Genomic DNA, 72,089 nt, shown 5'->3' on the forward strand with positions numbered 1-72,089 from the left:
GTTAAAAAAATTAAAAAAAAAAGAAATATATATTTGGTCTTTGTTCCCATTTCTGGCACAGAGCTCCTGAAATTCTTGGAATTTCCTGAGTGATGAGAGAAACAAAGGTATCTTTTGTTAGGCCAATGAGGTAATACTTGTAAAGGCACCTAAGGATGGGAGCCAAGCCAGTATGTTATTGGAGGGTTGGGGATTTCAATCCCACTCCATCTCTGGGGAGGGAGTTGAGGGTAAAGATTGAATTCAATTGCCACTGGCCAGTAACTTAATCAATCATGCCTGTGTAATAAAGCCTTCACAGGGTTTGGAGAGTTTCTGGGTTGGAGAACACGTAGAGGTGCTGGGAGAGTGGCAGACTTGGGGAGGAGGATGGAAGCTCCACTCCCTTCCCCATATCTTGCCCTGTGTATCTTTTCCATCTGGCTGTTCCCTACTTATATTCTTTTATAATAAACCAGTAATCCAGTAAGTAAACAGACTTCGTGAGTTCTGCGAGCCTCTGTAGCAACTTTATCAAAGCCAAAGAGGGGGGGTCTTTGGAAACTCTGATTTAGAACTAGTCAGTCAGAAGCACAGACCCAGCCTGCAACTGGCTTCTGGAATGGAGGGTGGTCTTGAGGAACCAAGCCTTTACCCATGGACTCTGATGCTATGTTAGGGTAGACAGTGTTAGAATTGGGTTGAATTGTAGGGCATCTAACTGGTGTCCTGAACATTGATTGGTGGTATGGAGAGACAGCTCTCTCTCATGGTGAAATGGAGTACTCAGAACCCAAATGATACTGTAAAAAAAGATTAATAGATAAAACTATATAAACCCTGGACTTAATGTGCTCCTTAAATTATAACATTGTATTTTTGAAGTTCCACAAAGACCTAAACCATCTCTGGTTCTAATATTTTCAGTTTTAAAAGGGCTCACCAATTAAAAAGTGACTTGGTCATTGTTAATAATTTAGATCCTTCATCTCATTAACTAGGATAGCTTCAACTACAAGAGGCTACACTTATGTCCCTATTGATGAACGTTTCTTCTAGATTTATCTATCCAACTTAGTCACCTCAAATTCACATCCTAGCTCCTAGTTACCACCTGTGTGATCTCTTACAAAGTATCTTATCCTTTGAAATCTCAGTTGAAATTCTCCATATCTGTAAAGTAGGAGAGCCAATATTTCTTATTTCATAGATTACTTGGAAGACTGTGCCTGACATTCCTTTACTGCTTAATCTATGCTTTTTGGTGCTTTAGTTATCATCCACCATTTTCCCTTAGAACCCGCTCCTTCCCTTAAGATCCTTCTTCTGGTAAATACCCACATGATGTGTCCAATTACTCTATCCAGAAATTTAAGATTTGATTCTTTTGCTTCTTCATCTACCATTTCAATCTGTCAGCAAGCCTGATCCATCCCACATCTTACATGTAACTAGATTGCTTCCTCTCCTCTCCACTTCTATTACTACTGCAGACCCTTGTGATTTTCCCCAGGATTTCTCAACGGTACTCAAATTATTTTCCCAACTTCTGTCTCAGCTTTCTCCAGGACAACCTGTTTTTTTCAGTCAGATGTTGAAAGTTTTAACTGATCACCAGCTCCAAGCTTTTCACAGCTCCTTGTTGACTACAAAATAAAAACACAAACTCCAGCCTATCAAACAAGGCTTTGACAATCCAGCTATCTAGCTACAAATCTTCTTTGCCACCATATTACAGTAATGCCAATTCTGTATAATTTCTGTAACATACTATACTGTTCATTCATTAAGCATTGTAACTATTCCTTTTGTTAAAGAATACATTCAGTCCTCTCCACTTTTTATATTTCATGTCCCAGCTTAATTTTCTCCTTTTTACCAAACTATCAGTGACATCTTCAGTCTTGTGCTCTTTCTTATCACTCATAGAAAGTTAATTAATCTGCCCCTTGTGCAAAACTAAATTTCATTAATACACTTAGTATAGTGGCTATCACACCATTTAAAAGTGATATATTTTATGTCTATTTTTTCTGAATTCCTTGAAAACAGATATGTCCACAGAGTCTAGTTCACTACCTAATACACAGAAAGGAAACACAGTGCTATGTAGATGTGTTTAGTTTAAAAAGTTCTTAATAGTTCCACCTGTATGTATAGAGGATTTTTGTTCTTCTTGTTTTTTTGTAATAAAAATGCATTCTGGTATTAGACTTCTGATAAAATCATCTTTGTATGATACTCACTTACAATTTTAACTTCTTCTATTTAAATTTGGGTTATTCTTATACCTTTATTTTCTAATCCTGAACCAGATTCATTCCTTCCTCATGCTGTTTTATGACATCAGTCAAAACAGAGAGTATATGCTGTACTAGATAAGATCCATGAGCTCCATTTTTACAAGTGTATCAGCCAGGGTTCCACCAGCAAACAGAACCAGTATTATATATCTGTATATGTACAGAGATTTTTTTTTTTTTTTTTGCAAGAAATTGGCCTACATTATTGTGGGACAAGTTAGGCAAGTCCAAAATTCATAGGGCATGCTGTCAAGAAGGGGGAGCTGGAGCCTCTTGTTTATGGGCAGACACTGTAGTCCACAGGCAGAATTTCTTTTCCTTAGGGAAATCTCAGTTCTGTTCTTAAAGCCTTTCAACTGATTCGGTCAGGCCCACTCAAATTATCAAGGATAATCTCTATATAAAGTCAACTCATTATAAAAGTTAATCACATTTACAATACCGTTACTGCAACACTGTTTGAATAACTGGATGCTATAGCTTATTCAAGCTCACACATAAAACTGACCATCGCAATGGGGAATCCCTTTTTCAGAATGACATACATCAGAATTTCATTCCAAGACTTTTTAATAAAAGGAGAAATCCAAGTATAACTTGGATACTACCTAATAACTCCTAAAAACTCCTTAAAATCAATAACACTTATAGTTTAAAATCATAGAATAACACTATTCATTTCTATCTACCTTATAATTCCAAAGTTGATAACCAAATTTGCATTTTCATCAGATGTTCTTTTTTTTTTTAGTGTTCTTAGAAACATCATTGATTTTATTTATCATCAGGTCCTCTGTATAAGTTAGTGCACGACTACTTTCTTCTTCTGGATTAATAAAGTATGAAGCAAGTTTCTTGGGCCATTAACACCACAAAGTCAACATTGGTAGAAAGAAGGGGGATAAGCAGAAGATTTTGTAATTCTTAATTAAAGATACTACTAATTAAATGATGACTCCCTGCTTGGTCTCAACAAGTCAGAACAATGAAGGCACTGAATGCAAAAGAGACTGTCTGCCCCAAATAATAAAATATATTTAGAGAAAAGGAAGGTGTTACTTTTTCTCTCTTACTTTTTGCTTGGATTATATACTTATGTCATTTATACCAAATAATTCTGCTTAATATTATTGACACGTGTGTTGCAAACCCTTTTCTCAAAAATAGAGAGAAAATTTTGTTTTACGATTCTATAATTTTATTTGTGTTTCTACTTTTCATATTTGTGTTTCTACCATGTAGATGGTTCCACTCCAGTAATATTATTATTCAAAATTCTTTAGCTTAATGGGTGACATTGACTTTTTAATTTGTATTAGCTTACTATATAATTTTTACAAACTTCACTTAAATAATAAAACATACCTATTGCTCTATTAGTAAACCAAAGGCTTCTTATTCATTCCTAAATCCCAAATCAATCTTTTTTCTTATAATTTTAAAATTCAAAATTCAGAACTAGTATTTTCTGATTTCACTCTACTACCAGGGCAGTATTTTCCCTTGTCAATTCTGAAATATGAAATGAGAAATCTGCTTTTATTAATCTAGTTAGAGGAATAAACTTCAGACTTCTAAAACGCAGCACAGAAATTGAGTCAGGCAGGAAAAAAAAAATAATGAGAAAGTTAGGATGCCTTAGTGAGCAGGCAGAGTCATTTTATGTAGAGGTTTCCCTCAAGCAACTAAATCGAGCCCAAACAAGCCTATTTCTCTGAAACTTGCTTTACCCGCCATTCCGTCGCAAAATACATTGTAATAATATCATAAAACAGCTTGAGACGAAGAAGGATTCTGATTGACTGTTCAACATTCCAAAAGGGTAGATTAATATCTGTGAATCTCACAGCTGAAGCATTTTAATGCAAACTTGCAGTTTGTGGGAATTGAATCTGTCCGCCAAAATCATTTATTTATATATAGAAAATGGGGGGGAAATAGACATTTCATAATAGCAATGAGTCCAGGGGATGCTGTTATCATGAGCTAATCACATCCCATGGGCATGATAGCAGTCAGCTGTGTCCCCTGTCTTGTATTGCTCCAGAGGAATGATTATCTCATGATAATAACCCTTATCGTGGCTTAGTGGGTAATAAAAAAAATAACTTTCTTCCCAAGTTCTGGGTATTTATTTATCAGCTCACTTTTTCCCCGTTGAGTTCTGGTCATATGTTACTTCCTGCTTAGGAAACAAAAAGAAATTCGGTGTTCTGATATTTTCTGTTGGTGAAGTGCAAAAAAAAAAAAAAAAAAAAAAAGAATAAATAAATAAATAAATAAATAAATAAGAAAAAGAAAAAAAAATGTGACTGTATTGATCTGACTGTGAAAGAACAGCATTGCAGACAAGCTCTCATCTCCTGAGACCAGTGTGCGAAAGATCCATACTTGCATTGACATTTTATAGGATGTCTAGACTGGCTAATCCACTTTGGAGAAACAAATGTATTTTGTAGCATGGGAACAATAAGAGAAACAGATGCTTACACAACACCACACTTGTTTTTGTGCTGTAGAGCAACTATCCAATATCTACATTTAATTGGGACCCACACACCATGCAACTCAAAATATGATTGTTCCATTTAGACAAAAACCTCCTACCAATGACCCTCACACTGCCAAACTTCCAGGTATGCGACAGAGATTCAAGGTGGTGTCAGTCACAACAGCAGGGACACCGGAACTCTCCATCAGTATTTGCAGATGAGGGTATAAACGGAAATGGGGATGGGAATGCAAAGGCAAAGTCATGGAGACACAGAAGAACAAAAAGGAACTGGAGTCAAAGACAATAGGGAAGATGTGAAGTGGGAGAGAGATTTCACAACGCATTTCTACTTGTTTATTTGTTGCCTACATGATATTCTTCCAATTCCCTAACCTGCCATATTTGCTAATAAAAATATGTACCTCGTTTTTCATTTCAAAAAAATGTATCCTTAACACAGTGTTTTCTATGAAAAGCACACTATATATAAGATGTACCTTTTTTCAGATACTAAGACCAATATATATAGCATAGGCAATATTTAACATTAAAAAAATTAAAGATAAACCCAATGAAATAATATGAGCCCTGTTAAACACAGCATGAAAAAAATCAGATAAATAATAAATTTTGTGGAAAAATGTAAAATGCTATGTTAAAATTATTTGCTACACTTTAAAAACTTCTCAATTATTACTTCAGTAAAATATCAGCATATTATTACTCATGTTTTGCATGTATGACTGAAAATATGTTTACATAATACAAAAAACAAACCAGTGGCTTTCAATGCAAGATGGCATGATGGTGGTTTGTGCAGTCACATTTATTGTCTCTGTATACCTTCCAAACATCCCATAAAACTGATGAGGAGGAAAAGAACACTGAATTGAAAGAAACAAATAATTATGTTTATTTGGTTGGTCTAAAATGTGTTGGGTTAGTGAATTTAGAAGACACAGTGGGTGAAATTGGCGAGATCAGAGAGTGTTTACCTTGGGACCAAAAAAGAACTTTAAGCTGGAGTCCTTGGAAATGTAGGAAATCTGCATGAATTTCAGTTGTACTAACTGTATCAATATCTTCCTGGTCACCCAGTATGCAGACATTCCTCACATTGATGATTTTATAATGAGGTAAGCAATGTGTAAAAGCATAATGCTAATCAGGCATGAAAGACACACAATGTAACTAGCTCCATCCTACAGCGTATCAGAGGAAGATTTTTCAGCGGCCTGAAAATAGAAGAGGGATAAAATCAGAGGGGATAGAACTTATTTTTTAAAGAGATTCAGGAAGATAGTAGTGTGGCAGCATAGTCTTTCATTCTCACCAAATACACACAGAAACCTGACATAGCAGATATAAAAGGCCAAAACACAAAAGGACAATATTTAAAATAAAATTAAAATGGTGACGTTAAACTACCATCAGCCACATAATATAGCATCTCTGTACGTGAAGAAGGAAGTAATGGGGCAACAATTCACGACCTGAAGATAAGAGAACCACAAAATAGTCCGCAGGTATTGATTGAAAGGTCGCTTAGCCAACTAGAGAACAGCCGGAACTAAGTAGGATTTGCTCTCTCCTACAGAGGGTGAGTGCAAACTGTCCTTTGTGAGAACAAAAGGGACTGGAAAGGTCTAACCCTCTGAGCTCTTCAAGCTCACTAACCAGGGTTCTTCTAGAACAGAGTCTTACAGTGAGGAGGAACTTTTGGAAGTGGAATCAAAATGAATGAGAGAGAAGGAAGGGGATGGCCAAGATCAAAGTGGTGTAAGGGAACAGAGCCAGAAAATAAACAATGGAGATGGAGTCCTGTGAAGTTGGAAAAGTTTTCCTCCCCAGGCCTCATTTTAAAAACTAATATTTAAAAAATGTTTAAAATTAATGTTATCTAAAAATAAACAACAGAAACTGATTAAGATCAAATTCCATGCATATTTATTTTTAAATAAAAGAAGAAATAGAAGCAGAACAGTCCCATAGGAAACAAAATCACACCAGAAATACTTGCTTACAAGAGGACAAATGCTATTTCAAAACAACCTAAAAGAGACGAAGCAAATAATAATAATTATTAAAAAATGGCATGAATTGGATTAGAAAATTTTAAAAATGAGAGCATGGAACTAATGTAAGAATAAGAGACAAAGAGAGTTATCTCAGTAATTAAGAATAAACCATAAAGAACACATGAGCTAATAAATGCAACAGCTAATAAATGTAACACATAAAGGGAAATAGAAGGTGAAAAAAATTAAATTCAAAATTAATGAAAAAAAAGATACATGATAAACAGAATTTAAGAGAAAGTGACAGGGACACCTGGCTTCATTGGTGAAGCATGCAGCTTTGGCTCAGATCATGATCAACTGAGATTCAGGTAGATTTCCTACATTTCCAAGAACTCCAGCTTAAAACATGAGTAATAATATGCTGATATATATAGTATAGGCAATATTTAACATCTAAAAAAAAATTAAAGATAAATCCAATGAAATAATATGAGCCCTGTTAAACATAGCATGAAAAAAATCAGATAAATAATAAATTTTGTGGAAAAATGTCGAATGCCATGTTAAAATTATTTCCTACACTTTAAAAACTTCTGAATTATTATTTCAGTAAAATATCATTTCAGCAAAATATCTTTGAGAACCAAGAGTTTAGAGTGGAAGAAAGAAAATGCAGTAGGGGAAAAAAAGGAGGGGGGATGCAGTAGGGAAGAAGTTGGAAAAAAAAACGGATTGGAAGTATCAACATGAACTAAAAAGAGCTTCTTGGAGAAAAGGTTGATTTCTGGGGTGAGAAACAAATGTATATATTAAGCTTGGAACATTTTATTCTACCAGATGGTAAGGACACTTTGGGTGACTCTTAGAGAACTCAGGGATCAACTTAAAAAGGCTCCCACCAAATATGGGGAATTTTGAGCTTATTGGCAATATGATAAAAATTACAATGGATTAGGATCCATTATATCCATGGTCATATTAATATTTTAAAAATCAGTCACTTCTGGAGGATAATAAGGAACCAGTTTGTTCTCTTGATGTCTAGAAAATGAGAAATAATCAAGTGTCAATTTTCCCTTTCCTATCTTAACTATAACATAGGATAATCACATAGTAGCTGAGGATAAGTCTTTGTAAAATATTCCCACTAATGAAGGAAAAATAAATAACAGAATTAGAATATCATCATTTCTAATCCTTAATGAATAGATAGAGGCATTAGGCATCAATGGTTGCTAACATCATAAAAAGATGGAAAACCAGACCCCATGTCACTCCTACATTTTTTGCCAAATACCATCAATAGTTGTGCCAAAAACCATGAAGCTGAGTATGATCCAGTTTCTAGAACCCATAGCCAATTTATTTAAAATGCAAAAGCAAGCAAACAAGTTAAACTGTACAATGGGTGCATAATCAGCAAAATCCAGATTGTGGGAAAACACTAAAGGACAAATAGCAAATTAAATAAAGGGCTGGATAGGAAACCTAGAATGAAAAGAGAATTAAAAGACATCAAATTTAAAAAGAAATAAGCAAGATTATAGTGAATGGGGAGGCATATTTGGATGATAGGCTTCTTTTAAAATTTCACAGTAAATACTATGGGGCATAGGAACTGGTCTTCTGGGGTAGATTATAAGGTTCTATTACTTTATCTGATGATTTTATAGGGTGTTTACCTTAGAATAATTCATCAGATCATGTTTTTATCTGATGTATCTTCCTTAATCTGTGGTTTATTTTCCAATGAAAAATGTATTAAATAATTAAATACAAGACTGTATTCATCAATGTCAATAAAATGGAAATATTTCTTGAAAGACACATGTAACAAAAACCAACACAAGGAGAAAACGCATAGCTATTAAAGAATATATGCGATATATGCAACCATCCTTAGTATTAGCAAATCTAATCCAGCAATATAGACAAAAAGTTGTACACATAACCGTGACTCTTCATCACAGGAGTGCAAGGTCATATTAAAATTACAAAAAAATAATATGTTAACTAAAATATCAAAACCCTATAATGATCTCAATAGATACAGAATAATAATTTGACAAGATTTAACATCAACTGTTGAAACTCTCAGCATACTAGTATTGTGAAGGGACCTCCTTAATCTGTTAAACAATATTTACAAAAGACTTAAAGATTGGCCAAAGGGTGAAAATCAATAGGATATCCCACACCAAGATTGGAAAACAAGGGCAAAGATATCCCTTCTTGCCACTCATATTAAATATTTTATTGGAGTCCCTAGACAGCACAATAAGAAATGAAAATAAATAAAAGGCATATATATCGGAAAGTAGGATAAAAATGTCATTTTTTTTGCAGTTTGTATAAAATTCTAAGGACTCTCCAAAAATCTACTTGGTTTAATGAGTGCATTTAGCAACAAGCACATGATGCAAGGCCAATATATAAAAATCAATTATACTTGTATTATATTAGAAATACATAATTGTAAAATTAAATAAAAATACTTCCAATAATGTCAAAAGCTTAAAATACTTAGGAATGAATTTACAAAAACAAAGTCCGCAAAACTTCTAGACTAACAATTAGAAAAGATTGTTGAAAGAAAAAATTAAGACGTAAATATATAGAAAATACATGTTCATAGTCTAGAAATGTTATTAAGAATGCAATTCTTCAAATTGATCTAGAGTTTCAATACAATCCCTATCAAAACACCAGTAGTATACTGTCATAGAAATTGTTAAAGGGATTATAAAATTACTTATAAAAATACAAAGGACTTAGAATATCCAAAACCATTTTGAAAAACAAGAACAAAATTGCAGAATTTTCACTGTCAAATTTCAAGCCTTACTTGAAGCCTTACTTGATTGCCGTCTTGATAGACATATATATATCAATAGTGCAGAAAAGACAGTAGAGTCCAGAAATAAACTCATACATAAAAGTCAATTGTTTACAACACACATGCCAATGTATATAATGAAGAGAAAATCTTTTCTAACAAATGAAGCTAGAAAATCAGACTGGGAAAAAATAATAATCTTGATTTTATCTCACACCATACACAAAAACTAATTCAAAATCAATCCTAGAGCTACAGGTTAAAGCTAAAAATACAAGACTTTTAGAATAAAATTCAGGGAGAAATATTCATAAAATTGTATTGAGTGGAGTTATCTTACATACGACACATTGTACAAAGCACAAACCATAAGGTAAAAAATAACATATTTCACTTCATTAGAATTAAAATCTTCTGTACTTCAAAGACGCCATTAAGAAAATGAACAAACCAGAGAATGGGAGAAATATTGTCAATATGTGCATCAGTCAAAATACTGGTATTCAGAATAAAGAATTCCTATATTCAAAAATAAGATGAATAACCCAATTTATTTTAAATGGTCGAAATATTTGAACAAACAGGTATTTCACAGAAATGATGTAGAAATGACAAATAAGTATGTGAATTGATGGTCAACATCACTAGTAATCAGGCATAAGCAAATTAAACCACAGTGAAATATCATGACACAGCCAAGGCGGCGGGGGGGGGGGGGGGGCGATGGGAAAAATGGGTGATGGGCATTGAGGAGGGTAATTATTGGGATGAGCACTGTAAGTGCATTTTAAGTGATGAATCATGGGAATCTACTTCCAAAGCTAAGAGCACTCTGTGCACTCTGTATGTTAGCCAACTTGACAATATATTATATTAAATTTTTTTAAAAAAAATAAAGAGATAGGGCACCTGGGTGGCTCGGTCAGTTAAACATCAGACTTCAGCTCAGATTATGATCTCATGGTCTGTGAGCTCGAGCCCTGTGTCAGGCTCTGTGCTGACAGCTCAGAGCCTGGAGCCTGCTTCAGATTCTGTGTGTGTGTGTCTCTCTCTGCCCCTCCCCTGCACATGTTTTGTCTCTCTCTCTCAAAAAAATAAACATAACAAAAATTTTTTAAAAAACTAAAGAGAATGGACATTATCAAGTATTTATGAAGATGTGTAGCAACAGGATGTCTCATCAAAATAGGGAATGGTATAACAGCTTTTGAAAGTTTCTTACAAAGGTAAACATACAGTGACCATATAATCTAACAATTTCACTTATATATGTTCACCCTGAAATAAAAATATGTCTTGGCACAAAGACTTGCTCACAAACGTGTATAACGTCTTTATTCATAATAGCCCTAGACTGGACATATGTAAAATATTCATCAGTAAGGAAATGGATTAACAAATTATGATACATCCTTATAATGGAATCCTGCTCAGCAATAAAAAGCAATGAACTGCTGATGTACTCAACCACTTGGATGAATTTCAAAAACATTACGCTGAGGAAAAGAAGTCAGACAAAAAAATCTATGTACTGTATAATTCCATTTATATTGAACTTTTAAATAGGAAAAAATGAATCACTGGTGACAGAAAGCAGAACTCTGATGACCTGGGACCAGAAGTCAGGGACTAACTGCAAGTAGGTGTGAGGGAACTTTTGATAGTGATGGAAATATCTTATTCATTGTACAATCAAATATTGATTGTGGTGGTACTTACATAGGTGTATACATTGGTCAAAACTAAAAAGTATGCATTTTAAATGGGTACATTTCATTATGTATATGTCTATCTCAATAATTCTTAATTTAAAAAAATCAAGAGGCCAATCAACTAACAAGAACAACAACTACTACAATGTACCTGCACACCTGGTAACGCCTTTGGTATACAGTTATAGCTCTCAATATGGTCGTCATAATATAATAAGTGAGAATATGCCACCTCACCTCTTTTACCTGAAAGTCATTACTGGAAACTAAAGGATAGGGATAAGATCAAACTTATAGCTATTTAGGATTGTGATAGCGTTTAAGATTGTTTTGAGCTCTAAGGTATGTGGAAATATTCTGACTTTATTTCTTGCTTTGGTCTTTCTTGCCATGCCAAGAAAATTCTACCCAACTTAATAGGGGTCTTGAATAGAGGAAATAATGGGTGAACAATTAAATGAACAATTAAGAGTTATCAGATATTCAAGAAAAATTGTCACATTTTGAAGAAAAACAAGTAATTAAAAAAAAAGAAAAACTGATTCTGAACAAAAATAATCCCAATTGTAATGTTAAAATAATCTCAATTATCATCCTAAAACATGATTAGAAATATATTTCATTAATAAATGTACAACACTGTGCCATGTTAAATTCACAATCAGCTCACAAAGAAAAGCCAGTAGATATTTTAAAAAACAAATTTAAAAAATTTCTAATTGAAGGTTGAAATACAGTTAAAGGAATCACCCATATTTCATTCATTTATACATTCATCTATTTATTCAATATTTACTGGGTACGTACTTTGTGCTGGTGTGGATAATGCAGAGAACTACACAAACCATAACAATGTCCACACAGACCTTAAACTTCAATTTGCAAACAGAGAAACAGATGATTCATGTATAATATGATGTCAAGAAGTAATAAGTTCTGTGAAGGAAACCAAAGCACATAGGTAAAGGGCAGAGAACAACTGGAAAGTTTAGTCAAAGAAGGTCTTTCTGTGAACTAATATATATATATATATATATATATATATATATATATATATATAAAGCAGAATGAAGGAAAGTAATAAGGCATGCGAAGTCTGGGGAAAATGGTTTTCAATCCGTAATCACATCCAAAATCCCAAGAAGAGAGTAAGTGTGATGTACGGCTAACCCAACAAGAAAGTCTAGAACACAGCGAACTAAGGAGAAAATGATAGGAGAGGATGACAGAGAGGAAGGAAAGGGCCCTTTAAACTACTGGAAGGGCTTTGTACTTTCTTACCAGTGTGATGGGAAACCAATGGAGCATCCTGAACATAGAAGACCCACGGCTTGGTTTATATTTAAAGATAAGGTTCCCCGGTGGCTCAGTTGGTTGGGTGTCAGACCCTTGGTTCAGGTCATGATCTCACAGTTCATGAGATCAAGTCCCAAGTCAGGCTCTGTGCTGACAGCGAGGAGCCTGCCTGGGATTCTGTCTCTCTCATTCTCTCTGCCTCTCCCCAACTTGTGCTCACTCCCTCTCTCTCTCTCTCTCTCAAGATAAATGAGTAAACATTAAAAAAAAAAAAGGATGCCTGTGTATATAGAGTTGACAGTAGATATGCAATAGCTGAAGCATTAAAACCAATTAGGTGGCTATTACAGTAATCTTGATGAAAATGATGGTAACTAGTACTAGGGGGTTAGTAAGGAGATCAGTATGATGTAATTGGATAAATGATAAAGGCATTTTAAATATAGAGATTACTTGGATCAGATGTGGGATGTCAAGAAAAGGGAGACAATAACAATGAGTAATCCTTATTTTGCAAATTAAGTAATGAAGTAAAATTGATACCAATGATGTTAAGAGAAATTTTTGCTGGTGGAAATCATAGTTTTGTTTTGGATATGTAAAATAACTATTAGACGTTCAGGAGCCCAGTAAGAAGTTTATTTATAAGTGTAGAACTTACACAAATATATAAACAGAGAGAGAAATACATAGAGACAGAGACTCAATCCAAAAAGCCTACTACTTAACTCATAGAAATAGCGAAAGAAAATGAACCAAATTATGGTGAAAGCCATTAATGCCAATCAAGAGATATTTCAGACTTTCCACTTTCTATGGACATATTAGAATTTCACTTTCTGTCTTCCCTTTAGTGAGGTGGAGGATGTAACCAGCTCAGGCCAGTGTGTCATTGACAGAAAAGAAAGGAGTTAGAACCACACACTTAATTTCTCATGAAGACACCCAATGACCTCCTTTTTTTTCCTATGGGTTTAGCAACTGGCCAAGCTTATGATGGTGAGAACTCCAGCAGTCTTGTCCTGAGTGACAACAGCAAACACAGCCATGACAGACATGTAGCATCAGTAAGAATAAATCAGCAAGAACATGTTGTTTTAGAACACTGATTAGTGTTGCATGTTATGACAGAATGAGTTAATCTGTCCCAACTGATACAACTATTTCTCAAGGGAGAAGTAAGGAAAAAAGACATTTGTGGACCCAGACAGCCTCAGCTATTTTGCCTCCTTATGCATCTGTTCTTAAGACATTACTTGAGGGGCACCTGGGTGGCTCAGTCAGTTAAGCATATGACTCTTGATTCTGTTCAGGTCATGATCTAATAATGGTCGTGGGATAGAGCTCCACATGGGATTCATGCTGAGCATGGAGCCTGCTTAAAATTCTCTCTCTCTCCAACTCATGCAAGCTCTCTCTGTCTCTCAAAACAAACAAACAAACAACAGACATTACTGGAAAACATATTCCAGGAAAATAAGAGGGTAAAAGAAGAAAGAAGATGAGATGGAGTCTGGGAACATGTGACTCCACCCCCTCAAAATAAAGAAAGAAAGTCTCAGGATGGGCAGGAGAACAGAAGCCAAAAGAAACAAAAACTCTGACAAAAAAAGGATATTATAATAACAACTATTATTATATTTAAATGTATATATGAAGAGCTTGAAAATATAACAAAAAATGTGCTAAAAAATGAGGGGAGGGCTATATACACACTCTCTACTCATCAACACCCCCTCCCCACAAAAACTGAGCAAGTCAGAATTCAAGGATAACTCAAGGTGCTACACACTTTAAGAAGTCAGGCAATTTCAGAGACAAGGATTCACAAAATCTATCAGTAGGTAGAATGTGCAGGAAGTTGGAAGATACGGGTAGTAAGATAAAAATACAAATTTTAGAAAAGCTAAAATGTAGTCATCAAAATTTTTCATGTCCCGTTATAAATTATTTATAATTATTTACTCATTTTCTCACCACATCAAATCTATGAAACACGTTTTATTCCAATTCAACTTAAACAATGAGAAAACAGGTTTCTTGAGGAAGGTGTTCAAAGTCACACAGCTAGCAGCAAGTGTCAATGTTATTATGAGAACCCTAAAAGTCTAGTTAAATTTCAAATATTGTTCACCATGGAGTTAGAAAGACAACTAGACACTCCAGTAAAGGGGCAATTCCATGGCACAAAAACAGACACATAGACCAATGGAATAGAATAGAAATGCCAGAACTAGACCCACAAACGTATGGCCAACTAATCTTTGACAAAGCAGGAAAGAATATCCAATGGAAAAAAGACAGTCTCTTTAACAAATGGTGCTGGGAGAACCGGACAGCAACATGCAGAAGATTGAAACTAGACCACTTTCTCACACCATTCACAAAAATAAACTCAAAATGGATAAAGGACCTGAATGTGAGACAGAAACCATCAAAACCCTAGAGGAGAAAGCAGGAAAAGACCTCTCTGACCTCAGCCATAGCAATTTCTTACTTGACACATCCCCAAAGGCAAGGGAATTAAAAGCAAAAGTGAACTACTGGGACCTTATGAAGATAAAAAGCTTCTGCACAACAAAGGAAACAACCAACAAAACTAAAAGGCAACCAACGGAATGGGAAAAGTTATTTGCAAATGACACATCGGACAAAGGGCTAGTATCCAAAATCTATAAAGAGCTCATCAAACTCCACACCCGAAAAACAAATAACCCAGTGAAGAAATGGGCAGAAAACATGAATAGACACTTCTCTAAAGAAGACATCCGGATGGCCAACAGGCACATGAAAAGATGCTAAATGTCGCTCCTCATCAGGGAAATACAAATCAAAACCACACTCAGCTATCACCTCATGCCAGTCAGAGTGGCCAAAATGAACAAATCAGGAGACTATAGATGCTGGAGAGGATGTGGAGAAATGGGAACCCTCTTGCACTGTTGGTGGGAATGCAAATTGGTGCAGCCGCTCTGGAAAACAGTGTAGAGGTTCCTCAAAAAATTAAAAATAGACCTACCCTATGATCCAGCAATAGCACTGCTAAGAATTTACCCAAGGGATACAGGAGTACTGATGCATAGGGGCATTTGTACCCTAATGTTTATAGCAGCACTCTCAACAATAGCCAAATTATGGAAAGAGCCTCAATGTCCATCAACTGATGAATGGATAAAGAAATTGTGGTTTATATACACAATGGAATACTACGTGGCAATGAGAAAAAATGAAATATGGCCTTTTGTAGCAACGTGGATGGAACTGGAGAGTATGATGCTAAGTGAAATAAGCCGTACAGAGAAAGACAGATACCATATGGTTTCACTCTTATGTGGATCCTGAGAAACGTAACAGAAACCCATGGGGGAGGGGAAGGAAAAAAAAAAAGAGGTTAGAGTGGAAGAGAGCCAAAGCATAAGAGACTCTTAAAAAGTGAGAACAAACTGAGGGTTGATGGGGGGTGGGAGGGAGGGGAGGGTGGGTGATGGGTATTGAGGAGGGCACCTTTTGGGAGGAGCACTGGGTGTTGTATGGAAACCAATTTGACAATAAACTTTATATATTGGGAAAAAAAAGAAAAAAAAGAATAAGAATATAAATAAACATTAAGAAAGATAATATGACTGACCAAAATTAAATGGTGGAAATGGTGGAAGACAGAGAAAGAAAGAGAAGGAAAAGCTACCACGTGATATTCTATTTGTTCATAAAAGGCCCCATATATTCCTAAGGAAAATGGAGGCAGAGATATTCACATAAAGGTAAACATTAGAACCAAAATAACAAGTTTTTCTAATAATGAAAGACAAAAATTTAAAAATGTGGATGACATAGTGAATGTCTAATTGCTAAATGTTTATAGGCTTAACTCACCTACCTAAAAATACAATTTCAGATACACTGACAGCAAAATTAAACTTTATATCATATGCAAAAGTACCACCTGAAAACATGTTTTCTGACACAAAAATCAAAGAATGGAAACAAGAATAACAGGAAAAACAAAAAAGAAAACAGGGATAGCAACTTGATATCTGACCGAGTATAATTCAGCCTAAAAAGTATTAAATGAGGAAAAGAGCTCTATGTTACAGTTATATCATCACACTAAAGATAAAAGCGTTATGAATCTCTACATGGTATATCACATACCAACAACTTTCATAAAGTTCTACAGAAGATGTATTAAAAACGCACTAAAAAAGATTTTAATACGGTAAAACTATCTTAGTCCAAGATAGGTTGAGAAAAAAGTATTATGTGAGGATCTATAGTTCATATTTATTTGTATATAATTTGTTATATACCCTAATAATAAAGAATATAATTTCTCATCAAAAAAAAAAGGGGGCAATTCCAACAACAACAACAACAAACACTAAAGCAATTTTAAGCAATTTGGAGGGTATTGTAAAAAAGGGAAAAAATCTATTTTGTACAAAAGGAAAATGTTATAGTTAGAAATGTAGATAAGAAATAAGTACTCAATGGATATTACTGTGCTCTATGGTAAACACTTCACATACTTCTTGTAATATAACTTCTGGTTATTTGAGTTCAATTACAAAATTAAACCATAGATAAGCACCAAAATCTAAGTTGTCATTATGGAACAGAATTTAAATGGTAGCAGCCTACAGCCCTGAAGTTATGTGAACTGTTGTATGATACGGGTTGTATGGCAAATCAATAGGCAACGTGTACTATTCAAAGAATGTTACTAGGAAAATTGGTTGTGTACATGGAATAACAATAAGTCCAAATAAAACTGGATTCCCCAGAGATAAAGATCACAGGAATTAAACACTTAAGTATAAACAATCAAAACTTCAAAATATTTAGAACAAATGGAAAAGAACGTTATGACCCCATGTTAGAAAATTATTTCTTAGCCAAGGCACCAAAGCACAAACCATGAAGAAAAAAGGGCTAAATTTGATTACGTTATAATCAGAAACATTCACACACTAAACGATACTCTAAACAAAATTTTAAAAAGCCAGACAAAACAAAACCATCACAGAAACAAAGAGATTTTTCAAAGAGTCAGTATACAGAGTATATAAACAATTCCAACAAATCAATAAACATGCAGAATCCTGGACAAAGAATACAAACAAGAAAAAAGCATAAATTGCAATGAAAAAGGAAAAGAGTATTTTGGTTGCATTTGGCTTACATATTACATATAATAATGGCTGTCTGTATATGTATATTATAATAATGTCTGTGTTATCTATCTAGGCCTGTATGCATCTATATATGTTTATATGTAAGTATGTATATGTAAATGCATATGTACCTATATACATTTTATTTTAGAATGCTAAACAAAATTCCATTTCATCTTTCCTAAAGAAGTAAACAGCGAAAATGATTAAAATTCGGGGAAAGCATAACTTATGTTTTTATCTACAGGTCAGATACTTCAGACATGCTAAGTTTCACAACAGATATCTTCTCCTCCTGGAGACAAATTCTTCAAAAGTGAAGTGTGGTGGGCTCACCACTTCTGCTTTAACTTCTAATAATCATCTGAAAATAAAAACTGAAATTTAAATTAAAAAAATTGAAAAAAGTCTCTTTTTCGAAGTGCATAGGACACTATTTTGTTTGAGGTGTACATACACAATATGCCAAAGTTACATATTCAATATAACAACATGTAAATTGGGTGGGCTGGAGCAATTTCTCACTCTTCAAACATTTGTAGGTCAATTTTGAAGAAAAGTATCTCAATTTTCCTGATCTACACTATTATAGAAAATAATTATGGAGCCAGACCAACACTAAACCATCCTACACACTGATTGGAGGATTAACACAACAATCTGCACAACCTGAACCACAGAATTCAGCAGGTATGCGGCACAGAGAGGTGAATTTGGGTAGCGAGATGGTGCTGAGGATAGGGAACTGCTTTTGCAGGCAGAGAGAGGATGGGGACTGGGGAGGGGGTAGAATATGGGGAAATCACCCCTCCCCAAAAGCAGCTGGAGAGAAAGTGGAAAATAGGAAACAGCCACAGGGACTAAACTAAAAAGGGAGAAAGGAGAAAAAGAAAGGAGAGGATTTAAATTCCATTAAGACTGTAAACAAGGGGAGCACAAAGGCTGCAACTTCGCAGCTGGATACCTGGTGGTGCTCTGGTGGGAAGGGTGAATCCCCAGGAGTAGAGTGGGGTCTGGAAGGTTCTCAGACCACATGGGGAAGAGTGGTTCCACTGCTGGAAGGACATTTGGTAGAGACTGTTGAAGCCACCTGGTCCCAGCAGACCCTGGAAGGCGGCCACATTCGCTGGTGCTGGAACAAGGTCATTAAGGGTGAAGGCTGGTAACAGATGTGTGTTGTGATTTTCCATAATCCCTGAAACGCTGCTGCTACACTGTCTCACAAACTTTTTCTGGGGCAGGCTGGCAACTGGCCACAGTCTCGGGGTTCTGGCAGCAGCAGGGTCCAGCAAGCGTTCCCGGGTGCAGCTGGCATTTGGCCATTGCTCATTTGTCCATAGCTTGGTGAGACCCTCCCATAGAGGTGTGGAACAGGTCAAAGCCGCAGTCCTTCAGAGGTAAGGGACAGGGGAAAATGGCCGCATCTGAGATAAAACTTGGGAGAGAAGTACTGCTTGGGGCCTGATCATGAAGAGTGAAAAAGCGGGGAGTGGACGAAAGCTGAAGACAGAGGATGGGTGCGTGATTGCTGATCCGGAAGAACAGACTGGGTAGCTGGGTGGCACCATTTTCACCGCTCCTGCACATGCACGTTCACACCTATGAGCACCACAACAATCCACCCCAGTAGGATAGCAGCGCCATCTAGTGGAAAGTGGAGCTGTTACACTGAGGCCAGCCCAACTGGGCTAACTCCACTCTGATAGAACAAGTCTCACCGCCGGCTTAGTTTATGGCCTATAAAGCGCTACACAGACTGACTTCTAGGGGAAAACGAAACAATTTCAGTCCTACTTCAATCTCTTAGCAGGTTCATCTATTTAATTTTCTTTCTTTTTTTTCTTTTTCACTTTTACAATTATTTTCTTTTTCTTGAATACAGAAAGAGAAAAAATTCTTTTTTATTTTCAATTTTTATTAAAAATATTTTTCTTTTATTTTTTATTACTATATTTTTTACTTTTGTGTAAATTTTCAAATTCTATTTTACTTCCATCATTTTATTTTAGTCTACTTCAGTGGATTCACCTTTTAAAATTTTCAAACAATTTCCTTTTTATTTTTCTTTCTTTCTTTTTCTGTTTTTCTCTTTTTCGTTCCTTTCCTTTTTCTTGAATGCAGAAAAAGAGAAAACTTCATTTTTACTTTCAATTTCTATCAAAAATGTTTTCATTTAATTTTTTACTGTATTTTTTGCTTTTATGTAAATTTTTTCAAATTCTATTTTACTTCCATCATTTTAGTTTGGTCTACTACAATATATTCACTTTTTCAAATTTTCAAATGATTTCCTTTTTTTCTTTCTTTTTATCTTTTTTCTCTTTTTTGTTTTTCTTTTTTTTGAATGCAGAAAAAGAAAAAAATCATATTTATTTTTAATTTTTATTAAAATATTTTTAATTTTTTTCTACTGTATTCTTTACTTTTTGTATATTTTTTCAAATTATATTTTAAACCCATCATCTCATTTTAGTCTACTCAGTGTATTCATTTTTTTCAAAATCTCAAACTATTTCTTTTTTCTTTCCCCCCCATTTTTTTCTCTAATCTGTCAAACCACTTTCAACACCCAGACCAGAGCACACCTAAGATCTAGCATCATCTATCCGATTTGTGTGTGTGTGTGTGTGTGTTTATTTTTTAATTTTAATATTTTTTCAAGTTCCTTAATTTCAATTATTCTACCTCATTAATTCCTTTACTCCATTCAAAATGGCGAAACAAAGGATAAAACCCCAAAAGAAAGAGCACGAAGAAACGACAGCCAGGGATTTAACCAACACAGATACAAGCAAGATGTCTGAAACAGAATTTAGAATCACGATAATAATAATACTAGCTGGAGTCGAAAATAGATTAGAATCCCTTTCTGCAGGGATAAAAGAAGTAAAAAATAGCCAGAATGAAATTAAAAATGCTATAGCTGAGCTGCAATCATGGATGGATGCAGCAGCGGCAAGGATGGATGAGGCAGACAGAGAATCAGCAATATAGAGGACAAACTTACAGAGAATAATGAAGCAGAAAAAAAGAGAGAGATTAAGGCAAAAGAGCACTATTTAAGAATTAGAGAAATCAGTGACTCATTAAAAATGAACATCAGAATCATAGGGGTCCCAGAAGAGGAAGAGAGAGAAATAGGGGTAGAAGGGTTATGTGAGCAAATCATACCAGAAAACTTTCCTAACCTGGGGAAAGACACAGACATCAAAATCCAGGAAGCACAGAGGACCCCGATTAGATTCAACAAAAGCCGGCCATCAACAAGGCATATTGTAGTCAAATTCACAAAATACTCACACAAGGAGAGAATCATGAAAGCAGCAAGGGAAAAAAGTCCTTAACCTACAAGGGAAGCCAGATCAGGTTTGCAGCAGAACTATCCACAGAAACTTGGCAGGCCAGAAAGGAGTGGCAGAATATATTCAGTGTGCTGAATCAGAAAAATATGCAGCCAAGAATTCTTTATCCAGCAAGGCTGTCCTTCAAAATAGAAGGAGAAATAAAAAGTTTCCCAGACAAACAAAAATTAAAGGAGTTTGTGACCACTAAACCAGCCCTGCAAGAAATTTTAAGGGGGAATCTCTGAGGGGAGAAAAGATGAAAAAAAAAAATATATATATATATAATTACATAACATATATACATATACGTGTGTGTGTGTGTATAAATACCAAAAGCAAAATCTAAAGATGAGAAAGGACCAGAGAACACCACCAGAAACTCCAACTCTACAAGCATGATAATGGCAATAAATTCATATCTTTCAGTACTCACTCTAAATGTCAATGGACTCAGTGCTCCAATCAAAAGACATAGGGTAACAGAATGGATAAGAAAACAAGATTCAACTATATGCTGTTTACAAGAGACTCACTTTAGACCTAAAGGCATCTTCAGATTGAAAATAAGGGGATGGAGAACCATCTATCATGCTAATGGTTAACTTATATCAGACAATCTAGACTTTAAAATAAAGACTGTATCAAGAGATGCAGAAAGAAATAATATTATAATCAAGGGGTCTCCAAGAAGACCTAACAATTGTAAACATTTATGTGCCAAATGTGGCAGCACCCAAATATATAAATTGATTAATCACAAACATAAAGAAATTCATCGATAGTAATACCACAATAGTAGATTTCAACCCCACTCACAGCAATGGACAGATCATCTAATCAAAAAACCAATAAGGAAACAATGGCTTTGAATGACACACTGGACCAGATGGACTTAACAGATATATTCAGAACATTTCATCCTAAAGCAGCAGAGTATACATTCTGATCCAGTGCACATGGAACGTTCTCCAGAATGGACCATATTCTGGGACACAAATTAGCCCTTAACAAGTAGAAAAATACCGAGATCTTACCATGCACATTTTCAGACCACAACACTATGAAACTCTAGATGAACCACAATAAAAAATTTGGAAAGGTAACAAATACTTGGAGACTGAAAAACACCCTACTAAAGAATGAATGGGTTAACCAAGCAGTTAAAGAGGAAATTAAAAAGTATATGGAAGTCAATGAAAATGATAACACCACAACCCAAAACCTCTAGGACGCAGAAAAGGTGGTCATAAGAGGAAACTATATAGCAATCCAGGCCTTCCTAAAGAAGGAAGAAAGATCTCAGGTACACGACCTAACCTTATGCCTTAAGGAGCTGGAAAAAGAACAGCAAATAAAACCCCAAACCAGCAAAAGACCAGAAATAATAAAGATTAGATCATAAATCTATGCTATCAAAACCAAAAAAAAAAAAAAAAAAGAAAAATTAAAACAGATCAATGAAACCAGAAGCTGGTTCTTTGAAAAAATTAACAAAATTGATAAACCAGTAGCCAGTTTGATGAAAAAGAAAAAGGAAGAGACCCAAATAAATAAAATCAAGAATGAAAGAGAAGAGATCACAACCAACACAGCAGAAATAAAAACAATAATAAGAGAATATTATGAGCAATTATAGGCCAATAAAAAGGGCAATCTGGAAGAAATGGACAAATTCCTAGAAACATATAGACTACCAAAAGTGAAACAGGAAGAAATAGAAAATTTGAACAGACCCATAACCAGTAAGGAAATTGAATTAGTAATCCAAAATTTGCCAAAAAACAAGAGTCCAGGGCCAGATGGCTTTCCAGGGGGAATTCTACCAAACATTTAAGGAAGAGTTAACACCTATTCTCTTGAAACTGTTCCAAAACTAGAAATGGAAGGAAAACTTCCAAACTCTTTCTATGAAGCCGGTATTACCTTGATTCCAAAACCAGACATAGACCCCACTAAAAAGGAGAACTATAGACCAATTTCCCTGATGAACATGGATGCAAAAATCCTCAACAAGATATTAGCCAACCGGATCCAACAATACATTAAAAAAATTATTCACCATGACCAAGCAGGATTTATACCTGGGATGCAGGTATACCTGGGATGGTTCAGTATCTGCAATGTGAATCACAATCAATGTGATTCATCACATCAATAAAAGAAAGGACAAGAACCATATGATCCTCTCAATAGTTGCAGAGAAAGCATTTGACAAAATACAGCATCCTTTCTTCATAAAAACCCTCAAGAAAGTAGGGATAGAAGGAGCATACCTCGAGATCACAAAAACCATATATGAAAGACCAAACACTAATATCATCCTCAATGGGGAAAAACTGAGAGTTTCCCCCTAAGGTCAGGAACAAGACAGGGATGTCCACTCTCGCCTCTGTTATTCAACATAGTATTGGAAGTCTTAGCCTCGACAATCAAACACAAAGAAATGAAAGGTATCCAAATTGGCCAGGAAGAGGTCAAACTTTCACTCTTCACAGATGACATGATACTCTATATGGAAAACCCAAAAGATTCCACCGAAAAACTGCTACAACTGATACGTGAATTCAGCAAGTTGAAGGATACAAAATCAATTCACAGAAATCTGTTGCATTCCTATAAAGCAACAATGAAGCAACAGAAAGAGAAATCAAGGAATCAACCCCATTTACAATTGCACCAAAAACCATAAAATACCTAGGAATAAATCTAATCAAAGAGGTGAAAAATCTATACACTGAAAACTATAGAAAGCTTATGAAAGAAATTGAAGAAGACACAAAAAAAATGGAATAAGAAGATTCCATGCTCCTGGATAGGAAGAACAAATGTTGTTAAAATGTCAATACTACCCAAAGCAATCTACATATTCAATGCAATCCCTATCAAAGTAACACCAGCATTCTTCACAGAGCTAGAACAAATAATCCTAAAATTTTTATGGAACCAGAAAAGACCCTGAATAGCCAAAGCAATCTTGAAAAAGAAAACCAAAGCAGGAGGCATCACAATCCCAGACTTTAAGCTATACTATGAAGCTGTAATCATCAAGACAGTATGGTACTGGCACAATAACAGACACTCAGATCGATGGAACAGAATAGAGAACCCAGAAATGGACCCACAAATGTATGGCCAACTCATCTTTGACAAAGCAGGAAAGAATATCCACTTTAATAAATACAGTCTCTTCAGCAAGTGGTGCTGGGAAAACTGGACAGCGACATGCAGAAGAATGAACCTGGACCACTCTCTTACACCATACACAAAAATAAAATCAAAATGGGTGAAAGACCTAAATGTAAGACAGGAAGCCATCAAAATCCTTGAGGAGAAAGCAAGCAAAAACCTCTCTGATCTTGGCCGCAGCAACTTCTTACTCAACACATCTCTGGAGGCAAGGGAAACAAAAGCAGAAATGAACTACTGGCACCTCATCAAAAGAAAAAGCTTCTGCACAGCGAAGGAAACAATCAGCAAAACTAAAAGGCAACTGACAGAATGGGAGAAGATATTTGCAAACGACATATCAGATAAAGGGTTAGTATCCAAAATCTATAAAGAACTTCTCAAACTCAACACCCAGAACCAAATAATCCAGTGAAGAAATGGGCAAAAGACATCAATAGACACTTCTCCAAAGTAGACATCCAGATGGCGAACCGACACATGAAAAAATGTTCATCACTCATCAGGCAAATACAAATCAAAACCACAATGAGATACCACCTCACACCTGTCAGAATGGCTAACATTAACAACTCAGGCAATAACAGATGTTGGTGAGAATGCAGAGAAAGAGGACCTATTTGCACTGTTGGTGGGCATGGAAACTGGTGCAATCACTCTGGAAAACAGTATGGAGGTTCCTCAAAAAACTAAGAATAGAACTACCCTATGACCCAGCAATTGCACTACTAGGCATTTATCCACAAGATACAGGTATGCTGTTTTGAAGGGACACATGCACCCCCATGTTTATAGCAGCACTGTCAACAATAGCAAAAGTATGGAAAGAGCCCAAATGTCCAGCGATGGATGTACACACACACACACACACACACACACAATGGAGTATTACTCGGCAATGCAAGAATGGAATCTTGTCATTTGCAACTACGTGGATGGAACTGGAGATTATTATGCTAAGTGAAATTAGTCAGTCAAAGAAAGACAAAAATCATATGACTTCACTCATATGAGGACCTTAAAAGACAAAAAAAAAGATGAACATAAGGGAAGGGAAACAAAAATAATATAAAAACAGGTAGGGGGACAAAACAGAAGAGACTCATAAATATGGAGAACAAATTGAGGGTTACTGCAGGGGTTGTGGGAGGGGGATGGGCTAAATGCGTAAGGGGCACTAAGGAATCCACTCCTGAAATCATTTTTGCACTATATGCTAAGTTATTTGGGTGTAAATTTTAAAAAATAAAAAAAATTTAAAAAATTATCAGTGGTAGGAGGCACCTGGGTGACTCACCTGTTAAACGACTAACTCTTGATTTTGGCTCAGGTCATGATCTCGTGGTTCATGAGATCAAGCCCCGATAACATCACAGAGCCTGTTTGGGATTGTCTCTCTCCCTCTCTCCCCCTCCCCTACTCTCTTTCTCTCTCTTTCCAAATAAATAAATAAACTAACAAACTAACTAACTAACTAAAACAAATAAAATGACTATCAGTGGCGACAGGTTGTACTAGGGCAGTCAAAGTAGAGGAGCAAAGACATTTCAGCCAAGCTCTGTAAAAGTTCCATTGACTCCCAAAATTATGAAAAAGAGAAAAATCCTTCCTTCCAAAATATACCAGAAAGCATCTTCTACATAGGAATACTAAATGGATTCCCATTCTAATTGTTTTTATGCATAGCAACCAATCACTAGACTTATCAGGTTTCAGAAGTAATCCAAGTGACATGATCTAAAAAGGAGAACATTTATTTTGGTAACATTTTGCAATATTGTCCTTGGCCCCATAATTTTGTTGTTTTTTAATTGTTTAATTCTTTTTTAAAATAAACCCATGTGTTATTCATCTTTCCTATTTTGCATTCATCTTACAAAGACTCCAGGGAATAGAATGTTTTAGGAAAGAATTTTTGCCAAAGCTTCATCATATAATATGTCCATTTAAAAGACTTCACATCTTTCTAGGGCCACAGGGCCATTTTGTAAAGCATCTCCAAAATGAACATTAAATGGCAGGAGATGATTACCCTTTCAAGATTCTGGAAGTTGTTGTTGTTGCTGTTTTTCAAAACTGACTCAAATGGAAAAAGAAGAGAAGATGTAGAGAGAAAAGCAGGAGGTAGGGGAATAGAAAACAGCTGCTATTATACTATTTCCCAGGCACCATGCTAAATAACACAAAAATATATATATATACAATCCTCACACATATCCAGTGGCATAATTACAATTACACTGTATTTTACTATTCAGTAAACTGAGACAGAAAGTATAAATTGGTTGACAAAAATCAAATGTATAAACCTTAGAGGGAAGACCAAGACTTGGACACAGAAATGCCTGAAAATCCTGGGCACTTTTGTAAGGCTACAGACATGTGGAAAATGATGTTCACTTGGATACATGCATTTGTAGGGAATATAAGGTTTCCATAGAGAAAAAAATCAGCTCTAAGCCATGCTTAATTCTTAGTTTACTGATTATAATTTCAACATCACCCATTAACAAAGATGTATTTAAATACAAGATAACACAAATGACGTTATTATAAGGATTACTTTAAATCATCTTTAACTCAAGTGGGATAATTCCCACACTTTCGTATTTATGTCAATTTTTAGTCAAAAACTTGCTATACATTCATGTAGGAAAAAGAACTTGTGTGGCTTTATATTTTCTGTGGTTCCTTATCTGCATGAAAGGACTAGAAGTATAAATTTTATCCCAACTTACCAGTTTTCTGTGCTTGGATCTTCAGTTACACCCCAGGCAGTCACGTACAGATTCTGGTGGTGAACCAGCGCCTGTGGTGGCTATGGGCACAAGGTCAGAAGTCACACTACCAGCCCTGCTATTTACTAGGTTTGTGATTACAGGCAAAGAGCTTACCTTCTCTGTATTTCTCTTTCCTCATCTCCAAACTTGGAATAATAAAAGCACCTATATATCACAGATTGCTTCCCTGGGAAACAGACTGAGAGACGGATTTTTACCATGGAGGACATGTATATAAGGAATGAGTCTGGAATCCACACCTGTGAAAGGGTGCAGAGGGAGCACAACAGGCAGAGAAAGAAATGTGAAATCTAAGTACAGATTTTGACATCCCCACGGAGAGCTCTGGACCTAGATTGGTCATTCAGTAGAGTCCAGACTTGGGCTCAAAATGACCAGGGCTTTTCATGAGGGTATGAATCAGTCATTAGATGTGAGCTTTCTTGGAAAGCGCATGACCCTGTACAAGGCAGCTATCTATAGCTGAGGCAATCACTGTAGGAGCTGACTGCTAAAGACTCTGCCTAGTGCTCTCCTCTAAGCCTGGGTAACAAGTCCTCCCTTGAAAGGAGATCTGGGCTGCATATAACAGCACCTACCACACTACCTCACAGCATTGCTGTGGTTTAGATGAGAGAGTTACAGGGGGAGGGGGAGAGAAAGAGATAAAAATTCTCGGCTTAGAGTCAAGACTATGTAAACTGTTGGTTATTATTATTATTATTGAGCAAATAGGCAACCTTATGCAAAACATAGTGTTCATATGGAAGAAAAAGAGGATCCTAGGGAAAATTGGGGTGAATAGCAGTTACAGTGAACATTTATTATCATGAAATCCTTGGAAAACATTATACTTATTTGGGGGAATTAACACTCTCCCATTCCATCCACATAGTTCCAGAGGGTCTGTGAACCACTACGCCTCATACCTTCCTCCAGCCCCAGTAGACAGTAGGCATATGACTTACAGGGCCAGTAATGAAATTGCCTTCTAACCAGTCTGGTCTGGAATGGGGATGTGATATAAGCTGAGCCGTTCAAGTCCTAGTTTCAGAATATTCAATGTGGGAAGAAAAGGAAAATTCATTTCTCTCTAGCAATCAAAAAGCTTACAGATTTATGGACTCCATAATCTCACTGTAGTTAAACTCATACCCTGGGTCTTTGGAAGACATAACCATAATCACTCACCTGGCTGAGAACTGGTTAAAGTGAACATATAATCCAGGATGATGAAGACCAACATTCAAAGACTGAGAAGCTCTGGATGATTTGAACTGAACCTGCTGTGGTTCATTTTTCTTTGTGAAAGCTAGGATCAGAGCCTTCCACAAAGGATATTGCTCATAGGACCAGAAACCACACTGACAAGTTACCTGGAACATGAGCCTTCTCACATCTAAGATACAAATCCTTAAAACTCCCTAATATCTCCGTACCCTTCCCATCCCTCTGAGGGATCCTGCTTCTTTGCAGTTGCACTTGTAATGTGAGGTATTAACACTAGAGGTCTCTCCCTACTCATGAGCCCTTCTCTCTGCACATAGGGCTTTTCCTCCTACTCCTGCCTGCTGGGCTCACGTTCACCCTTGCCTGCAGCACCTGCACCAAATGTTAATTGTGCTAAGATTGGAAATACAAAATCTTGAAACTCCAAATTCTAGATCTGCTTCCTAGAACCATGCCACAGTGCATGAAAGGCATGCAAAAAGTACACTTCTCAAGAAGAAGCAGAAGCAGCAGAAGCAAGCAAGCAAGAAAGAAAGAAAGAAAGAAAGAAGAAAAAAGAAAAAAGAAAGAAAGAAAAATCTCTATTAATATAGTGCTACCCTTCCTTACCCACAACTGAAAATGAGCCAGTGAGACTGGCTAGATCCAGTGAGTCACCAAGGTCCTTTTACCTGCAGTCTACAAATCTAGAGTAACAACACCATGCTGAGTGACCACTTCAGAGCCTTATGCCTTAGATTTAGATGTCAACAGCACCGCCTTGTGGTGTGCTGAGAACAACCCATATGGTGGTGCACTAAGGCTTGGGCTCACCCAAATCACCACCACTTTGTAGGTATCATATTCTGACAGAGTGGAAGTCAAACCCAAGGAAAATAAAGATAAGGAGAGATTTTACCCATGGCCTAGACCAGAACATTTGGCCTCATCCCTCTACTTCAAGTGGTCTTCATTTGCCACTGTAAGGAGGGAGATGCCCCAAACCAAAAGAAATGCCAGGGTGTGTTGAGAGAAGGAAGGATAATTCCTGAGTTACACAAGCCAAATAACTCCCATACAGTTAACATCAACTCCTTGCCCTTTAAATTCCCTTGGACTTGATCCATCTTATTAGGTATTCCTCCTTCTTAGAGGGAGGGGTACTGGGAGGTCTTGAGCAGGATTGGGATGGAAAGCAGCCTGGACTTTCACATGGAAACCAACAGTCTTGTGTATCTGCACCTTTGTTTTACGCTTGCTTATGACTTGCTCAAAGATGGAATACGGAGTGGGTGCTGGGCATTGAAGAGGGCATCTTTTAGGATGAGCACTGGGTGTTGTATGGAAACCAATTTGACAATAAATTTCATATATTAAAATAAATAAATAAATAAATAAATAAATAAATATAAAAATTTTTTAAAAAGATGGAATACGAAGCTCAATAAATCAGAAAAATTTAAATTTAACTTAAGCTTAGCCTGCCTTTTCAAAACTTCTGCCACTATTACCACTTTTCCTCCCTAATGAATTAAGATTTGTTGAGCATGGTGCCCCAACGTGGAAGGCTAGTTTTGTGAAGATAAAGTAGAAATAGGTTTTTTTTAAGTTTATTTATTTATTTTGAGAGAGAGAGAGCATGAGTGGGGTAGGGACAGAAAGAGAGAGAGAGGAAGAGAGAATATTCCAAGCAGGTTCTACACTGACATGGTGCAGAGCCCAACGTGGGGCTTGAACTCATGAACTGTGAGATATGACCTGAGCCAAAATCTAGAGTCAGATGCTTAACTGACTGAGCTACCCAGGCACTCTTAAAGTACAAATATGTTTAACTTAACAAAGGACCTCCCAGAAATGTGGTAAGTAAAACGTTCACCAAAATAAGCAAAAAAAGCACTGTGCATTATTGACCTTACTGAAGATTCATTTCAAAGTAGCTGTTATTTAAATGCCAAGACTCCACATGCTTCAAATGTGATTCAATTTATAACTTAAGTTCACACAACTTTTCAGCACCACATAGACTACACTTAGTGAAATAAACCCACACTTAACTAAAAAGCAGAACTATAAATGTTGTAAACTTAATGCTTTCATGCTCATTATTTAGGAGGAACATTACTTTTATTCACTAAATAGGTCCCATTACATGACTTAAAATTTTTCTACTCAGGTTAGTTTTTAGCACTCATCAACAAAATATGCTCATTCTTATTGGAAATGGTCTGTGGCTGTAATATGAGAAATATTTGCTAGATGTGACAACGAACTTTCCGAAAGAAAGGCCTCTAAACCCTGGAACGGTTAATAGGATACCACAGTCTCTGTCTTGAAAGCTATAAAGAGTTGAATTCACTCCCATCAACAAATCTGCTACAAATACAGATCTTTGAGGGTTTACCACATAAACCCCAAAAACATTTTCTAGATGATTATTCTGAAACCTGTTTTGCATGCACTGTATGTGCGAGTAGGAGGAAGATAGATGTGCACATACATGTTCTTCCCTCTCACTGCAAAATCAGTGGCATGCTTTGCCACACTTTTTCAAGTGCAATCCTTCTGCTATTCACCAATGTTTCGCGCATGGTTCTACTCATAAAACAGTATTGCTTGCAAGGGATGTGCCATCACCCCTCTGGCCTAGAAGCCAGCCAGGCAACACACCTCTTGGATGCCCCATCCTCATTGTAATTCTGCCTGAGCTCTGCCTGCTCCCTCGCCTCTCCAAAGGTCAGCCTGAGGTCTGCACTCCACCGCTAATGGGTGCACGCAGCCTGCTCCTGTTCCTGCTGTGGCAGAGAAACTCAGTCCCTTTACATCTCTCTCTCCCTTGCTCTCTCCCTTCCTCCCTCCTTTCCCCTCTCCTGTGCTTGCTCTCTTTCTCTGCCTTGCAAATGACTCTGAGGAGCTAGGCTGGTGGATGATTTATATTAAGGAAAAAAAAAAAAGCACTCAATTTTTTTTTTTTTTTTGAACTGGGCTCCCTGAGAGCACTCAGGGCTGCCTCGTACTGTTCAACGCCTACCTGCTCAACTGCAGGGAAACAAGCTTCTGAAGGCTTTAATGGGATTTCGCCTGAGGCTGTTTTATTAAGATGTCGGCTTTTTCTGCTGCCTCTGCAGCTGACACCATTCACTGTCAGCTGTCCCCTCCCCTTCCCACCCCCACTGCCACCCCCCCAACAATGCACCAAATTATTCGCTTCATTTAGTGCTCATGGCTCAGTGTGGGCAAATTGGGAGACGGAGCCTTACTGGGCCAGATGAACCAAGCAGAGAGGTGAAAAGCCACTGTGCTACTTAACTGGGGGTTTAAGGGGAGCGGGAAGGCAAAAAAAAAAAAAAAAGACTAAATCAATGCCACTGGGGCACACTTCCATTCTATTAGGAAGAATCATATTCAGTACCAACATACCTATTTTAGAAGTGCATTCATGTTACTCATTTATATGGAGCCTTCGTTTGGGAAAGTCTGTATACAAATTACCTACAATTACCTACAATAGATAATGTGCATTGTATACATATTAGAAGGCAGTTTGGAAATTATGCCATTCATTTAACACACTGATTACAACAGAAAAATCAGAATAAACACTAATTCATTAATGAATATGCTGAATATATATGTGTATATAGATACATATATGTACGTATATACATATGTATATATGTATATGTATGTATATGTATATACATATGTATATACGTACATATATATATTGTTCAACCTTCTGGAGAGGACTTCACTACAAAATGGAAATTAACATTGGTAGTGGTGGTGGTGATAAAGATAGTGGGTTTGTGCATCTATGTGTGTGTTTAAGTATGCATGTGGGGAAAGTGTGTGTATGTGTGACTTATATTTGCAAGATGGAGAGAGTGTTTATAACCAAACAGTCTATTAATTACCTGCTACGTTTACAGCAGAAGTAAATTAAACACAGCTCAGTAGTAGTAGTGGTCAGGCTGTGGTATCAATGGTGACATCTAATTCATAGTAAGAAAAATTATGTTTCTATAGAACAGATCTATTAAGTGCTCAGGATGTTTTATGAGTAATTTATAATGAGGGATAACACAGGGAAACCTGCCATGACCCCATTTTATGGATGGAAAACCCAGTGGCATATTAGGAAGAGGCAACTGAGTCAAGACAAGACAGTAGTTCGGTATCAGATGCTGAGAAAACCATTGCATTCCATTTCCTTCGACTGACTTCCCCAATAACTTGGTGTAACAGGAATGCTTTCAGTTAGAAGTGATTCACTCACTCAACAAATATTTACTGAGTCCTGATTTTGCACCTTACGTGTACTATCCCGTGTTTGGCTTAAAGTGAAAAAAGGAAAGCAAAAATTACCATTATGTCTGCTCTCATGGAACTTCCAATTTGGTGGAGGAGACAGACATTGGTGAAGCAATCAAAAATCTGTTGGAAGGAAGAGATACAATTTAATGATAACCTTTTTCAGGAGGATTTGAGGCAGTTTGGAGAATCAGATTAGGCTTCACTGAGGAGGTGGTGGTGAATCTGATTTCAGAAGGATTAATAGGAGTCAACTAGGTGAAGCCATGTGTGTATGTGTGTGGCGGGGGTGGGCGGGGGATATACATGTACAGAGGCCCTCTGGCAGGAGTGAGATGATGCTTTTAAGGACATAATATGTGACAAAAGCACAAATATCAAGTAGGCTGGTAATTCAAAGTGCTCCTGGAGAGGTCAGGTTCAGAGTTCAAAGAGCTCAGGGGGCCTTTACACTGAAAGCATTGAAAAGTCTTATGCCATTGAAGGGTTTCTAAACTGTAGTGATTTTGTGTCTAAGTGGTGGGGGGCGGGGAGGTATAGTATAACCTGATTCTCATTAGTAAGAGGTCCCTCTCTCAGCATGGAGAAAAAACTGAAAGGGTGGGAGAGTGGTAGCACAAAGATATCTAAGGGAGTTTTGCAAAGGGCCAGAGAGACATAATGGCAGGTCGAACTTGGGTGATGACAGACAAGTTGAAGAGAGATGGAAAGATATGTGGCAGGTAAACCAGCAAACGCTAGTAACATGAGGGAGAGGGACAGAGATGTCAAGGATATTTTCCAGATTTCTGGTTTGCAAAATGAATGAATGGCATCCCCATTTACTAAGACAGAGGAACACTGGAGGGAGGACAGTTGTAGAGGAAGTAGTCCTTGAGTTTGGTTCTGGACATACTATATGAGCTACTGTTGAAATTTTAAGTTGCAAAGTACCATGTATGAAGGTGTCAATTAGCTGTTGTTATAGTTCACTGCTCAGAGGAGGGGTATAGCCTGGAGAAATGTGTGGCTTATCTGTGCATTGGTGAGAGTTGATACCAAGGGGAATTGGTAGCACTGATTACAAGGAATAGAAGAAAAACTAGGAATACCAGTATTTATTGGGTGGCTAAATGATATTAAACCTCAAAGAAGGGGAAACAGCCTGAGAAAGAAAGAAAGCTTTGAGAATGAGTGATGTCAAGAAATAAAATTTTTCAAAAACAAAGTGCTCAGCTGTTTCAGATAGATGTCAGGTGCAAGAAAGCCTAACATCCAACCACTAAATTGTGCAACATGGAGACCATTGTTGAGGGAACACTTCTAGATGCACAGGAACTGAAAGTCCAGCCTAAGAACAGTGACCACTCTCTCAGTATGCTCAGGATCATCCCAATTCATACCTATTGTCCCAATACAGGTACTAATACAACCTCGGTTACTTTCAAAACTTAGATGATACAATTTATGCGTACAAATTTTGTGTCTGAGTCCGTTCACATGTTTTTTTTACATTTTTCTATCCTTGAATTTCCCTTCTCTTAACCATAAGCAATCTCTATCAATTCTGCCTTACAGATCTAAAGCATGACCACTCTTCCATTTCTCCTGCCAATGCCCACGTCCAAATCACACCCATCTCCTGCCTGGATTTCAATAAACAGCCTTTCCTGGCTCCCTTCCAATCTATTCTTTATGTAACGCCACAGTTACTAATTTCATCATAAATCAGATCATTTCACTGTGAAAGAAAATGAAAGAAATGAATGATAACCTTCAAAAGCTTTCCACTGACCTTAACATAAAAATTGAACTCCTTAATACTGCCTATAATGTTTGCGATGATACTGTATTGCATTGATTGTATATCATGCTATATTGTATATCAATCTTGATTGTATATCAAGCTTCATATTATTTCATCTATCTAGTCTTCCTAAACAATAGCACATATAAGATATTCTAAGTGATGCACGCTTTCCCGATGTGTGTGTTGTTTCCTTGCCTAAAAATACTTAGTCCCCTCCTTACTTGGTGAGCTCCTTTTCATCTTTAAGGTGTAAGTCTGAAAGCCAAGATGGGTCCTATACATCCACAGTCTAAATTAATTCTCCCTGTTATTCTCTTATACAATGTTCTGTTCTTTTCTTTCACAGCAGCTTTCATAATGACAATGATAAGTTTATTTTTGTGTTCACATATTTTATATCTATCTTGCCAGTACATTCCAATCTCAGTGAAGAGAGGAATAATGCCTGTGTTTTCAATACTGTGCATCCTGATCACACTACTTATCCCACCTTCGGGTTCACAAAGTATGCGTCAGCAAATATTAATGGTGTCAAATGTGTGCTAAGCACTGTATTATTGTCCAAGTAAGGGTTTTCTGGGCTAATGACAATTCTAGAGTTAAAACTTCTCAAGTAAACACAGTTTTTCTATAAGTCATTCTTTGATTACCTAATAATGAGTTAAAGCTTATGGATCTCAGATAGAAAGGTAACTGATACATCCCATTTATGATGCTATAATTTGAACTTGGATGTCAAGGTTGTTTGTAAGGGAAGTGTGTGATTGTGTTTTAGGCACACATTTTTAAAAGATTGATGAGTGGTTTTTGCATACACACCCTTAATTTTCTTGGATACTGCTACTCCTGAATACCTTGCCCCCAAAATAACTCCTTGATTGTTCTCTACTTTCTCAGTCACTCCTAGTAAAGATCAGGAGCATAAATGACCATCTCTCTAGAATAATCTGAAGCAACTAGACACAGCCATGATACTGCTATAACAACTCTAATATCTACTGATGGAAGGCCCATCTTCCTCTGGCATGAGAAAGTATGGCTATCAGGAATATGTTTATATAATCCTTCATCAATATTGGGGGGAAGCACCAATATTGATTTCCTGATTTCCAACCGTTACCTTACCTCTAGATTAGGATCTTGTCTTTCTCTTTTTACTAGGTCATGGAGGTTGGAAGGCTAAAATAAACTTACTTGGGCTTTATCCATTCTTTTACTTTGTGCCCCTTGAAAGCTATACTCCTCTAGAAGGAAAGAACCTGCTCTAACTTTACCTGTGCAGTTAGAATATTCATTTGTAATCTGTCAAATATAAGTATTATAGGCCAGGTACTGAAAATTCAAAAACAACAGATGAAAAAGGCCAAAGTTCAAAGAAGAAAATAAGTAGAATATTCATGAACCACTTATAGGTAAATGATTCTCTAGATACTCACGAAAGCATACAATTAATGTGTATGCTTGTGTGCGTGTGTGTACACAAACACATAAAGCCTGGAGTCTCACAGGCTGATGTCCAAAACTAACCTATATGAATTGGAAATCCTCATCAATGGCCCATTTTTCTTTGTCCTATATTTTCCATCTCTGTGAATAATAGCTCTAACCACCCAGTTAGAAATATGGGTCAGAAATGTGGGTCAAATCCTAGATTTCTCCATCTGTCCCCTTCTTTCTATTTGAGTTAGTCCAGTTTCTTCAAGAAACAGATACCAAACAGGATTAAGTATGCAAGATATGAAGGGAAATACCCATGAGAAAATGTGAAAGGGATTGGGAGAATGGAAGACTTATGAGATCTACATGCAGCTATAAATGCAAATGAAGGAGACAAAGAGGGAAGGTGGGAAGGATGGAAGGAGGGAAGGAAGGAGAGAAAGAGGGAGAGAGGAAGGCATGGAAAGAAGGAGGGGTGGAATTAATTAGTTTGGGTGGAAGTTTCGTAGACTGTAGTACAGTTCTAAGTAAACTTTGGCAAGACAAGCAGGGAATCCTTGAGCCAAAGTCGCCCTATCAGAGGAGTCCTATATTTCTCAGGAATTAGCTGACTTATTACACTTAATGCACTTAGTTTGGAGCTGGGGCTCCAAATCCACGGGGCATGTGGTCTCAGTGAAACGCAGAGATGGACTTTAGTGTGTAGCAGCTAGGGCTCTTGTCAATTACACTCTCAGCAGTTGGCCATCTGGTAATCCTATCTCAGGGCTGCCACACAATCCTCACTGGAGTTACTTTAGTAATTTCTTCTCTCAACTAGACTACTGCTATAGTCTCATCTCTAATCTCCAGCCTCTAGTGTTGCCCACCCCCTAAATACACACATTTCTTTTCATAATAATTTATTCTCACTACAGCCAAAGTTTTGCTTTTGTCATTCTTTCTTTTACTGCAAATTTGAGCATATAATTACTCTGTTTACAAACCTCAATGGCTCCCCAGTACCCTCAAGACAAAATCTAAATGTCATATTTGTCTACAAAACATTTCATGACTTGACATTCCTCTTGTAGTCTTATTTTCCAAAGGAATACTTTTTATTTGGCACAGCTACTTCTGAATGACTCGCCATTACCAACACAAGTTATTCTCTCTTGTCTTTAAGCTTTGCAGATACTATTCAAGCTACTTGTAATGGCCTCCTCTATTTATTTAAAACTATCTTATTTGAGGTTTTGGCTGATATGTCATCTCCTCTAAGAAGTCTTCCCTACATCCCAAGGCAGGGTATCCTTATATGTGTTCTCATTGAACCCAGAGGTTCACCAAGCATGTTTTGCCCTGCATTGTGATTTCCTTTTTGACTGTCACACTCTCTCATCAGTAGCAAACACTGGAATATTTCCTCACCAATCTCAGTTTATGCACTAAATATCTGTTGGACGCATGAATAAATCAATCACATTTAACTGACATTATAATACAGAAAAAGGAGTAATTAAACTTTTGATAATGAAGATCAATATTAAAAGTTTGTGTTCAAATGAGCAGCAGAGAACTAGGACAGACTATTGTTACTCAGTGTTACAATGAAAAAAAAAAGAAAAGAAAAGAAAAGAAAAAGAAAAGAAAAGAAAAGAAAAGAAAAGAAAAGAAAAGAAAGTGTGACAGAGTTCCTAGTCTGAACTAGGAAAAATATGATAGAATATCTATGGCTGGATTTTCATACAAACTAAAACATCCTTCTCATGAAATTTCTCACTATTAGCCTTTTATCTCCTGAATTTGGTGAAAAATGTGTCAACTTACATGTGGTATGAAAATGAAACTCTTCTAGACCTTAAGGCATACATTTGGCTGCAAATGTCATATCGCATTTAAAGACTCCATATTTTTCAGGTTGAAAGAGGGGGTACCTAGGTGACAAGGTGACCTAATATTATGTCTCAGATAAAGGAAGACAAATTTTAAATATGATTACTCTTGGAAATTCAGAGATACCATAATTCCAAGTAGAATCTGTAGACTTTAATTTCTAAGCATGATGGCCATCACAGCAGCTATATTGAGAGCTACTATTATTTTTCTCCTCTCTCAAGTCTTTTTTCTACACTACTTAAAGTAACATTGTGGAAAATTCCATAACTATATCAACACTAAATTTGGCTATATCCAGAATACAATTTAGAGACTAGGCAGCTTTGTGACTCCTGGCCACCATATTTCTTCATGACTTCCTGATAATAATAGCAATAAATATTATTATGATAACAAGACAGCTAACTTTTGGGGTCATTCTAGATTTAAACTACACTCTCAGTTATCTGACATTTAGGCAATATTTTTTTTTATTTGACATTTGTTACTTGTACAGTATGATGATGAATACTGTCATAAGAAAGGCCATAAGATTATAAAAGATGATACAGTGTGTATCCTGTTCTTAAAGACAAATTAAGCAAGTTTTAGTTATGACACTTGCCACCTTCACAAAGGATAGAAACTAACTATAAAGGAAAAATAGACATTTTGGAATCAGATGGACTTGGTTGAAACTCAGTTTCATGAATTAAAAGCTTTATGCCCCTGATCATTTATTTAAGCTCTCTGACCCTTAGTTTTCAACAGCCATAACCTGGGTCATCCAGACAGCATAGATCAGGGCAAAGCTGACTTGCTGAGGCTTTCCTAGGTGGTGCAATCTAAGGGGCAAAGAGTGAGCAGAAAAGAAGTAGGAGTCAGGGAAAATGAAAGCAAGTACAAGATGGTACATTATCAATTTGCCCACATCTTCAGGGGAAAAAAAAAGTAACAGGCAGTTGCTTGGTCATTTGGGATGTCTTCCAGACAGGCTTTGTGGAAATATTGCATCTTGGAATATCCATCAGAAAAAAGAAAGGACAGAGATTTATCTTGTTGTTTTCTATCCCCTAAATCATTGAATTTCACCCAATTGGGCATTAATTTCTCCACTTACAGGTTGGCTTTCCTCCAGGTGGCCCCAAAGCACACTGATTCCTATGAGCCCAGAAGTGATAGGAAGGAACCATATTCTCTGTGAGTCCAGTGTGAATGGACGTGGACTCTGTGCAGCAAATGGTATATGTTGTTCTGGTACACAGGTATAGAAAATGACAGGAAATAATACTGACTGTCATAATGATGGTTATGACAGTGATAGCTATGGGCATTTTATCCATTCTTTCTTTCTTTCATCCTGACAAGAATTTATTATTCTAAATGTCAGGACTATTCTTGCTTGGGGGCTAAAATGATAAAGATTCAGATCCTGCTCCCCAAGAGCTTATAGACATGTGTGGGTGTTTGTGTGTGTATTTGTTTGTGTGCATGCATTCAGGTCATTAAGATACACAAAAAAATTACTGAGTAAACATTAACATGAGTGGTTTTATTTGTAAGGATAGAGTTGTCTCTTTTGGAAGTCAAAAACTGCCTATGATTCTTACTGTATCTTAGTTTCCAGTATTTCCCATTTCTTTGGAAAATGGAAGTGTTCCTGAATTTACCTCTTCTGGAGAAGAACCAACAGAAATAACTATAGAAAATACTATGTTTTCCATGTCTTTAGTGGGACTATTTCCTTTAGGATTTTGGTTTCCTTCTCAGTGATGAGTTAGCACTAAGTTCAGGGTCAAGGTGATTCAGAGCCTACACATTTTTTTTGTTTTGTTTTAAAGGTCCTGAAATTCATAATGCATATGAGATGAAGTTTCTGGAGGCTGTGAAAATGCCCAGTCTATAATCCTAAGGGTCTAGTGTTAATCAGGGAAATACAATATCAAGGAAAACTGTCTTACCTTTTCCTTTTTCTAGTCCGTCTTTATGTTTGACTATCATCCTTTGGCATGTGAATGTCATTGGACTTGACAGAGAGTTCAACAAAGATAGTTTCTATCATTAGAGTTAGATTACCCTTTAGAGAACCCAATATTCAAATATTCCCAAGAATAGTTTGGGAACCTTAGTTAAAACCAATCAACCATTGAGGGAAAAAAATTAAAAATTGCCTATGAGTCAACTTTTATCTGAAAAAGAGTAAGCAGAGGGGCAGTCAGCCTATTCTAGGCCAATTTACACCATACTTATGGAAAAATTCTGTAGTTATAATAAAGCAGTGATTGTGCCCCACTGTGTGTGTGTTCTACTTACTTACTTTCTTACTACTTTCTCTTATCTCCCTAACAGCTTGCCAGAGAAAAAGCATCAAGTGTTGAAATAAGGACAAACCTATAAGAAAATAACTTCTTGATATTTTTAGAAAAGTCTGTGCATTACATTTAAAACTCATTACTGGACTGAGACTTGAGAACAGACAGAATTTTCTAACTTTTTTTCACAAGCACTTTGGCTAATTTACAGATAGGAAGTAATGGAGACTGATAGAATTGTCTATTTTGTGTTCTAATTTTGAGGATTTTTCTTTCATTATTACTAGAGCCTGTTCTATCATGTAGTAAACAGATATTACCCCCAAACATTGTCAAGATCATTTCAGACGCGGAATTGGGTTGCAGCTAGATGAGAAAGAGTGGCATGATGGGCAGAGTTTCTCTGAAGCAGAGAGAAAGTGCAATAAATCCATGTGTTGAGAAACAGGATTAAAAAGGAAAGAATATGATTAAATTTAGGCACATTAACTTCAGCATATTTCTTTCTTTGTGGAATGCGGCTGTAAGTTAACAAGTTAGAATCCTCTGACTGCCTGTCATTCCTTGGTCAAGAGTTGATTGTTCATGGAGACATCGTCATCTGTTGGCCACTAAGGTATCAAGGAATGCCTGTAACAATTCTGCCTTAGGCTTTGAGAGAAAAACTACTTCTAATAGTAACTCATTAAAATGTTCTTCAGTTAACTGAAAGAGTTAAGGTCCTTCTTCAGCCCCTGACATTCAGAGAGAGAGTGTGGGGCCTAGGAATAATTGGGCCCTCTGAAAATTAGCCTTTCAATTCTATAGTGAATATATTTTAAATTACTTCAAGAGAAGGAGAACAAATTAGTCCACATAGAGGTTCATGTGAGATTTAAAATAGCTGTGGTTGCATACGGCTCTTACTACATAACTTTATGACTTTGGATAAGCTAATGAAGTTAAACAATATTATCATTAGCTTTAACAGCTGAAACTTGCATAGAAGTGGACATTGCTGGAATAGTCCTACGGCAGGAGTATTTTATTACCATTGTTTGTTTTGTGTTTTTTTTTTTCATCATGTCCCTTTAATTGATGATGGTTTCTATGCCAGAAGTTCTCCAATTACAAATGTATTATCTTTATATACTTTCTATGACAGATATGGTTGAGAGAGAGAGAGAGAGAGAAAAGTAATTCTAGGAGAACCTGGTATCCCCGGTAATGATGAAAATTAAAATATAAATATATTCATTAAAAAGGCATACTTAAAATTATAAGGTAGCATTTGTATAACACATTACTAAATGCTAGAGATATACAGAGTTTAGGCTGAATCTTTTGCCTGTATATTTTAATCCACCAAACACATCAAGCCATCACCATCACCTGTATACTGTAAACTCATGCATGCAAAGCCCTGTTCTACAATGGTGGTTCTAAATGACAGAGACTTTGGCAATGGTTGGAAATGTTTCTAACCATGACAACAAGGGGTGGGACATGTTACTGACCTGTATTGGGTAAAAGCCAAGAATACTATTAAATAAACATCATACAATGCACAAGACGGCACCCTAGAACGAAGAATTATTCAGTTCAAAACATCAGTAGTTCCTGTGTTGAGAAACTTATGTGCTATACTTAGATAATCAAAGTAATCAAAGTAATCCTTTTTTCCTCTCAAAGAGCAATAACATAGTAGGTGGAAACACAGAAACTGTGTAAATAAATGATTATACAAGGTGATATATAGACAGCGTATTGTTTTATGATAGAAGCAATACATGACAGGGGTGCCTGTGTGGCTCAGTCGGTTGAGCGACTGACTTCGGCTCAGGTCATGATCTAGCGGTCCGTGGATTCCAGCCCCATATCGGGCTCTGTGCTGACAGCTCGGAGCCTGGAGCCTGCTTCAGATTCTGTGTTTCTCTCTCTCTTCCCCTCCCCCACTCACGCTCTGTCTCTCTGTCAAAAATAAATAAACATTAAAAAAAATTTTAGAAGCAATACATGACCATGTTGCTGAGGAGGAAGTTGGGAAGGAGGAACACTCAGCCTGGAGAAGCTTACCCTGGTGAGGTCTTAATGAAAATCTAAGACTGATAAGTAAAGAGCAGGGCTTAAGGCCCACAGGACCAAGAAGCAGACATATCCTCAGGTATGAGGGACAGCAAGTCTACCAGGTAGCTACACTAGAGGACTAAATGAGTGGAAGGTGTGATTAAAAATAGAGGTGTCTGGGTGGCTCAGTTGGTTAAGCATCCAACTTTGGCTCAGGTCATGATATCACGGTTCATGGGTTTGAACCCCTCATCAGGTTCTGTGTTTACAGCTCAGGGCCTGGATCCTGCTTCAGATTCTGTGTCTCCTTCTCTCTCTGCCCCTCCCCTGCTCATGCTCTGTCTCTCTCTCTGTCTCTCAACAATAAATAAATGTTTAAAAAAATAAACAAAATTTGTGGTCTGTGGTCAAATCAAGAACATTCTACATTATCCAAAGAAATTTAATATCAGTCTATAAAACAATAGAGAACCATAGAACGTTTTAAACAGAAAAATAAAATACTACTAACTAGCTTTATGTTTCACAACTTCTTTATTTCTTTATTTTAGCATATCATACTAGTTCCCCAAAGTTGCATCTACTTTATCTTTCTTTAAAACCATTTTGGACACTTTCTATTTGCTCGGAATCATCTCAGCTGTATCAATGCCAAGCCTTTTAAAGGATCTGCAAATTTATTTCTTTCACCCTACATCCAAGCAAGCTATGTATCTTAGTTGTACTTGAAATATTGAAATATGAAATATTAGTCATACCTACTTGCTCTATTTTATCATATTCTACCTTATAACATAGTTATATATTTGTATTTGCTTTTGCATTCATACTAAATTCTTGAAGGGAGGGAGTAGGACTTATCCATCTTGGATATTTAAGAACTCAGTGTAAGTTTATTGACTGAACACCTGTGGGGATCCAGGAGAAAGTACACTTTGGAATTTTGGGAGATATGCAGCAGGAATTGTTCAATTAATTTTTGTATATATTTAATTTCTTTTTTTTGTAAATTCCAGTATTTGTGGTGATACTTAAGCATTAATAGTCAAGTAGTGTTAACTTTACATTACAGTTGATAGTAAGGGAAAGAAGGAAAAGGAAAAGAGGTAGAATTACCTGAAAAGTCACAGGCAAAGATACCACAAAGGTCTCAAGCAGTTGTGTGCAAAAATGAAAAACTGATTTTCCATTAAAAAAATTTAAGTCTTACATGGAAGCCTGATCAATAGAATGGATAGAAACAGAGTTGACTTATAAGAAAGAAGTGGTTCTTCTCTACTTCTTCCCACTATCCACTAAAACTCTAAGAACTTCTACCCATTTGTGTATGATTCAACTGTGAAGAGTTAAAAACCAGCTGACAGAGCTCCCAATAAGAGAACATTTTCATTTCAGTTGCATGCATGTTCCTAAAAAGATGTACACTATATTTTGTTTTCATATTGTTTCCTTACTTTGGTTGAAGACCCAATCTGAGGTCAATTTTACATATTATGAGTTCAGTTTTTCCTCTTAGGTAAAGAGACAGTGACATTCTTTCTTAACTAGAAAATTGAAAAGAGCAAGTAGCTCTGTTCCTCACTAAGAAGGTCAAATGAGTTCTATTGAAATGACCTTTTGTTTTGTTTTGTTTTGTTTTTTGGCCTAAGGAAATACCCAGCTTTCATGTATATTACATGAGTAGAAATTAGAGTCTTTCTGTGGGATTGCAGAGTTGTTGCCTTCACTATTTCTTGAAAAGGAGTGTTGATGGACCTTTGGAAAATCTGAATCAGATCCTCATGGTCACATGTGCTCTCAGACGTGTGCTGACTATTCTCCCGACAACACTACTTCCTCCTATTCAAAGACAGCTGGGATATAAGATGTTTATCTAAATGGATTGTCTTCTACTTCTAAACCCATTAGCATAGCACAGGTGAAAGGCCTGGGATAAAATACATTACTTGGGTAGGGAGATGCAGGACTCCCTAGAAGCCGGTCCTCATTTGTTTGATGTGTTTAAATTTCTAAAATTATGGAAAAGTAGCAGATTTTATTTGGGACTGAGACAGTGGAATCACAACTTTTGTTTTTCAATGTGCACGGTTTGCAGTGTGCTTTTTGCCTTTCCAACAGTTACTATTGTTTTATCCCTTTGGGAAAAGGGGACAGTAAAAAGCACGTTCCCACTGTATTTCTTCCTGAATCCATTGCAATCTACTTTTATGTAGTAATTACCAAAAGTGTGCAGGATCATGTAACAATGGAGGCATTGAGTGGAAATGAACCTTAGATGTCTCTAGCATTCCCTCCCTCTATCACTATTTAAAAGAGCTCTTGTGGGGTGCCTGGCTGGCTCAGTCCATACAGCACGTGACTCTTGATCTTGGAGTTGTAAATTTGAGCCCCACATTGGGTTTATAGATTACTTTCAAAAAATAAAATATTTAAAAATAAATAAATAAATAAATCAGATAAAGGAGATTCTGGTTCTTTGATTATAAGTGAGACTATGTTATCTCCTATCCCCAACTTCAAGAGATAATGCAATGAAAATAGGGAAAGAGAGGGATCAGGAAAAGTATTAGTGAATTTGACTTAATGCCTTTTGGTAGTCATTCATTTTTTTTCTTAAGTTGATTACCCTATCTGTGATTCATGCCATGCTAGTTTTAGTTATGAAAGATGAGACAGTGAGTGATCTTGTCCTTTTCAAAAACACACACACAGAATGCCTTCTCTTTGATTTCTTTAAAAACTGCATATGATTTTTCATCTGGTTCTTCCTCTCTTTCTTTCCCTTGGATTTTTTAGTAGTTTTATTTGTAATTTTGTTCAGGGACCTAGAAGAGAGGGAAGTAACATCAACCAAACTTCAGCACTATTTAAAGGCCTAGTTTGCTATAATCTTGTAGCAGTGTATATACATATTAAAATTCATTTCATCTCTAATCTCTTTCAATTAAAAAGACAGGGTTGCCTTCAGCTTTATGAAATTTATGATATGAAACACCTTAGATATGCTAAAACTGTTAAACTGAATTTTATTTAGTATTTTGATTATAAATTAGGGAAATGGTACATTAACTCCTTTCTGAGGCTAAGATTAAAAAGGCTCCATTTATTTGCAGTTGTTGTAGTGTTTTGCAACATATGTTATATTTATAATTGCCTTATTAAATCTTATACATTGTAAGTGATAATCATATTGCCCAGAGCTATAAAATCATCAAAATATATAATGGCATTTTAAGTTGTTGTATCTACAAATGGGAATTTTTATTTTTAGCTTTTTAATAATGTTTTCAGCTGAGTGTTGGGAACAATCATCAGCTATTCAGAAGGGAAATATTATTTCCACTAAGTATTTGGTAAGTGATATTAACGGGAAATCATAGTCAAGTCTCAGCCAGATAAGCATGGACATTATAGAACGATTCCATTGTAGAAATAAACTGCGAATGGGCCATGGTTTGATGGAGATGACACAAACAGATAAAATCAAGTTCATAGGGCTAGTTCAAGGACCACCATCTCTACTAGCAAAATCTCTTCTTTTCTTAACTACTTAATTAAGCTCATGAATCTGAATTGTTACACATCGATTGATGTCTCCTCCTTTCCTCTTGCCACTCCTCTCTTACTTCTTGAAGAAAATGTTCTCAAGGTTTTATCTTTGAAACTCATCTCCGTTTTCAGTTTTATCATCAATATAACTTTTCCATAGCACTATTCAAATGCAGAAGTGAATCTTAAATTAATAATTTACTTTTAGCCCAAATATCTCTCCCAAGTTCCAGAGAAGCATCAACAATGGTTGGTTGAACACATTCTCTTGGAATTTTTCCTGATGCCTTTCTTCTCTCTTCAAATTAATATGTCCAGAAACAAATTCATCATCTCCTCCAAATAAACTCCCTATTATAACCTATTAATTATTTCAAAAGTCTTCAGTTAACCAGTGCACAAAAGCAACTCCAGATTCAAAGGCAGGCAGGGATTTTAATTCAGACTCAGTATATAATTTCCTTCACTGAAGTGTACCACTAAGCCAGCCATCTAGCAATCAAAAACATAGACAAAATAAAGAACCTGAACAAAAAAGTCAATAACACAAGTAAGTGGGCACAGCCTCCAGTGCCTCTCTCTCTTTTAAATGGAAGCATGGTTAAATTCCGGTCTTCTGAGGATCCTGGACAAATTCATCAGATGGGGGAAGCATAGGACCAAAGTTTGCATTCCTTCATTTTGGTGGGCTAAAAGAGGTATCTTTTCCACAGTAAAGCTTGCAATTTATTTTTCTTATTTTATCACTGGGTTTCCTGGAATCTCGTCCAAGGCTTTTCCACCACAAGGACCGTCACCTTTCCTGGCTGTTGCTCCAGCTTATAGCTTTGAAATCTCTTTTGCTTCTTCCGTCTCTATTGTCTCCACATCCAATTAATTTCCGAGCCTTACTGATTCTGCTTCCACATTGACCAACCACCTTTCTGTCTTCTACTTTTATATCCCATCTCTCAAATTTAAATAATTAATATCACCAAATGCCAGAAGTAGTAAGCCTCATCAGACATATAAAAACATTACTCCAAAGATCAGCTTGTATGCCTAGAAAGGTATTGTTGTTAAAACTAGGTGTATATAAGCTGGCAGAGCATGGGAAAAGAAGAGCCCCACTGGTCCCTTAGCAACAGGATTTGTGTCTCTATATTTCCTAATACAGAGTAAGTGTTCATAAAATATTATTGAATTAAATTCAGATGTGTTTTGATTTATCTTCTGCAGGAATATTTCACTAATTGAGAATGTACTATAATAAATCCCATGGCTTCCTTAGTGAAAGATCATCACATAAGAAGTGTGGATTAATGGAGAAGAAATGGCATATTAAAATCTTTAAGTGTGAAAAACAGAATAAAACTTCACTTGTCGGATGAAATTTCTCATAATAGATCACAGTATACCTAAAACAGCCCAGACTAAATTGTAAATATTTACTGGAGTCTCAAATGACAAACAATCTTTATTTATAAATGTTCAGCATAGGAAAAATAAATAAAGCCATGAACTATGAATCTATCATTTCTATTCCACCCTCAGGCAGAGTCTAAGACCCAACCTAAGTATATCTCTGGAGTATGCAAAATTTGTCTTCATGATCCTATACAAGTATATTCTTCCCTATTTGATGCAATCAATACCCTGCTGAAGAAAAAGCAACAGAATAACTTCCCAGCATATATTTGTCAAAGAACACATCTGGAAAAGAGACTGGAAAGAGATGATGGATAAGACTGGGAAATGTGCAGTCTTGAAAGCTCAAAAATTTTGCATTTGAATGTGTCAGTATGCATACATTCACAAAGGCATTCAAATTACCAAACAAAAATTAGAACTGTAAAATTTAGCCTTCCCAAAGCTTGTTTTCAAAGATTTTGTCTTTTAAAAACATGATATGGGAAGCTCCCCGCCCCCCAACTAGAAAGAGCCATTATCCCCTATGAATCTTCAGTTTTGCTAGAACATTCTGCAAGGATTCTAGAGGAAAGGTGTGGGCATGTCTGGTTAAACTGGACCTTGGGCAAGCAGGGCTTGGGGAACAGTAGAGGAGAATCAGAAGGCCTGACCTAAAAATGCACTGCTCTTGCTTTCTATTAAATGAAGATGAGCAAAGCCTTCCGAATATTTGGGGAACTGAACTGGGGACAATGAGGTAGGTAATAGGAGAAACCCAAAACAAAATAGCAAAACAAACAAAGAAACAAACAAAAAAACCTAGGGATACTTGGGTGGCTCAGTTGGCTAAGCATCCAACTCTTGACTCGGTTGTGAGCTCAAGCCCCACCCACATTGTGCTCTGTGCTGGACATGAAGCCTACTTAAAAAAATAAATTATTAAAAACCTAAAAATAGGGGTTCCTGGGTGGCTCAGTTGGTTGTGTCCAACTCTTGCTTTCAGCTTAGTCATGATCTCACGGTTTCATGAGTTCAAGCCCCACATTGGCTCCAAGCTGACAGTTCAGAGCCTGCTTGGGATTCTCTGTCTCCCTTTCTCTCTCTGCCCCTCCCCCACTTGCACTATCTCTGTCTCTCTCAAAAAAATAATTAAACTTAAAAAATTAAAAAATAAATTAAAAAATAAAGCCTAGGCATAGCAAAAAAGCCCTGGATTAGAAGTCAGTTATCCTGGGTTTTATCACTGTTTCTACTAGTAATAAAATATCTCTCCAGGAATAACTTTCTTCCCTCTCAGGCCTTCAGTGTACGTATGTGTGAGGGCAAAAAAAAAAAAAAAAAATGGTGGAATTTTACCTTCAAGGTCCCTATGGAACCAACCTTCCAAGATTCCACAGCCTGATTTTTTCAAAAATTTTATTTATTTTGAGAGAGAGCAAGAGGAGAGTCACAGAGGGTGGGGGGGGGGGGGCGGTGGATAGAGAGAATCTCAAGCAGGCTCTGAGCTTTCAGTGCACAGCCTGACATGGGGCTCAATCCCACCAACCATGACCTGAGCCAAAATCAAGAGTCAGATGTTTAACCGGCTGAGCCACCCATGCACCCTTAGCCTGATGGTTTTCTAAGCCAGGGATGCTCTGGAATTCTGTCTTCATTCATATTGGGCTCTTTCTCCCAATATAATTGTCCTGGTTTCTTGGAAGACTTGAGGCTGGAGTGGAAACACAGACTGAAAGGAGAAACTTCTATCTACTGAGGAGGTGTTTACGTTCACTGTGAGATTCAAGGACTGTTAAGACAAGTCTTAGACCAGTTAAATAATCTATGTTCCATCCACACAAAGAAGTAAAAAGATAGGAAGAAGATCACTATATGTTGCTACAGCACATGTTCAAGCCTTATTATTAAGTTAAAAAAGCAAGGTACAGGAGAATGTGTAGTATGTTATCATTTTTGTTAGGAGGTAGGTATATGTATACATATTATGTTTTCAGAATGAAACGATGGAAGTAAATGAAAACTAATACAATGAAAGCTAGAGTTCTTTGAATGAATCTCGATTACAATTTTCAACTTGGAACAATTTAAATATTTCACATTTATTTTTAAATGTATTTAATCAAACAAAATTTATCTTGAATTAACAATAAATGGCCCTGACTGTATTTAAAATTAGAGGCAAATCTATACAGAAAATTATTTCAAGTGATTTAAAAAAATAGTAATTTGTCTATCCTAAGGACTATAAAGAGTGCACACCCACACATATGTAGTAATCCTTAATGCAGTCACTGGGTTATCGTAGTGATCTGGGATTTATTCTAATATAATTGAGAACTAAAGTTTTCAGAGTAAGTAAAAAGAAATGCAAACAAAACCAAAGCAATTAATGTATGAACTCATACTAATCGTAAATATATCTTGTGGGTCCTATATTCCAGCCTCAGGGTTATTTCTTTGGTTATATATTAAATTTTTATTTTAAACTCTAAGCAGAAATAATCTTTGCGTACAGATTTTAAGTAAATGTTGATATGGAAAGCAAACAAAGAGTTTAGAGTAAAAACAAACTTTGGTTTCAGACTTCACTGAATTTGAAACTGAGTTTTATTTGTAAACATTTACTTATTCATGTTGCTTCAACACTCCAAAACCTTGATTTCCTCAAAGTCAAGAATAAATTTTTTGATATCTACACAGAATTAACCTGGGAATCTAGGCTGACTTATTTGCCTTCTTTTGGAATAGGTAGTAGTGTGTTATTAGTGTAAAGACATTACAAAAATAACTTTAAGAACAATTTCTATTTAATAGGTTTCTTCCATGAAGACCCTAAAGAAAAATTCCTGCAGTGGCTTTAGGCATCTTTCTTTTTTTTTTTTTTTTTTTTTTTTTTAATTTTTTTTTCAACGTTTTTTATTTTTTTATTTTTGGGACAGAGAGAGACAGAGCATGAACGGGGGAGGGGCAGAGAGAGAGGGAGACACAGAATCGGAAACAGGCTCCAGGCTCCGAGCCATCAGCCCAGAGCCTGACGCGGGGCTCGAACTCACGGACCGTGAGTTCGTGACCTGGCTGAAGTCGGACGCTTAACTGACTGCGCCACCCAGGCGCCCCTTTAGGCATCTTTCTATGAGGAAGTGACCAAGTACCCAGGAGATGTAGATCCCAATAAAATGTATGAATTGATAGTTCAAATTGGGACAGGGGACACAAAGTATCTGAAATATATAAAAAAAAATCGTTTCCTTTCTTCAAAGAGAAATTTTGATTTTACCAAAGGAGTGCTCAGACTATTGAAATTCCTTCCTTCTTCAAAATTCTTTTCTTCCCATGGATTATTTCTCCTCTCAGGTTTGGCTCCTACCATTTCTTTTCTCATGCTTCATCTGTGTCCCTTCTGTACCGAATTATTTCCATTAGTAAAAACAACCATGGTCTATTATCTGTCTATAAAATCTATTTTTATTCCACCTAATTCCATCTGCTGATAGCTACTGGCCCATTTCTCCATGTTTTTCATAACAAAACTAATCAAAACATGTATTTTCTCCATCTCCACATACCCTTTTCTTATGCCCTCCAAACAGACTCCTATGCCCACAGATCTATAAAACTGCTTTCAAAGGTAACCAATAACTAGTAATTAATAACCTAACAACTCCAATGGTCAGGTTTCTTCCCTCTCTGTATTCCATCTTGAATCACTATTTCACACAGTCCTATTATCTCCTCCTTGCCAAACCTTAGGTCCTGTTGGAGGCAGAGTCCATTTTGGAGAAAGTTGATTTTATTTGATTAACACTGAGGTGCCATATAGGCTAGTGGCTTTCTTGCTTTCCCCACTTTTCATCTCTTCTACCACCTAGGTCCATGTGTCAAACATACAGACTTTCCATTTATCTAAGACCTATGCTTCCATCGAGTATTACTTTGATCCTATCCTCCTTTATGTGATTACCTTTGTCCTAGAATTGTGTTATTATTCATACTACTATCTACATGGCATTTATTATATGCTATCATGCATTGAGTTGTTTTTGAAACACATGTACTCTACCTATTATCTATATATCAATCAATCTATCTATAATCTATCTCTCTTCTATCGCTCCATCCATCCATCCTAAAGTTTCTTTGTACAGAAGTTTTATTCTTAACTTTTTGATTTTGTCCCATATGAATATGCACTTAACCCAAAACCATTTGTCAGAAAAAAGTAATTTTCCCTGATTGTACTATAGTGTCATATATGTCATAAATTAAGTGACTGAATTTATTGGGTCTGTTACTACACTGTTGAATTTGTTCCACTATTATAAATAATGCTGCAATAAAAACAGGAGTACATGTATCTTTTTGAATTAGTGTTTTCATTTCCTTCCTATAAATACCCAGTAGTAGAATTACTGGATCATACAGTATTTCTAATTTTAATTTTTTGAGGAACCTCCATGTTGTTTTCCACAGTGGCTGCACCAATTTACATGAGGATTCCTCTTTTTCTATATCCTCTCCAACACTTGTTATTTCTTCTCTTTTTTTGATACTAGCCATTCTGAGTGGTGTGAGGTGATATCTGACTATGGTTTTGATTTGTACTTCCCTGATGATTAGTGATGTTGAGCAACTTTTCATGTGCCTGTTGACCATTTGTTTTTGAAAAAAAATTTCTATTCAGGTCCTCAGCTCATTTTTTTAGTAGAATTATTTGGGGTGTTTTGTTTTTGTTTTTTGGTGTTGAGTTGCATGAGTCCTTCATACATTTTGGATATTGGTCTCTTATCAGATATATCATTTGCAAATATCTTCCCTCATTCAGTATGTTGCCTTTTAATATTGTTGATGGTTTCCTTTGCTGGGCAAAAGCTTTTAATTTCGGTGTAGTCCCAATAGTTTATTTTTGCTTTTGTTTCCTTGGCCCAAGAAGATATATCCATAAATATGTTGCTAAGACAGATGTCTAAGTGACTACTGCTTATGTTTTCTTTTAGGAGTTATATGGTTTCGGGTTTAACATTGCAGCATTATTTACAACATCCAAGATATGGATGCAACCTAAGTGTCCATTGATAGACGACTTGATAAAAAATGTGTATATATACATACACATATATGTTATCCACATATATACATATGTATTATATATAATATATATTATATAAAGTGGAATATTAGTCAGCAATATAAAGGAAATGTGATTTGCCATTTGTGACAACACAGATGGACTTAGAGGGTATTACACTAAGTGGATTGTCAGACAGAGAAGGGCAAATACCACATGATTTAATTTATATGTTGAATATAAAACAAAACAAAGCAAATGAACAAGCAAACAGAAAACAAAAACAGAGTCATAAATAGATAGACCAAAGTGGTTCTAGGGGAAGTATTTAGAGGAAAAAAGATTGGGGGATGCGTGTAATAGGTGAAGGCAATTAAGAAATACAAACTTACAATTATAAAACAAGTCACAAGGATGAAAAGTACAGCACAGGGGATATGGTCAGTAATATTGTAATAACACTGTATGATGACATGTGGTTACTACACTTGTGGTAAGCATTATGTAATGTATAGAATCATCAAATCACTGTGTTGTGCCCTGAAACTAATATAACAGGGTATGTCAATTATCCTTCAATAATAATCATTTTAAAAATAAATAAAAAGTAAAAGAATGGAAAAGATATATTATGTAAACATTAATAAAAAAGCAAAAAATACTATGTTAATATCATACAAAGCAGACTATAGAGAAGAGAAAATTACTAGACACAGATTTCATAATTATGAAAATACCAAGTCATGAGGAAAACATAGCCTTCCTGAATGTGTATGCACCAAGCAACAGAGTTTCAAAATGCATGGAACAAAATCTCACAAGCTAAAAGCAGTAGGCAAATTTACAATTATAGTTAGGGATTTTAATACCCCAGTCTCAGCGACTGATAGAACTACTAGAGAGAAAATAACCATTGATACAGAACTAATAGCACTATCAACCCAGAGAATCTAAATGAGTCTGAGAAAGCCTTATGGTAAATGATATATCTCTGTATCTTAATCGTGGTGATAGTCATACAAATTACACCTGTGATAAAACTGCATAAAGCAACACACACACACACACACACACACACACACAAACACACATACACAACAAATGAGTCCATAAGTAATTGACTAAAGAAATCTGAATAAGCCCTATAAATTGTACCAATGCGAATTTCTAGGCACTGATACTGTATTATAATCATGCAAGATTTTAGCATTGGAGAAAGTTAAGTGAAGGGCTCATGGACTCTTCCTATACATTTCCTTGAAACTTAGTGTAAATATACAATCATTTCAACATAAAAGGGTTTTTTTTTAAGACAGAAAAAAGTTAGTTGAGGAATATGTGCAGAATGGTACCAGAATCCAAATCCAGCTGGTGTCTCTCTAGGTTATACTACCTACTCAAATTCACTCAGAGAAAAGTGGGGTTCATGGAAAGTTCATTAGTCTTTCCAAAATCTTCCATCAATGGAAAATGGAATAATTATTCAAATATCCACACAACACAAAGAGGGAAAAATACTAATAGTAAATTTTTATTATTTATCCAAATATCTTTCACAAAGACATCTCAATTCTTCACCTGTGTCTGCTAGTGAAGATATTCATGAAATACTGATCCATTGACAATTAAACTTTTTAAAGCAAATAATAAAAATTCAAAATACTAGAAATCCAATAAGGCTGCCTTATAGATAATATGTCCTGAAAATCAACAAAGTCAGTTGATCTTTTGTCTTCAGATAGGATTGGCAGAAAGGTGTAACTTTTGTATAGCATGAAAGAAACAGAGCTTGCTTTAATCCTGCCAGGGTCATGTCCAGCTCTAGCCACATGCTCGGTTGAAAACATGTTCACAACCCTTATTTTAAAAATAAATAAATAAGATGATATCACAATGTTCCATAGTCCTCCTTTCTGTTTAGAAATCTTTCATACCTAAAATGTGGCTTTAACATTTTTTTGATGATAAACTTTATTCAATATTTTTAACAGCTATTTGGTGACAATATGTTCAGCCTTCCCTATTTAATATTTTTAATTTTATAAAATAAATCACTTGAGAGGAAATTCAGCTTAAAAATATCTAGACAAAAGTGACTCAAGCCTCAAACACTCCACAAGAATAAAGGCTGCACTAAAATCCCTGTAAATCAATCCATCCAATAATACAAAAATCTACACAGTAAATTGAATGGTGTTGCATAATCTATATAAAAGTTTCATTTGCAGCTACAAAATTTTCCCTTCTCTGTAATCTATAATCATTTTTAAAAGTCAGGCTAAAGATAATTCTACAATTTCATAAATTATCAAGCCATTTTAGGATGCATAATTAATTAGATTGTTCTGTGCCATATTTATGAGGGTTATTCATGCACAGTATGAGATAATCATAAATTATTTTGTTAACAAAATCTCGAGAGACTTTTTAAAGAGCTTTCCCTTGAGTAGCTTCCCTTGGTGTGACTGCTGTCTGATTTTTCCCCCTTTGGTTAAATCAGGAATGAGCTATTTATGACTTTGTAATTATAAAAGTAATCTGAAAAATACTGAGGCAATCCGCAAAGGAGGTGCAAAGCAATCTTAGGATTCAGAATTTTCAAATGTTTAATACAATTTAATGAAGAGAATGAAAGGGTATTTGTAGATGTGATGTCTATATTTATATTTAAGTTTGTCCATGAGTTGCAGCTGTATCTTGATCTGCATTTCTTGGCACAAAATTTATAAAAGCCCTGAGGTTTTTTATGATTTTTCTGAAGCAACTTTTAAAAAGCATAGGTCCAAGCAGAGTTCATGACCATAAATATGAGAAAGGAAAGGGAAGTTTTTTTCCTAAAAAATATAAGGCCAAAACACATCAAATGATATTTAATTGGGACTGGAAATACTCCAAGTTTGACTTTCAAAAAAAAAAAGCTTTGATTTACAATAGTTCATGTTGGGCTCATGTTGAGCCTGCCAAAAATCCAAGCTAGATCAGAGCCTTTTTTGAAATAAACACAAGCTTAATCTGCTGTAGGTATTTTCAAACTCCCACTGCTTTAGTTATAACATCATCTGTTACTGAATGATTTATAAATCACCCTCTATAGACAAATTTCTACAAGATGGAGGGTGAGATATTTTAACCTGAGGACATAAGGACACATCTAACTCATACATTAAAGCCACATTTAAAACAACTCTTCTTGGAAAGGAACAAAGACATTACCTGCCCACACTTTGTCAGGACTGTGATTGTATCTGAAAATGTACAGTACACAAAATGTTCCTTCCTTGTTCCTCAGTGATCAGTGAATAAATGCTCATTGTTATCATTACCCAGTGCCAGTGGAAGACTTACTACTTAGAGCCTGCATTGTGCCAGGCACTCTAACAAGGGCTTTCAGAGAACAATTCAGATTCTGGACTCAAGTCAGACCCGAGGGCTTGAATCCCAGCTCCCCCATTCAGCTGCTGTGGACCTTGGGCAAGTTACCTAACTTCTCTGTGCCTTATTTTCCCTTCTGACAAAATGGAGATCATAATAGTGCCTGCTTCTTAGGACTGTTGTGAAGAAGAAATAAGTTAATACACATAAATCCATTAGAACAGTGCCTGGCATGGAAGCATTTATTAAGTGTTAATTACTATTGCTCCTTTTATCATAATTTTACCCATTTTACAGAGGATAAGCCTGAAGTTAATTTTCCTAAGGTTATATGACATTTGAATACTGGCTTATCTGACACCATGGACTCTGTGCCTAATTACAATCTTGGATGGCCACTTAGAAGCATTGCTCATTCTTCCCCATGAAACAAAAAAATATTTTTTAAAATTAAGAATTTTCCTTTTTGCATTCTCTGATATTCATCCTTTAGTTAGTTTTGAACTTCAGCAGATCTATAAAGCAGTTGTGCCTATGAACTTTAGTGGAAGTTATAACCTACCCAATAATCTGTATAAATTTTCAGGGAATCATTGAAAATGGACACTAGTTTACAAGGTTCAGCTGTATTTATGGGAGCTGATATACCTCCCAACCTTTTGAAAATTTCTGTGTAATGTTAGTGCATCTAGATGAAAAGTGGTTGAATGACTAATAAAAGAGTAGCGACTCAAGGTAAAAACTTTTTGCAAATATCCAATTGTTAATTTTTTTAGGTCCACAAAAAATATCCACTGATTTCATTTGTAGAAATACCACTTTTATAACAATAGTACAGGTCTGAGACAGATGCTCAAGGTTCAAATCATCATTCCACCTGTATGATCTTAGGTAAGTATTTAGCTGAGCCTTTCATTTTACGTACCAGATACATTTCTGTAAAAATTAATTAGTGCTATAATGCTTCTAAAGCATTTATCACAGAACCTGAATATTTGCAAACACTCAGTCAATATCAGCTGCTAGTATCAGTGGGAGTGGTGGTATTGTTATTATTTACATCATGCTAACTAGTTTTCAGTCAGATTGTTTCTCTTCCCAAACACACTATGAACACGATACATAAAAAATAAATACAAATTTTTAAAAATTGGGACTTCTACAGTTCTTCAGAAGGCAAATTTATAAATTCTTTATATCAGTACATGGATAGAACTATAAGAGATTCTTTGCTAAAAACTACCATGTATCTGAAACAACAGGAAATGACTATGTTATAAAGCACAGCTAAAGTGCAATTAGTCAGAGAAAGACAAAAATCATATGACTTCACTCATATGAGGAATTTAAGAGACAAAACAGATGAACATAAGGGAAGGGAAACAAAAACAATATAAAAACAGGGAGGGCGACAAAACAGAAGAGACTCATAAATATGGAGAACAAACTGAGGGTTACTGGAGGGGTTGTGGGAAGCGGGATGGGCTAAATGGGTAAGGGGCACTAAGGAATCCACTCCTGAAATCATTGTTGCACTATATGATAACTAATTTGGATGTAAATTAAAAAAAAATAAAAATAAAATTAAAAATAAATAAATAAATAAATTTAATAACTACTAAATAAATAAATAAATAAAGCAAGCACAGCTATTTTTTCCACTCTACAGTTCAGCCCTGAGACCTTAAGCAGCTGGGTCTAATGTGGTTTCAGATCCAACCTGTAGCATCTGAGAACCTGTTTCGGGGAGGAGGGTCATAAGCAGTTCTGTACCCCTTCAGGGATTTTGTGATAGCAATGCAGTTGGAGACAGCCCTACAGAAACAGGCAAGGTAAGTGTCCCAAGACAAAATATGAAAAGTCCTGAAAAAGGAATGCAGAACAATTAAGTTATTTGCTATCTTGTTGGTGGCAATTGCTCTGTGCAATAATGGACTGAAATCTAATTATTATTATTAAGCAATTATATAGCACTTTATTTTTGCAAAGTGCTTTACAACAATTTTTTATTAGATATTCATCACAATAACCCTGTGAAGGAGGTCAGAATATCTCCAAGGAAGAAGAGATGAAGCTGTTTTTTTCCCCCTGATACATCTTACATTAAACTGCTCTAATTTTCCTAGTGCTAAATATAAAAGTTTTATGTTGTGATTTGTTTTGGTGCTCTAACACATGACCTGGTTTAATAATGTGCAATTTGCAATCACCCTGCTTCTTAACTGCCAGATGCAATATCTGAGAAAGTCCTGCACCCTCAGGGACAATACAAATAATCCTACAAATTAAAAATTTTGCGGAATAGATAATAAATGGCACAGAAATTCAGAAAAGAAATGGTTAATGGACTCTTGGAAACTGTTTAGTCAGAGCCAATGAAAACAAGGAACATTTGCATTGCTTTACAATTCTACAAACACTTTTAGTCAAAGTATATTAATTAACTTCTTGTTTAATTATCATAATTACTCTTAAGAAGTAAAAAAAATAGATGGCAGAAAATGGAATTTAACGAGGTGAATAACCAGCTCAAAGTAACACAACTAGGAGTTATAAAGTTGGTGGTTAACAGTCTTCTTAATCTAGACTAAGCTAGCCCCATTTAACCTATTGGTTTATTATAGGTGGTGTAATCAATTTACCTATTAATGTTGACAGGTTACAGAGAAGAGTAGAATTTCCCCCTTTGCAAAACTGTCCATGTAAACCAGCTTCCTGCATAAATCATCTCCCCCAAAGTGTGTTACTCCAGTTTATAGGAGTATGATTCACATTATACTTGGATATAGGTCCTAGGAGAATGAGAAATGATGGCCTTCTGGAATCCCGACGTTGTCACTGGTAGTTCAAGTAGCTGTCTATGTGCCACCAGTGCCACTGTATGTTTACCTGGACAATGTTTGGAATGATACAGAAAGCATCAGTTACCCTCTGAATAGTCAGAGTGCGTTGCTCTCCCGAACACCAAAGTGGAGCTGCCAGCAGATAAGGCAGCCTTGGGAAGAGAAGCTTTTTTTCAGTAGCTTAGAACAAAAATGGAGGTGTCTCTGTGAGACCATATATTACTGGCTGCATCAGGTAGGAATTCCTGGCCTCCTTTAATTGCTGTGTTCCCCTTATGAAGCACTGTGCTGCTACAGGATACACACATGGGAGACTTATCTAGACAGCACTGTGGACAGATGGACTCCAGACAGAGGGGAGCAGGTGTGAAGCCAAAAGAGGAAAGAAATAGGGAGTCTTGTTGGTACCCACAGGGACTTTGCCTAGCAGGAGGAAGAAATTCTGTACCCAGCAGCCAAGAGCCAAAGCAGACCCTAAGGGACCAATGCAATGGAAGAAGTTAAAGATCTGGGGCTGGGAGATAGCTGAGACCGAAACGCTGGGCCACTGCTCTTCCTCTTTGCATTATGCACAGAACTACGCGTTTGCACTCTGTTTACTCTCTTCTCTTGCCTTTCAATCTAAGTGCTCTTGCTGTTGTCATTCTGTAAAAGCAAGGTCTCAAGAAAACATCCAGTGGAAGGAGTATCTTAGATTTCTAAGGAAATCTTTTGGAAACAAAAAATTAAAACAATGTGACTCTTCTATTGGATGCAGAAATCTCTAACACAAACGTAAGTTTCTCTGATGTCAAGAAACATGACTCAGACTTTTCCATGCCGGGCATGATGAGGCAGATGCTTAATGTTGATTAACCTGTGGCCTGAACACAGACTTCAGGAAGCAGCAGAGCCAGTATATGTTGCCAGAGGTACTGACTTTGCAAGATTTCCCAGCCTCCTTTTTTTTTTTTTTTTTTGGAATTTTTATTTTTTGAAATTTTGTATTATTTTTTTAATATAATTTATTGTCAAATTGGCTAACATACAGTGTGTACAGTGTGCTCTTGGTTTTGGGGGCAGATTCCTGTGGTTCGTCGCCTACATACAACACCTAGTGCTCATCCCAACAAGTGCCCACCTCAATGCTCATCACCTATTTTCCCCTCCCCCCCACCATCAACCCTCAGTTTGTTCTCTGTCTTTAGGAGTCTCTTATGGTTTACCTCCCTCCTCCTCTGTAACTATTTTTCCCGTCCCCTTCCCCCATGGTCTTCTGTTGAGTTTCTCAAGTTCCACATATGAATGAAAATATATGATGTCTGTTTTTCTCTGACTGACTTATTTCATTTCGCATAATACCTTCCAGTTCCATCCACATTGCTGCAAATGGCATGATTTCATTCTTCCTCATTCCCAGCCTCCTTTTTAAAACATGCATGTTTTAAAGCAGCAGTCCCACAGTATATGCTCCCAAGTTTTTAAAAAGCTTGACTTCCTTCATGTCATACAAATATATTTTTTTGATTTTAATTATATAAGCAACCCAGAAAACAGACATTAGGATGTGGAGCCAATGATAAAGGAGAAACAAGGGTTTGTTTGCTGGTTTTCCTTTAAGAAAAGTAAAGCAAACCACACATAGCAAAAATTAACTTAGGGAACTTTAGTTATAAACTCTACACATACAAGTGTTTTTTTAAGTGGCTATTAAAAGTACTTTATGGTGCCATTTCTGAAACAAACAAACAATGCTTTTCTATATTACAATGTGTTAATACTAATGATGATTAAAGAGAAATAATCATATAAAATAATTACCATGACTATGTAAAGTCGCTCTGCCCAAGGGCAGATTCACGTTCCGAGAGGACCTCTTTTCCCCAAAGACTGTCAGATTTTCCAATTTCTCTATTAACAGCTTTGTCCATCTTTGTGGGAGAGATTTGGCCCAGCTTGGGGAAGCGAAGGGTATGGGGGATGGTTACACAGCTCTTTATTTTCTTGGTGAGAGGTGGAACACCTTCTGCCTTGTGCATACTCTTTGTGGAGATGGGCGATTAGACCCTTTACTCCCTGGAGCCTTGGGGCAGCTGTCAGAAGCTGAGCCCACCACAGGGCCTCAGAGCTGCATTTTGATTGTGCAGATGAAGGAAATTGCCTCAGTGCCTCACAGGAGTTGGGGACAGTGAGGTGGAGGCTAGATAATATGTAGCTTTTTCCTATAGCCTTTATAATTTGGCAAATCTGTTCTCAACTTTGTTTACCTCGGTCTGATCTCCGAAATGAGGAAAATTCAACTGAATAATAAAAATTCATCCCGCAGAACCTAGAATATGTAGTCAATTATGTGATACTTAGTCAAATGAGTTTCTTGACATTTTGTAGATAATGCATTCAGATATTAAGGAAATGAAGATAGATGCTGATTTATAAATATTCTGTGTATGTATGCATACACAGAGTTTTTAAATTATGTTGTCTCTTTCGTTATTCATCTTGTAAATATTTAAAATATATATGAAATACCAGAAGAATTTACCTAAGCACATAAATATTTTTGCCTCTATTTTTCCCAAATTATCTCTTTTATCTGTTATAACAACCAGAATGATTTTTTTGCATTCCAAGCCATGGAAAAATGTGTCACACAATTTAGGATTCAGAGTATTAACATCTGGTATTCTCAGCTAGCCTTTTAGCCCCTTGAAACCCCAGGATGTACTTTAATTTCTTTGTACTTCTAGCCAAATTATAGTCATAAATATGCACTTAAAATGCTTATTAATTTGGCTTCATACAGAAATGTGCCTATGTATACATTAGCAACTGTTGCCAGGTTGAATGAAACAAGATGCCACATTGCCAATCTTATGAATGGACTGTTCTCCTAAAAGCAATCCAAATCTGGATCCACAGGACCACCTGCAGACTCTTACCAGAACTAATCCAGACCATTGCTTCTGTTTCTCACTTTTCTCACTTCTTTTACTAATGTCTTACATTGGGAGAAGTTGGTTAAATAACTAGTTTGTGTTTTGACAAATTGAGACTTACAGAAGATATATTTAGCTAAGGACTCTTACAATATCACATGAGTTAAAGTTTGTCTTTAGGGAAAGTATATTTCCAACAAAGCTAGCCAAAGCAATTAATTTTAGAATTTTAGCTTCTCTCTATGGAGAAAACTAAGAAAAAATTGTGTCAAAGGACTTAATTCCATCAAATTACTCTTCTGTGGTACTTCTATAATGAGTGTGTTTGGTTGAAGAAATAAACACTTAATTGAGACAAAATACCAAAAAAAAAAAAGCAAAACCATGAGCTTAAATGCACTTATTACACTATTTTAGTGATTTTAGTTTGGGGAATATGACAAAATATATAGCAATTTCTAATTTGCATTCTCTGCCAGATAGCCACACCAGTGCCTGAGGATTCCTTTAACTGCCCCCAAGCTTTTAAAACACAGAGAACTCAATGAGGTCTCAGTAGTTCATTTTTGCTTTTGTTTCCCTTGCCTCCAGAGACGTGTTGAGTAAGAAGTTGCTGTGGCCAAGATCAAAGAGGCTTTTGCCTGCTTTCTCCTCAAAGATTTTGATGGCTTCCTGTCTTACATTTAGGTCTTTCATCCATTTTGAGTTTATTTTTGTGTGTGGTGTAAGAAAGTGGTCCAAGTTCATTCTTCTGCATGTCGCTGCCCAGTTTTCCCAGCACCACTTGCTAAAGACACTGTCTTTATTCCATTGGATATTCTTTCCTACTTTGTCAAAGATTAGTTGGCCATACATTTGTGGGTCCATTTCTGGGTTCTCTATTCTGTTCCATTGATCTGAATGTCTGTTCTTGTGCCAGTTCCATACTGTCTTGATGATTACAGCTTTGTAGTATAGCTTGAAGTCCGGGATTGTGATGCCTCCTGCTTTGGTTTTCTTTTTCAAGATTGCTTTGGCTATTCAGGGTCTTTTCTGGTTCCATAAAAATTTTAGGATTATTTGTTCTAGCTCTGTGAAGAATGCTGGTGTTACTTTGATAGGGACTTCACTGGATATGTAGATTGCTTGGGGTAGTATTGACATTTTAACAATATTTGTTCTTCCTATCCAGGAGCATGGAATCTTTTTCCATTTTTTGGGGGGGTCTTCTTCAATTTCTTTCATAAGCTTTCTATAGTTTTCAGTGTATAGATTTTTCACCTCTTTGGTTAGATTTATTCCTAGGTATTTTATGGATATTTGTGCAACTATAAATGGGATCGATTCCTTGATTTCTCTTTCTTTCACTTCATTGTTGCTGTATAGGAATGCAACCGATTTCTGTGCATTGATTTTATATCCTTCAACTTTGCTAAATTCATGAATCAGTTCTAGCAGTTTTTTTGTGGAATCATTTGGGTTTTCCATATAGAGTATCATGTCATCTGCGAAGAGTCAAAGTTTGATCTCCTCTTGGACGATTTGGATGCCTTTTATTTCTTCGTGTTGTCTGATTGCATAGGCTAAGACTTCCAATACTATGTTGAGTAACAGTGGCAAGAGTAGACAGTCCTGTCTTGTTCCTGACATTAAGGGGAAAGCTTTCAGTTTTTCCCCATTGAGGATGATATTAGTGTTGGGTCATTCATATATGACTTTTATTATCTTGAGGAATGATCCTTCTATCCCTACTTTGTTGAGGGTTTTTATCAAGAAAGGATGCTATATTTTGTCAAATGCTTTCTCTGCATCTATTGAGAGGATCATATGGTTCTTGTCCTTTCTTTTATTGATGTGATGAATCACATTAACTTTTTTGCAGATATTGAACCAGCCCTGAATCCCAGGTATAAATCCCACTTGGTCATGGTGAATAAATCAAAATAAAAAGCTTCTGCACAGTGAAGGAAACCATCGGCAAAACTAAAAGCAACCGACAGAATGGGAGAAGATATTTGCAAACAACATATCAGATAAAGGGTTAGTATCCAAAATCTATAAAGAACTTCTCAAACTCATCACCCAAAAAACAAATAATCCAGTGAATAAATGGGAAAAAGACATGCATAGACACTTCTCCAAAGAAGATATCCAGATGGCCAACGGACACATGAAAAAATGCTCAACATAACTCATCATCAGGGCAATACAAATAAAAACCACAATGAGATACCACCTCACACCTGTCAGAATGGCTAACATTAACAACACAGGCAACAACAGATGTCGGTGAGGATGAGGAAAAAGTGGATCTCTTTTGCATTGCTGGTGAAAATGCAAGCTGGTGCAGTCACTCTGGAAAACAGTATGAAGGTTCCTCAAAAAATTAAAAATAGAACTACCCTACAACCCAGCAATTTCACTACTAGGTATTTTTCCAAGGGATACAGGTATGACGTTTCGAAGGGACATATGCACCCGAATGATTATAGTAGCACTATCAACAATAGCCAACATATGGAAAAGAGGCCAAATGTCCATCAATTAATAAATGGATAAAGAAGATGTGGTATATATATACATATATGTGTGTGTGTGTGTGTGTGTGTGTATATACACACACACACACACACACACACACACACACAATGGAGTATTACTTGGCAATCAAAAAGAATGAAATCTTGCCATTTGCAACTACATGGATGGAACTGGAGGGTATTATGCTAAGCGAAATTAATCAGAGAAAGACAAACATCATATGACTTCACTCATATGAGGACTTTAAAAGACAAAAACATATGAACATAAGGGAAGAGAAACAAAAATAATATAAAAACAGGGAGGGGGACAAAACATAAGAGACTCTTAAATATGGAGAACAAACAGAGGGTTACTGGAGGGGTTGTGGGAGAGTGGATGGGCTAAATGGGTAAGGGGCATTAAGGAATCTACTCCTGAAATCATTGTTGAACTATATGCTAACTAATTTAGATGTAAATTTAGAAAAATAAAATAAAAATAAAAATAAACAATGGGGAAAGTAAAAATCACACACACACACACACACCCCAGAGAACTCAAAGGAAAAGACCTGAAGCGGAACTCAGAGAGGAGGTGGTGGCCATACTTGCCTCTCTCCTTACAACTCTTCCTTTTCAAATACTGTCAGAATAGAAGGTGCTAAAGCTCTCCTGACTTTCCTTATGCCTTTGTCCTCACATGAACCTGTGACCACATGGTGTCAGAAAGTAGTCAACAGGTTAAATATATTTTTCCTGGGGCACATAGGTGGCTCAGTCAGTTAAGTGTCTGACTTTGGCTCAGGCTGTGATCTTATGGTTCATGAGTTTGAGCCCCACATCGGGCTCTGTGCTGACAGTTTAGAGCCTGGAGCCTGCTTTGGATTCTGTGTCTCCCTCTCTCTCTGCCCCTCCCTCACTCGCACTCTGTCTCTCTCTCTTTCCCTCAAAAATAAATAAACATTTTTAAAATCTTTAAAAAAATAAATTAAATATATTTTTCGTTAAACAGTCTTTTTTCATGAAAGGGGCACATTATTGACTCATTTACTGCTGTCTACTGTTTCAATAAGCAAAACACACTCTGTAAGTGAAATGCAATGATTATAATATTTGTTTATACTATACTTTTTCAAAAAATTAAGGTAGCTGTAGAAATTTAAACTGATGATTAAACATTTACATTTGCACATTACATCTGCTCAAATATTTGCAGTGCATCAAAGCTCCCACTTGGGGCCCTTTATCAAGAAGGTACAGCATCATCATGCTTCCAATACAGATGGCAGGTGGGATAGACCTGGCGTTAGCTCAGTGTTCTTTCCTTCCATGGGACTCTTCCAGTTCCACTTCAATCTTCAGTCTGAAGCCAGTATCTCTAATGCCTTAAAATCCTTTATTATCCCAGTTTGGAGCACATAGTTGAAACTCTAGGTTTTGCCCAGAGATAAATCTGGAGGAAATTGGGAAGAAGGCCATGTGTCCCTAAGGCAATATCCCTCTTCTTCCACTGCCCTCTCTTCACCACTGATGATCACATGATCCCTTGGAACCTGCCACCTGCAACCCCCAACTCTTGCCCCACCTTAGGCATCCTGGGACCTGGTCTGCCCTCCTGCCCCAAGGCACTCTCACAATAATGACCAGTTAATAAATGGTAGCTGTGTGTCAGTCCCTGTGCTGGTGCATCACATAGTAGGGGCTATCTCATTTCCACAACAAACTGATGGGGCTGGCATTACTACCCGGGCATCTCAGATAAAGCAATGGGAATTCACAGAAGCTCAGTGGCTTCCAAACGATCACAGAGCTCAAGGGCGGTAATAAACCAATGTAAGCCCACAATTCCAGTTGGTAATGGAGTAATGAGACACTACCCCTCCACACTTTACAATGGAAAACTAAAACCACTAAGGGCAGGCAGTGTCATGGCAATGCAAGGGGCTCTTTTGCCATGCATTAAATTCTTCCTTGGACAATCCTAAACATATCAGAGACCCACTATATAAACCTGCCCTTTTATTTTTCTTCATTTTTGTAGGCCTGGGAGTGGAGGAGTGTGAGTCTGTCTTGGATGCATAGAAATACCGCAGACTGGCAGGATGGTGTTTGGGCAGTAGAAGGCTGCTTAGTTTAGGAATTAGACTACCCGGTTCAAAGATACTTGAGTTAGGGGTGCTGGTGGCTCAGTCGGTTAAGTGTTGAATTCTTGATTTCAGCTCAGGTCATGATCTCAAGGTTCGTGAGATGGAGGTTCATGAGATCGAGGTCCATGTCTGGCTCTGCACTGACAGTGTGGAGCTTGCTGGGGATTCTCTGTCTCTCCCCCTCTCTCTCTACCCCTCCCCAGCTTGCTTGCTCTCTCTCAAAATAACTAAATAAAAAAAGATACCAGAGACATTTAAATTAAAATGAGGTTGCTGGTGGCAAGCTGGGAGAAGGGATATTCCTCTTTCATCCTGTAGCCTTATGTCTGCTCAGAAACAAGGCAGGAAATGATTATATCCTGTTACAGTGTGTTCAGTCTAGAATCATGAACCGAGTAAATCAACAGTTCTGTAATTCGACTGTACAATGCTCATTAAGTAATTTAGTCCAGGTTCCTAAATCACTTCATCCATGGGCAAAAAGACTCACTCTCCAAGGATTTTGTAATGCTTTAAATGGAGTAACAAATATAAGGGCAACTAGTATAGTTACTAACTCAGAGCAACACTCAGCGCATGTTAGTGTTTTCCTTTCTTTCCTTTTCTCGTTCTTTCATCCCTCCCATTTGCTTTAAGGTGGATGAATGTGGGAGCATCCTAGGACAGAGGTCTTTGGTGCACCCCATTGCTTACAGGGTACAACCCCATCTAACTACCAGGCTGTCCAGAATTCCTAAGCAGTTAGAACCCCTTGTTCTCAGCTCATTCCAGTTCTGAGTAAAGTCATGAACAGGTGAACTTAGAGGGCAGAGCCTGCTCACTGGAAAGTGATTGAAGGGGCGTTCCAGCCATGACTAATTTATTTAGTATTCAAAAATCAGTAAAGATTCTTCAGTCACATCATTCTCCCAAATAAAAAGGAATAAAAATAAAGTAGAAACCTGTTTGATGCCTCAGGCATGTTCAGTGTGTTGTTCAGGTCAGTTCATTTCAATACTTAATCTGTGGCACTTCATTTAATGGAATCATTTAACACCCAAAAAGTAATTATAAAAATGAACAAATTTGGTTTCCTGGGGTTGGTATTTGACTTCGCAGAGCACTGAAGTCCTTACCGCTGGCTCAAGCTATGTTTGTCATGCAGTAAGCAATTAAACTAAATGAATCTGAAGATGGGTTATGAATGAGCTCTTACATCCCTCAGTCTTAACTTATTTATATTGTAATGGAACTTGATAATAAATAAAGGAATGATTCCAACAACATGGTCACTCACAATTAAGTAACATACCAGAATATTACCTTACAGATTATCAGAGCTCAAGGTAAAGTTACCAGAAGCTGGAACTAGAAGAAAACCAGGGGTCATCTAGTCTAGTCCATACTTGACATGTAAGAAAACTGTGGCTCAGAGAAGCTGAAGGGTTTGAATTAAGTCACACAGTCACTTAGCACAGCTCGTGTTTCAAATCACTTCTCTTCCAAACAAGTACGTTTTCTATTAAATTGTATCATTACTGGTTGATGTAGCTTATGATGATATGTATTTATTTTTGAAATGTGTTAATAGAGAATTTGTCGATTAGTTATTTTAAGTATACTAAGTACAAGATATCTGTCCAGATAATACACTCTCAGCCCCTATATAGATGACATAGATATAGATATAGTACATAGATATAGTACATATATCTATGTGCATATAGATATATAGATATATATCTAGGACCAGGGAGGTTGAAGTCAGGAAAGAACAAATAGTATATTAGCCCACATCCCTCTGTACCCTGTAGCTGTGGTTACTATCTTGGTTTAAATTTGTAAACTTTTCTGGATAATAAACTCAGAGAAAAAGACCTTTGGAGGCTGAACAGCAAATTAAACAAAGAGGAGATGTATTTGGAACGGTAAGCAAAGCCTATAATGAGCACTTATTCAAACAGGAAAACTCTACAAGTCATTCCAGTTTTGTCTTCATTTACATCCCCAAAGTGATTGATCAAGAAATATGGAGGACAAGTCCATTCTATGCAAAGCACTATGGTTACAAGTTTCAGAAATAAGAAGGACAAGTCACATTTTCTATCCAGTACATAATAAAGCAAGTTGGGGAGCACAATACATGCAGATAATGAGATAAATCAAAATAAAGACCACATAGAATTTCTAAATGTTTGGAAAGCAAAAAAAAAAAAAAAGTATTACAAATTACAAGAATTCATAATTAGATGCACTGTCAGAAAACACTATCTAGAGAAAAGTAGCAGAAATTCACATTGATTATACACATAGTAGGTTGTTTATATAAATCTACTTGATCTGAAACTCCTAAGAGACATTATTATATAAGAAATACATGAAGCATGACATTGCACTTAAATATAGGGACATGGGCAGAGCTTAGCTTAGCTCGTGCTTGGTAATTAAGAGAAACTTAATCAGTGTTGCTGTGGTAACTAGATAAACTATATGAATATATAATAGGTAGAATGAGTGTTCTCTTTCTCTTTTTTCTTCTTTCTTTTTTCTGTATATGGGCTTTATTTTTTTCTACATAAATACCAACTTTTTGCTTTTTTGTAGTGCATCTGGTATAAGATGGAAGCTGTATAGCCCAAAGTATAAGTTATCTCTGTTATGCAAAGAGTTCACAATAATCCATTATCTCAATATCAAATCCACATTCTCAGAAGAAATAGTACAATTAACCCAGTTTGAGTCATGTGCATAATTCTGGTCCCATCAATTATGAGCAGGGCAGGAACAGAACCACATAGTACAAAATATAGCCGCCCCAGACCAACTCTTGACTGAGAAATCAATTGTCAGATAGTAGAAAACCCTATGACTCAGCTTTTCTCTGACAACTGCTCTTTGAGCAGAGCATATAACTCACAAATTATCTAAATTATCAAAGTTATATAGCTTTCAAATGTCAAGGCAAAGAGTCAAGCCTAAGTCTCAATTCCAAGTATCCTGCAGTTAACCACTAGACTATATTACCTCTTGCAACAATTTGATTAAAATGTTTTCCTTTGATATACCATTTTAAGAATTAGTTTTTCTCAAAGATCTATTGCTTACAGTTATAAATACCAATATGGTAACTCTAAACTGTGTTAAAAGTTATTAAAGATGGAGAATTCATCGTTTGGGTTTATCCTGGGAACAACTTCAGAGCTCAAGCTGCAGTAGATAACATAAGAATGCTTAAAAGAAAATCTCCAAATGTCTTCACACTATGGAAAAGGCTTAGCTATATTAACAGCATCTCACTAACTTAAATAACAGAGAGAACACTGGTAATTTAAAAAGTAAGTTTTGAGAACCACCAGCATTATTTAAATTACTACAATTATACTGTTTATTAAATCACTGCAAATGTAAGAGTCGGTATAAACTTATGATAATAGCTTTCCAAAAATCAACTTTATCATTTTTTTTATTTTGAGATAGAGAGAGAGAGAGAGAGAGAGAGAGAGAGAGAAGCAGGGGAAAGGGGCAGAGGGAGACAGAGAGAATCTTAAGCACATTCCGTGCTTAGTGCAGAGCCCAAAGCGGGGCTCAATTCTGTGACCCTGGGATCATGACCTGAGCCAAAACCAAGAGTTGGACATTCAACTGACTGTGCCACACATGTTCTCCATAAAATAAATACAAATTATTACAAAAACTACTGCAGAAACATAGTTTAATTTAATAATATAATTTAGTATGACTTAACTAAAGTTAAGTCAATGCTTACTTTGTGAATATGCTTCCTACTACTGTGGCACAGACCATGTATTTACTCAAAGCATCTCACATCACTAATAACGCCAACGCTATCATGTGCCATGAGAAAAGCTGATTGACCCATACTCTTCTCTGTTTAAATTACTTTGGAACTCTCCCTGGTACCTGATGGCATATTGCTGTTTGGTCTTTACATGAGTAAACATCATTTACAGTTACAGTATACCCCATTTCTTTCCTCATTAGCCCAAACATGTGAGTGACTCCGCACTTGGATATGAGTTAGTCATCTAGATGAATCCAAAGTTGCTTATCCTACATTTCTTAAATTAACTCCTGAAAAGAAAATTTTCAAAACATTGTTGATTTTACTTCTGACGACTCATAGAAACATTGAATTTACACATAAATATAATGTAACTAAAAAATATACAATGCGACTAAAGTCATGAAATGAATACTCACTAAAGACATAGCCAGTCTTACTCCTATATGGTTGGCTACTGATTACATGAGCATTAGTGATTTGAGGTCAGTCTAAGACTGCTCTTTAAAAAAAAAAGCCTCTGCTGTCTCTCTCTGGGGCGTCTGGGTGGCTCAGTCGGTTAAACCTCCGACTTCAGCTCAGTTCATGATCTTGAGGTTCGTGGGTTCGAGCCCTGTGTCGGGCTCTGTGTTGACAGCTCAGAGCCTGGAGCCTGCTTCAGATTCTGTGTCTCCCTCTCTCTCTCTCTGCCTCTCTCTCTCTCTCTCAAAAATGAATAAACCTTTAAAAAAAAGAAAGCCTCTACTCTCACTTGTGTTACAGGGAATAAAATTCTCAAATCAGTTTCACTGTTCAAGGATTAAGTTATTCACTTCTAAAAATGTAGCTGAAGAGTCACTCAATCACTTCAAAGCTCCCAAGACTCCCATTCAGGAATGGCCAGCTCACTTTGCAAATAATTTCTATCATACAGGGAAGGGAACACTCATTGTAAAGCCACACTCTCAGTGCGCAATCTATCCTACCATCTCAGTGCTTAGGAAAATCGAAAAACAGACTCTTCTCGCTCTTTTCCTTTCTCTCTCTCTCTCTCTCTCTCTCTCTCTCACACACACACACACACACACACACGCACACACACGCATGCACACATGCACACACACACGCACATGTGCACACAAATAATGTGTACTTTACAAGCAAGGACACTATCATTTTATTGTGAAAGGAGAACTACATTAGTAATTGAAGCATAATGTGGAGACTAATTTCACCCATATCAACTACTAGGACTCTGATAAATTGAATACTAGTTAGTTAAGACTGGAGGCATCACTTTAGATGAATCATAGTAGGACAGCAGGTATGGGTAAGATAACAATGCTACTAGTTCATTCTCCTCCATTTCCTGTTTAACTAAACATCATTTTACATGCAGTTACTCAAGCCAGAAAGCCATCCTTTACTTCTCTTTATTTTTTTCCCTACCAGATGCAACATATTATCACTTTTTAAGCATTCCTGTCCCACAACCCAGGTTCATGTGGATTCTTAGCAGTAAATTCCTAATGGTAGCTCAATCACCAACACCCCACTGCAGCCACAATCCATTCTCCAAATTGCACCCAGAAAATTATTTCTAAATTCATCATATTCCTGCTCCCAGACCTTTAATATTACAAGTATTACATAGGATAAAGTGTGTATTAGTATGAATACATAGGATAAAGTATTAATAGACCTTGCACAGCACTCTATAAACTGGCACCTGGATATCTCTTCAGTTTCCCTTCTTGCTACTTTTATCTTCCATTCTAACACTTCTTTCAGGTACATTGCTTCATATCTAAAACTTCACACTCATCATTCCTCTGCCTGGGACACTCTCTCCAGCCTCTGCCTCTCCCCCAGTTGCATTTCCAAATTTTATCTAGTGTAGAATAATGTGGTTGAGTAGTACAGCGCCAGGCTCTAGAATGACTCTGGTCTGGAACCAAGTCTGTCTGGTCACTAACTCCATGTCCTGGAGCATATTTTCACCCTGCATATATTTTCATTAATATAGATAATAATATCACCTACTCTAGAGGGTTGTTTTACGTATTTGGCATGGAGCCGGACTCATACTAAGAAAGCAGTAATGGCTAGCTGAACACCAATCAAGGCGACAACAGTTCAGGCATTTCCTACTCCTCATTCAGGATTTACATGTCATTTACTTGTAAACCATTCTTGACGCATTTGCCTGATTCCAAGTGTGACTTTGTTAACTGTACTATAAATTCTTTTAATGCCATATATTTTGTCTATCATAGCATTTATTAACCGTATTTCAATGACTAGTTAACTTGTATGTCTCTCCCAACAAACAGTACATCATCAATCAGTCTGTTTCACTGGCTAAAAGTGCCTAGTATAGCACTCCTTTACAAAGTATTTGTTTTTTATTTGAATTAAGATCAAGCAGCATTCATCACAAACTTGGTCTGCTTTTGATCTATACC

The sequence above is a fragment of the Panthera leo genome, chromosome B2 (assembly GCF_018350215.1).
Source record: "Panthera leo isolate Ple1 chromosome B2, P.leo_Ple1_pat1.1, whole genome shotgun sequence".
NCBI classification, from domain to species: Eukaryota; Metazoa; Chordata; class Mammalia; order Carnivora; family Felidae; genus Panthera; species Panthera leo.